Genomic DNA, 72,089 nt, shown 5'->3' with positions numbered 1-72,089 from the left:
GATGCCGTATCCCGTATTTAGTAGAGTAGGTAGGCGCTATCTTGAATTGAATTTATGTGTGCGTGCCAAGCACTTGGCGTTTTTTTCCCAGAACCAGCTTCTTGCTTTAGGGCTGAAAGAAAAATCTTCAATGCACCTACCCGACTTCTATGGCACTAAATGCGTGACAAAGTCGTTGTTCTGTTTATGAGGATGTGTTAAACTAAAGTATTTCGATTTTTGTTACGTTTATTCAGCACCTTGGCGTTTTTTTTTCAGCCAGGACACTTGACAACTAATTTTGAGGACACTTGGCATTATGCGTTCATAGTTTTTATAAGCTGAAAACGTATAAAAGAAACACGATTTTCATATTTTTCATGTTATTCATGGAAAGTAATTCAGCTTCATACGCTAGAAAATAGTGGTTTCTTCAAACACTCAGCTCACATTTTATTGAAGAGGCGGCGCAAGTATACATCATTAGAAGTGGCATTCAAATTTCTTGATAATTTATACTAGGCAAATATATATATATATATATATATATATATATATATATATATATATATATATATATATATATATATATATATATATATATATATATATATATATATATATATATATATATATATATATATATATTTCTATATATATATATATATATATATGAGATCTAACAGACAGTAATGCCAAGGAATGTACAGGGGAAGTTATTAGAACCAATGGAATGTAAATAAGAAGAAAGAAAAGTGCATGAAAAAATAACCAGCCGTGAGCAGCTCATGGCTGGTTATTTTTTCATCCACTTTTTCATTCACTTTATATATAAATATATATATTGACAATTTGATATTGACATATAGTGACATTTTCACCTTTACTATCATGAATTTCAATGCATCAGGAAAGGTGTAGCTCTTCCAGATCAGTTAGTTGTGATCTTGTAGGATCCGAGTAAATTGAGCTCACAATTCTTAATTCCGGGAAACCTATTTAGTGTGGAAGGCTCCATGCATCTCGAGCAAGACAATGCCGAAATTTTGCAAAAGGCTGCACCAATGTAAAAGCAAGATCAGAAATCGCCTCGTTAGCAAGCACTAGACGGATATCTTTCGCGGGTCACACACAGATGCCCGCGCTCAATTATAACTACCGCAAGCGCGCCACGCACGCGATTCTGGGGGAGTTCGCGAAAACTGTTTCCCCCGGGTGGCGCCGCAGTGGTCGTTCGGGAACTAGAGCTGTCACGCCGGTTTTGGAGAACACGGTGGGCCATACCCATGCGCTCTTTCATCCAGTGGCCGTGCTCTTTCATTGTATTCGCGAAGGGGGAGAATGCCGTAAGCAAAAAAGCACGCGCAGGTGCAGTCTAGCTACAGTGTACTAGAAGGGGAAGTGTACCGTGCGACGCTTGAAAGAGTGTCTTTCTAGCGATGACCGCTCCGCGCGCCACTAAAAGGCACTGCTGGATGAAGGAGCACCCTCTCAAATATTCAAGCCACGCGGAGTTCGTAGGAGAAGAAATCGACGTAAGCAAAACGGCCGAGCTAAGTGAGACGTAGGCTATATTGACATGCAGGGTGGCCAGAATAGGTTAAAGTGGGAAGAGATAGAGGAGTAGTTGAGGCTGGAGGAGCTCATGGTATGTGTGGGGTTATGGAGACACATCTTCGGGACATGGAGCAACCACCTTGCAATCCGGACTACATTTGGGAATATTGCAATAGAACAAAAGGCAGCAAAAGGGGGGTGGAATTGGTGCATTCATACATAAAAGTATGGGTTGGCAAAGAGTCAAGCAGGGACGCATGGGACACTATGGTTAAGAAGAAAAGTAGCTGGGCAGATGACACTCCTTGGTTTGGTGTACTGGTGGACGGGAGCAAAGGCCATAGAGAAAAACCAGGGAATGCTGGAGTGTATATCAAATGGCATTGAGGAATTCAGAGGGAAGTGCCAGATAATTATACTAGGAGATATGAATGCGCACTTAGAAGATATAGATGGGTATACTGACCCGACAGGCAGATTGATCATGGCTATGTGTGAAAGGAAGGATTTAATCATTCGCAAGAGTACTGAAAAGTGTGAAGGGCAAATAACATGGGAGGTAGGAAGGCTGAAGTCAACGATAGATTATGCACTGATGTCACATAGATATATGATAGGATCAGGAAAAGGCACATAGATGAATGTGGCTCCAGAAGTCTGGGTAGTGATCACAAACGTATCAAGCCATGTTTTGGAAGAGCAGTGAAAGTGGAAGGAGACAAGATGAGCATCTACAGGAAAAATTTTATTCAAAAAAGCAAATAGAAATTGCTACTAAACAAACTGAGAAAGTAGTTACTGAGGATAATAAAACAGTGTGGAATACCCGAATTTAATTAGACTATTTGAGGTAGAGCTTGCTAAGGCACGAGATAAGTCACCCCGGAAAAGATGACACAAACCCAATAGTCGGTAGGATGGGGAAGTTAAGAGAGCCATAGCAAAACGTCAGGAAGCCTTAAGGGAACATAGACATGCTAAGCAACGGGGTGAACTGAAAGGGGGTGTTGAAAGAAAATAGGACATTTTTCTGAGCTGTAGAAGGGAAGCATCTCTTCTAATCAATGTAAAGAATAGAAGAAATGGGGCTCAGTGGCGGGCAGAAGTACATAAAAAGGTTAAAAAGGCAGCTGCAAAACTTCGGAACCATCTAAACTCCCTAAGAAATGAGACAAGCCTATAACAGAGGTTTATAACTACAGCTCAATGTGCTAGGCAAGAAGGGGGTGAAGCTATTGAATATATAAGAACAAGGGTGACAGAAAAATTTCAACAAAGAAGTGCCCTATGCACCACAATAGATAAGGATCGATCAAGTGGCACATTGGCTCCATTTTCACATCTAGAGTGGGAAAGGGCTGAGAAGAGTGTTCCTATAGTAGTACACCAATAGGCCCAGATGACATTCCAATTAAGCTGATAAAAATATTGGGTCCGAAGTCTAAACAGACTTTGAGAGAGGCAGTGAGCAAAACAATAATCGATGGTGAGGTCCGCGATGGATGCAAACCTAGCAGGATGGGCATGATCTATAAAGGAAAGGGCGACAAAGCTGACATAAAGCACTACCATCCCATAACAGTGACATCAGTAATCTACAGGCTAGCAATGCTAATTATAAAGGATAGACTGCAGGCATGGATAGTGGAGGAGGTGGTGTTTGGGGAACTGCAGAATGGATTTCGAAAACAGAGGAGTTTGGAAGACAATCTGTTCTCACTGACGCAGTGCATTGAAATAGCAAAAAAGGAACACAGGCCCCTGTGGCCAGATTTTTGGATATCAAGGAAGCGTACGAGAACGTAGTTCAAGAGGACTTGTGGGGAATACTGGACACACTAGGTGTGGAAGATGGACTCACTAATCTGTTAAAGGATATTTATAAAAGTAACAAGGTAGTTATAAAGTGGAAAAAACAGGTATCCAAACCCACAGATGTAAAACAGGGCTTAGGCAGGGGTGTCCTTTGTCACCCTTGTTATCCATGATGTACCTACAAGGATTAGAGGCCAAATTAGAGGGAAGGGGACTAGGCTTCAACCTCTCTCTCATCAAACAAGGAAAGTTCAGTGAGCAGGCACTACCAGCAGTGATGTACGCACTTGATATTGTGCTAATGGCCAACAACAAACAAGATTTGCAAAGATTGATGGACATCTGCGGTAATTAAAGGACATCTACGGTAATTTCAGGTTCAGTAAGGAAAAATCCGCACTCATGATTTCTAAAGATAATGAAGGTAGTGAGCTTATGATACAGGAGGTCACGCTAGAGATAACAGATAAATACAAATATCTTGGCGTATGGATAAGCAATAAGACCGAGTACCTAAGAGAACACGAAATATACGTAATGACTAAAGGTAACAGGATTGCAGCAGTGATGAAGAATAGGGCACTGTGGAATTATAATAGGTATGATGTTGTGAGAGGAATATGAAAAGGGGTCATGGTTTTTGGTCTGACGTCAGGTAATGCGGTCTTCTCCATGAGATCAGAAGTTCAAGCAAGATTAGAAATTAAACAACGTGGAATAGGTAGGCTTGCTTTGGGAGCTCACGGGAATACACCAAGTCCGAGAGTACAAAATGATATGGGATGGACATCATTTGAGGGCAGGGAAGCTAGCAGCAAGATAAAATTTGAGAAGCCAATGAGAGAATTTGGGGAGGAGCGTTGGGCTAGGAAGGCTTTCAGCCACTTGTACATGAAGAATCTCGATACAAAATGGAGGCAGTGAACCAGAAAATTGACTAGTAAATACTTAGAAAACAGCAGAGGGCCAAACCAAAAAGAATAATTAGTCAAGAAGAAGGTGAAGGAAGCTGAGACCGATATATGGAGAATCGTCATGATTGGAAAGTTCGCACTAGAGATCTATCAAACTTTTAAGCAGGAAATTGCCAAGAAAAGGATCTATGATAATACTCGGGGTAGTTCTCTATTGTTCGAGGCGAGGACGGTAGTATTGCGAACCAAGACATCGGGCCCAATAATAAGGGGTAGACATGGTATGCAGTGCATGTGGAGAGGGAGAGGAAACTGCCGAACACTTGATAATGTTCTGTAAAGGGCTTCACCCTATAGTTCAGGATGATGACGCAGAGTTTTTCAAAGCACTGGGGTTTAGAGACAAGGAGGGCAAAATAGACTTCAAGCGGGTAGAATTAACTAGAAGGAGGTTATCTGATTGGAGGCTAAAGTCAAGGCACGAGTGAAAATTAAACAATTCACGGCAAAGTACCAGTCCTATACTTCACTATTCAAAGGGGAAAAAAGATAAATCTAGTTGGTGGTTCACTAAGTATTACGGCTAGGTGGCGTCAGCCGCCACCCGATCTAAAGGGTACAGGCACATCAATTCGTCCATCCATCCATCCAGCGCTACGCTTGCTGCCGTGATGGCTCTGTGAGCGGGCTGTGTGGCCGATTTGTGAATTGTTCTGAGTTGTCGTCGTGGCTTTTATTGCGATAAATGGCACCTAACGAGCGTACACAAAAACACCCGACTACAATTTGGTGAGGTCGTTTACACCAGCCAAAGCCTTTTCTTTTTGCAGTTACTAAATTTTATATAGTAGTGATGTACTTTTAAATAGTATTGAGTGGATTCCAACGTGTTAACCTATAGAGCCTAACTGTCTATTTTTTTGCATGCAAGGTTTTGAATTCCGTCCTATGTGTTTTATATCCTTTATATTGCTTCGCATACTAAATTTAACGGCCGGGAAGCGTCTATCGAAGGCCTCTAAATCTTTAAGCTACTGCTTCCTCAGATAACTGTTCATTTTCGCTTTCATTCGACTGAAGTTTGGCTTTCGTTCTCCGAGGGTAATTCATATATTGCGAGGACTTTGTTTCGTAAACATCTTGAGACATCGCCTTCTAGAAAGCTGAATGAGTATCAGCTTTCTCTAATATTTGCAGTGAACACAAGCACTGAAGTCTTTTGCTACAAGCGTGTAGTTCTTCGATGAGAACACCTCATTAAACAATGAGCATTTACCAGCTAAATGCTCCATTTTCACGCTGGGACTTAGAGTCAATTTGCTCACATTGATTATGAGCAACTCTGCCTGTTCTCGTGCTACGAGTTTCTCTTGGCGCCTCTTCTTTCCTCTTTTGAGAATATCGGCAGTTGCAGTGCTTTCAGCAGGTTGCTTTTTAATCCAAATGAGTTTTTTTCAATGCTACCTAGCTATGCTCTACAGCATCGGCTTTCAACTCGGCGTAAAAAATGAATCCCCAACACACGGCAGGAAAATTTCCGACCACTCATTTGGAATCGTGAGCTTTAAAAATCACAGCCCCTTGAAATTTTCTCTCACGAGCTTTATCAGCGGCACCGTCTCGGAAAACATCATTCGACATTCTTTGGCATTCCTTCCTATACAGGAACATCATCGACTGAACAGCCTTGATCAACGTCGTTCGACTCAATTCCTGACAACGTGTTGCTCTCCCGTCTTCGCATCGCTTTGAGGAGAATCTGATCGCTAAGGTTGCGATCCTTCTGTTTTTTTCGGCAGCATTTTAAAAGGTACTCGGGAGCATCAGAAAGATGTAGGAATGGCATTTTTTGATTAGGGTGGCAGGTGTCTCGGAATCTCAATAACCTTACCGTCGATAGTCGTCTTGAAAGTTCACTGTATGAACCTTGCTTTGAAGTGTCGCTCACAAACAGCGCTGCTGTTGTGAAGGACTCGATCACTTCTCTTGATGATCCGCGACCATTCCTCCCGCCGCTCAGCTTCAACAGCACCCGAATTAAGAAGTGCGCGTCTTTACACGAGCGGTAGCCGCTGTAATTTAGCACAAAACAGCTAAAAGCCATCTCCCAACTATTTCTTCTAATTGCAGCAGACAAGCACAAACACCACCGTAATCTCTTCACTCACGTACAGCATAATCTGGCGAGGTGCATAGTTATTCAATGCAAGAAATACCGAAAACGAGGAACTGGTCCCGCGTTAAAAGCCAAACTGACAGTGCAACAAGTGTTGACACACGCACTCCTCGCGCTCGGAGCGTCCCCTAGTGCCCCGAGGTTGTACTCAATTTGCTTCATCGCTGCGGGGGCCTCCTCATGGCGGTGACTGCTACGACCGGGTGAAAATAGCGCAAACACTTTTTTCACCCAACTTGCCTTGGATCCGTGCAATGCTAAGGCTTTTGAAGAACGGTAGGTAAACAACCTGAGGTTCTCTCCAGAGTTAAATCCGGTTCTCTGGGCATAGTTTTTTCGCGTGTGGCGTGCTGTGGATCTTGGTTAACAGTAAGTGAGGCGACCTCAGGTTCTCTTGGCGTGCGACACGTGTGCATGCGTGCGTGTGTGGGATGAGCTGTACGCGATCACGAGCTGTACACATTTGTGTTGTGCTGGACGTGCGCTGATTGCGGTGCCCTTGTAGTGGGCGTGGGCACTGCAATTCAGCTTATCGGTGAGATTGACGAATGCGGACAGTATTTGCAGGCTAGTACTTGCAGTAGGGTCTCTTGCACTAGAGACCTTATTTGTACTGCCACTACGTGCTTTAGCGTTATTTTTGTCATTGATAATATCTGATTTTTTTTGTGTGAGGTCGCAGCGTTCGTTGTACAAATTTTACTGAGCATGAAAGTATGTTTTTCACAGTGCTTGATCATATGCTTCGCCAACTTGCTTTTGAATCTTTTGCCGCGTGCTCATCGAATGTATCAATTAATCAATGAGTCGCATTGCAGCCATTTTATTGTTCAACGAGGCTGATTTTGTCTCGGTCAATCCATGCAAGTGTTACACGATGTAATTTCGATTGAGGTCCTGATCGTGATAGCAAAACGCAGAAGTGAGTCTTTCCTGCTTGAGAAACACGAATCAAATTGAAAGAGCCTGTATGGCACTACTCATTTCTCATACAGCTGCATACGATGATATGATCGATAGTTGTACATAAACAAGTGTTCGACGACAAGGTATGTAGTACGTGCGGTTTGCACCCCGCACCTTTTTCTGCCTACGCGTTCCTCATTTTCCGGCACGAAATGGCGCCCTTGTAAGCAATAAACAGACTAGTATCAATTGCTTTCAGAGATGAAAAAACAGATAGGCACCTGTTTTGTGTTTTCTTTAATTATAAAGAAGCTAGTTTTTAAGGGAAAAAACTTTGTCCTGTAGGATGACAGAAAATAAAGCACTGAAAAAATGGTGACTTCTTTTATTGTATAAAAACGTTATACAATGACATACTTTACTATTTAAGACTTACGTATATCATTCAAAGAATGTGACTGTGATGTATTTAGAAAAGCGTACTAAATGACATTAAACTTATGAACAAACGTTGTACACACAGATGTATGTTTAACAGTTGCGTGTGTTTTATATAACCAGCTGTTTACATGTGCACAATGATGCCAGAAGCAATACGAGTGTTATCAACATCAGTTGCGGTAAGCTGATATGTAGCGCTTGCGCTCTCATGGGTGATAGCCCCAAACAGTGCTACATAAATCTACCAAAGTGCATAGAACTTAACTACAATCGACGAGAACTGCTCAAGACGGCCACATTATAGGAGTGCATGTGTAATTTTTAGAAAATTCTATAGCTAGCATTGTAGCTGCAATTGACCTTTCAAGCAACTTTATGCCTGAGTAGTGTCTATTTGCACAGCAGTATCGAGACCTGGTGTGGCTATGTGGTAAAAAACTTGATTGCCACGCAGAATATCTGGTCATCTTTTCATCGGTGAATTAAACCTTTGTGAGTACACAATAACAGTATTTGTGCTATGAAGTGTCTTTTCTGCTAGTAAAAACAAAAAAGTCGTGACCACGCCCACCTCTACGGTGTTACTTTTGGTGGCCGCCCCCCTAAAATGAGGGGCTAGATCCGCCCCTGGCTTCACATACATGAAATTTGGTGTTACGTGACATTATTAGATGATGAAGGTATATGGCTGGTGCAAACATTATAATCATGACATGCGTGTCATGTGAGAATATGACATCATACCATGCTCATGATGCCATCGCAGCCGTTTCGCTAGCTTTACATATAAAGAACTTGGTAAGTATGTGACGTAAATGGCCGATGAAGGTAAATGACACGTCCAAACATAATAATCATGATATGCATTTCCTGTAAAACATCACTACATGCTACGCTCATAGCTGGCTCGCGGCCGTTTCGCTAGCTCCACATATACCAAATTTGGTATCACGTGGCGTGAATAGACGATGAAGGTGAATGACATGTCCAAAAATAATAATCATGACATGGAAGTCATGCTCAGTAAAATTTGCGTCTGTTTCGTAACATTCTCATTTTAAGCAACATATCAACCTTCCTCATTCGTGCTTCGCATATCATCGTTTCCCACTATATGTGGGTCTGCAATTTTTTAAATTAATAGACTCATTAGCCTATTTATCATTTTCTGCATTCACACTTTACCGCGATAGACCCTCGGTGCATTATCTGGAATTGCACACGTGTGCCAGGAAGTCACCTACAAAGTGGGTTCTAATAGATCTGGGCTACCTTCGATGTGTCCTAATTTACTATTTGTTTACTATGCTTCTAAATACAAGTGCCCCTTCACTCTTGCCTTTTTGCTTAATGAGCTTTATTTCATACCTGTCAGCTTCATAATAGGATGTGACAGTATTGTGTGCCAATAAATAAAGTTATATTCATACTTTGGTTTCCTCTTGGTTCTGTTGATGCCAGGGCTGCATGCATAGTCCTTGTGAAGCTCTAGCCATGTAGTACGAAACACACACACACAAAAACACTCTTCTTCGATGTAGAGGTATGTGTAGGAGGGAGTAGAGATTACGTGACAAATTGCTAAGGGATTTTTGAAGTGGGGCTACCTCACTGAGCAAATGGGGCCTCTGTTACCATTCAGCCTCTGCATCTTTTGAACTAAAATTAAGTTTTTCCTAACTCGAGAATGAGCTAAGTAATGCGATGGTGTTAACCTGGAAGCAATGAAAAGCAGCAGTGAACAAGGTGAGAAGCAATATTGCATCTTTACCATTCCCAAAATAATTATTTCTTTTTGTGACTGATTTCTCCAGTCACTCTTCAGCATGTGGCTATGCCAAGCAATCTTAAGATGCAAAATAGAGCCAAAATATTCTGTGTAAAGTTAGGGCTGTGTTTTTCGAGGCACAGCTTGTGTGTAGGCTGCATTAGCATTGGACTGAATTAGGTTCTGCATAAGTTTATGGGGAAGAAATTTAATAGCGCCATAAACGAAAGGTGGCTGAAAATGACAGACACAACATATGTGTCTTTTGCCTTCTATTTTATCTACTTTGCTGTTTGATAGCTTCCTAAAAATTCCATATTCAGTAGTGAACCTGCAGTGCGGGCTGCCATGCACAGGCTGGACAAGTGCTCAACATAATTTGGAAGAGCCATTCATTTCAGAGTACGAGAGTAGATTCATTGATAAGTGGTGTTTAACGTCCCAAAACCACCTTATGATAATGAGAGATGCCGTAGTGGAAGGCTCCGGAAATTTCGACCACCTGGGGTTCTTTAACGTGCACTCAATTCTGAGCACACGGGCCTACAACATTTCAGCCTCCATCGGAAATGCAGCAGCCGCCGCCGCCGGGATTCGACCCCACGACCTGTGGGTTCGCAGCCAAGTACCTAAGCCACGAGACCAACGCGGTGGGGAATTACGGGAGTTGAGGCACCACATCTGGCATGTATGGGTTACATTATTGAAAAAGAAAATGAGTATACCACACTTGCGAGAAAGTTAAAATAATGGCACCAATTCTAAAGTTGGAGAGAAAAGACAAAGGTTTCCAGTGCTATATATGTATTGTTGAGAAACATTAAACACACCTTTCTGAGAGAAACGGATTCTCAGGAACTGCAGGGTTATAGGCAATTTTTATTTTTACTGCGGATGATCTGAAAGTATGGTACGTCACATATATCTCGGCTGGTCTACATATTGCCATGCACATCTGCACTTCACAGCTAAAGTTATTGCAATAAATTGAGCCAATAAAGTTTTCTGTAAATATTTGCTGCAGCTGCAGAAACACGGCTGGCCATGCGTTTTCTCTTTCAGCCAGGTAATATGTTACGTAAGATGTAGATTTCTACTGCAAGTGCAACAAGTTGTGCGAAGTCATTAATAGCGTTTACGTGAACGCGTCAACGAAGTCTGCAGCAGCCATAGCTTCCAATGCATACAGACAATGATTCACTGCATAATATATCATGAATGCCAGGGCCGGCCCACGTGAGAGCCACAACTGTAGTTTATAACCACCAAGTTCATTGTATAATTTTTATTACTGCTTTTGCTGCAAGAGACCGGCACGCTCATTTTTAGGCCTTTAACCACCATGGCCGTGCCAGAATCTTTTTAAAATTTCTACTAAATTGTTTTAAACTACTTGCACCCACGGCACGAGTAGTCTAAATACGAGCCTCCGCGATAACGACGCATATTCCAAGGGGTCCCAATCAATCAACTTTGTGGACTAGGGATTGTACTAAACATCGTGCAGGGACTGGACATGTTAGCAGGCTAGTTTGTTTTTCATACTTATATGCGCAATAGCTCGAGTTAATCAGGTCACATCACCACAAATTTGGTTTGTAAAGATAACGCTGACTGTGAGCTAGGATCTGGAGTGGAAATTACACTGGTTTGACCCGAGGTTACAGCGGTAGAAACGAAAGTATGTGCGTTACTTAGCCCTAAATTGTCCTGTTTGAATCCGACGGAGGGCTGGCATATAGAACTATCTTTATGTGGATTCACACTTGAAAAAGCAGATGAAAATATCACTTTGATGCGCACGAGGTGTTAATTCTTATTCGCATGCTTTCAAGAGCCACATAACAGCGGTCCGACACCGATTTTGTCATACATATTTAACAATTGACAAGCACACCTTCGATCAATGCTCATGCATGCAATTTGTTTATAATTTCGCATCAGCCGCAGCCGTGATTATTTGGGTTCTCTTCCACGACACGCTTAATTTCCAACAACGAAATAAAAGATATGTGCCTTATAGTTGTTTTAAACTCATCGAGTGCTACCATGCACTCATTCATTTATTTGAATTCACTTTCCTCAGCTATAGGTAACCTGAAGCAACGCACAACTTGCAAGCAGCATTCACGCGAAAATCAATCTTTTTTCCTCAAATTTATTAAAATATTTACTTGTCGGAGTGCTTCACAATGAATTTTGTATGTACATGCGCTGGCACAGATGAATTATTCGTTATTGTGCATATACATACAATTTTTGTTCTCTATCATAGTGTTTTGCACCTAATATTTTAATTATTGGGTATTTATGATCTATATATCATGTTAATAATTATGTGTGTATCACTTTGATTTATCAGAATACTCTTTTTTTTCCACATAGAAATTATCAAGTTTTTTGCGTACATGCGCGCGCCTGTTTATCTTCCTGCACATGCTACCTAAGGCAAGAGAGGTAACCGCCGTAGACGTGGTCTCCGAGGGCGTGTTGTGCAAAGTGATTGCGGAAACGCTGAGGGGAGCCGCTGGTAGTGGGCAGCGAGAGAGAGCATCGGCGTCGCTATGCTTTCTGCCACACTTGTATACGATGTCAAAATCATACTCTTGTAGGCGTAGAATCCAGCGGCCGAGGCGTCCCGACAAGTTCTTGAGTGTCGAAAGCCAACATAAAGCATTGTGGTCGGTCACGATGGTGAAATGGCGGCTGTTATGTTTGGCCGCTCATGAGTTGATCGTGCGGATGGGACAGCACCAGAAGCTTCGTTATTCAAAGTTTCTTTCTCGGATCTCTCTCGGTAACTATACATCACTTATCCTCTGGAATGCAAACTACGTCCGTCTCCTCCGCTGCTGGGGACAAATACACAATGTGAAACGAACCCGCTCTGCTAACCGGCTTGGAATGTTTGTGGTTTAGAGACAAGTCGCCGCGGCCGGGGGCAAACGCACAATGGGATTAAGCGACCCCGTCCTGCCTCCCCTGTTGGGCGCGAGCTCAGTGGAAGTAGGCGACACGCTCTGCCCTGGCGATCGGCTCAAAGTCGCAGCGATGCACGACCCGAGCACAGGGAAAGTGGAGAAAGTCAAAGGCCGCTTGCTACCTGCGGGGGCAATTACGTTCCGCGCGCAATCATTCAATTTCCGGCTTTGGAGGTTCGTCTCGGCTCGCTGGGTGTGGGAAAGGGCATGAATGTACCGGGTCTACAATGCCGATATCTCGCGAGCGTCAGAATTCCTGAGCGCGTGGGAGGTGGAGAGAGAGAGACATGATGGGAAAGAGTACCAAAACGCCTGTTTAAACTGTAGAAGCGCTGCTGTCGAGAGTAAGGTCAGCCCAGTAGGGAGTGACTTAAGCTTAGTGAAAACAGATTGGATGAGAGAATGTTGAGGCGGACCAGCAGTGGCCCCCTCCCCTTTTTCTTTGTTACCGCAAGATGCTTAAGACTGGAGGGAATCCGTTTCTCTTCAGTCGAGGCTGCAATCACCTAACTGATAGATCAGTACGACTCCGTACGATGCAACTTTTGTCTGGGCCGTAACCACTTGGTGGTCGAACAGTGAGACTAAGTACGTTGTATGTAGTAACAGTGTTCTAGGCTCTAACTTAAGAAAAGTTAAGTAGAAGAGTAAGACGCTGTTGATGTCTGTGTTATCATGAGTGTGCTTCGGCAAGATGTACATATGACTGTAAATATTTCGCTGTAATATACCTTCAAGTTTTCATTACCTCCAACCTGCCTCCTGCTTCATCGACGCCGATCATCTCCTTGACGGGACTTCAATCCATATCAAGGAGATCAACGAACAAAAAGGAAAACTTAACTGGCGCAGTCGATAGGGATCGGCGAGCTCTGCAGCACCATACACTGGACCAGCGCTGAGAGGACCGAGGGCCAAGGCATCCAACAGCCACCAGCGGCAAAGTCGAGACGCTCCCACAGCAGCCAACTCCGGCACCGTGGAGGAGATCCGGGAACGACAGTGCATACAGCAAATGGTGAGCAGGATTTCTTGCGTTCTTCTCTAGTTGGCATGGCAGTTTATGTGTAGAGCACATGGTGAGAACACGCGGGGGTGCTAAAACAATGGAGTCTAATGAAGATGAGGGTACGAGTGCGGCAGATGTGAATCGGAGTCGAGAATCATCCATTGATGGTATTCAAAATTCTGATCAGTCAAATGGGGCGACAGTGCTTACTCAGAGGCAAGAATCGATGCAGCAGGCATCTCAGGTTTTGCCGGAATCGAGCGAGGCGAGAACGCTTGAGCTTGAAATTCAAAAGCTCAATCTTCAGATTCAGTACGAAAAGCTATTGCAGGCTAGAATGAACGCGGAACGTCTCAATGGCACGTTGTCCAACTCTGGGTCGGAGACGGGTGATCAGAGGCGCCGGGGTTTCGATTCTGTTCAGCAATGTGCAAAAGTGCTAAAAGGGTTCCGCCTGCCGAGTGACGCGGATGTCCCATTATGGTTTGAGGAAGTAGAAAAACTTTTTGCTACTTACCAGGTACCGCACGAGAGCCGCGTGCATTTGGTTATGCCAGCGCTAACTGAGCGAGTCCGTTACCTACTGCGTAACCTCAACCCTGAAGAGAGTGCAGATTATGAGTCAGTTAAAGCAGCAGTGCTGACGGAACTGAAGCTTTCTCCGGCAGAGTACCTGCAGAGGTTCGAAAGAGCAGTAAAGCGTAAGGAAGAGACGTGGGCACAGTTCGCGTCCCGCGTGAAAACCTATTTCTCATACTACCTCCAAGTGAGAGAAGCCGACACGGTAGAAGTGATGGCAGAACTCATGGTTGCTGACCGCATAAAATCGGGCCTTAGTACGGAGGGTCTTGAGTATGTGAGATTAAGGGAAGGCGAGGGATGGCTTAGGCCAACTGAGATCGCGAAAGTACTCCAAACTTTGGAGCAAGCGAAAGGGAAAGGGCGTGCTTCAAAGCAACCAACTGTAGAAATGGGGCAGAAGCCGGCGACACGAGTTGAGAAAGGGGCTCTGAAATGCCACTTATGTCACGGCTCAGGCCATTTCGCTAAAGAGTGCCCGAAGGCTAGTGATAAGGAGAACAACCTCAAGAAGGCTACCGAGCCAAAGCGGAAGGTTCAAAAGGTAACGTTATCCCACGAGACGGATACTAAAATACCTACTGGAGTACTTAGCGCAAAGGTGAAGTCTCTGAAACACGAGGGTGAAGGCACAGATAAACTGCAGTTAATTCCTGTATCATGTGCAGGCATATCCGCAAACGCGATTTTGGATACGGGGAGTGAGATAACCGTTATCCGGGAGAGTCTGCTTCCGCGAAGTGTGGTAGAGCCGTCTGGCACGGTAAGATTGGTGTCCGCTTTCGGTAAAACTATCGAGGCAAGGCTAGCTACGTTACCGGTCAAATTAAATAGCCCGCGAGAGGTTACGGAGCCTCAGAACGTCGACCTACTCTGCGCGTTAACTGATGAGCTCGTCGAGGGCACAGATTGTTTGTTGACCAAGGACGATTGGAAGCTTTTGTTGAAGGCCAGCAGCCCTCTGGCACCCTGTCGAGCGCCGGCCGAGCCTGCTCACGAGGCGGAACGAGCAGTAGAGAAACAAAAAGTAGTTGCCTGCAATCTTACTTTGGAGGAGAAAGATGATTCCGGGGAAGAGGCGCAAAGTGATGAAGAAAGGGAGGCGTCATTAGGCCAAAGAGTAGAGTTCCGCAATGTGCAGTTGGGCGACACTACGCTAAAGAAATGTTGGGAAGATGCGCGTAGTGGGAAATCCGGCATGTTCATTTCAGACGGACTACTATACCACTGCGACTCAATAGCAGGCACTCGAGTGAGTCAGCTAGTTGTCCCCAAAGATAAGCGCACTGAGGTGATGCACTTAGCACACGAGTCACTATGCGGGGGGCACCTAGGGTCAAAGAAAACAAGAGCTCGCATCAGGTATAATTTTTTTTGGCCGGGTATGGCGAAGGAGATATTAGAGCATTGTCGTTCGTGCCATGAATGTCAAATGCGTTCAGACAAGCGTCGCACGGATAAAGTGCCTATAACTCCGCTCACTAGACCCGAGCACCCTTTCCAAATTGTCAATGTAGATGTGATCGGACCCCTAGACACACCGTCAGCGAGAGGGCATAAGTACGCGCTGTGCTTAGTGGATCTTTGCACGAGGTGGCCAGAGCTGATCCCACTGCGCTCTTTATCAGCTAAGGCGACTTGTGATGCACTGATTGAGATATTCAGTCGCACAGGCGTTCCGGAGATGATCTGCTCCGATCAGGGAACTAATTTCAAATCGCAGCTCACACAAACGATGCTGGAGAAATTAGGTTGCATGCCAAGATTTTCAACCCCAGAACACCCAGAGAGTAATGGAGTTGTAGAAAGATGGAACCGAGTACTCAAAAACATGTTATATCATGTCATTCAAAGAGACTCCAAGAATTGGGACAAATTGATCCCAATGGTTTTATGGGCTTATCGGGAAGTCCCCCATGAGGTAACCGGAGTAGCTCCGTTTCGTCTATTGTATGGAAGGAATCCCACGGGACCGCTTTTAATACTGCAGAAGACTTGGACGGGAGAAATGCCGGTGCCCGCAACATTGAGAGAAAACCCCGCCAAGTATTTACAACAGCTTAAAGAGCAGCTCGAGACGGCCGCTAATATAGCTGAGCTAACTAGTGCAACTCATCAGGAGAGTTACGCCGGTGCTTATAATCGCAGCAGCAGGCTCAAAGCTTTTAATGTTGGCGACCAAGTTGTGGTTTTCGACAATGATCGGAGTGGTAAATTGTCACCTAAATGGCTAGGCCCATTCACAGTGGTTGGACGTGAGCGCGAACATTCTTACCACGTAGAAACATCTGAGGGAAAGGTGAAAACTGTCCACGCCAACAACATTCGACCTTACTATGCAAGAGTCAGTCATATTGGGGTCGTCTTCGATGAGGACCATGATTTTGGGGAGGTGGAATATGCCCCACAGCCAACCACTGTGAAGCGGGAAGAGCTAGTGGTAACGAGCGAGAAGGTTGCTCTCCTTGATGCTGACGCGCAGGAGGAAATACAGGCGGTGTTCCAAAAACATTGCACACTCTTTGACGGCACTCCGGGTATAGCAAAGGTAGATGAACATAAGATAGAAATAGAACCGGGTCACCAGCCAAAAAAGGCGTTTCCGTATCGGGTGCCGGAACTATTAAAGAAAGAAGTCAGCCGGCAAGTGGACGAACTTTTGACTTGGAAGTTGATCTACCCCACGGAGAGTGAGTTTGCACACCCGGTAGTATGCGTCGGAAAAAAAGATGGGACTATCCGCATGTGTGTGGACTACAGAGCGCTAAATGCCGTCACCAAATCGGATGCGTTCCCGATGATGAATCCTCAGGAATTAATTTTCCGAGTAGGCAGAGCGCAGTTCATTACGGTAGTGGACCTTAGGCGCGGGTACTGGCAGGTACCGATGGAAGAAAAGAGTCAGAAATTCACCGCATTTGTAACGCATGAAGGTCAGTACGCATGGAAAGTAATGCCTTTCGGGCTGAAAAATTCCGCGGCAACCTTTCAAAGAATGGTAAACAAACTCTTGTCGCAACATCAAATGTATGCTACGGCATACCTAGATGACATTGCTATTTTTTCTAGCACTTGGGAGGAGCACTTAAGGCATCTCGACATTATTCTTAAGGTCTTAGAGAAGGCGGGACTGAAAGCCAGCCCGGAGAAGTGTCAGATTGCGCAATCCCACATACATTACCTGGGGCATATTGTCGGTTCAGGGACACACGCACCAGACCCAGAAAAGATAGCAGCAGTTAAGAACTTGGTACCACCGCGCACCAAAAAGGAACTACGCAGCCTGTTAGGACTTCGCGGCTACTATCGAGAGTACGTCCGAGGATATGCAGAGGTGACGAGCCCACTCACGCTGTTAACAAAGAAAGCGGTACCTAATAAGATACCCTGGGCGGAGGAAGCTCAGGCGGCATTTGAGACTCTCAAACGATCTTTGTGCGAGGCTGTGGCGCTAAACACCCCTGAGCCATCTCAGCCCTACTGGCTTTTCACAGACGCATCAGCTACGGCGGCGGGAGCATGTTTGGCACAAATGTCAGCCGAGGGAGAAGAGAAGCCCGTTGCCTTTGCAAGCCACCGCTTCTCACCGACCCAGATGCGTTGGTCGACAATTGAGAGGGAAGCGTTCGCAATAATATGGGCCTTAAAGAAGTTCGACTACTGGCTTTTCGGTGCCATAATAAACGTCGTTTCCGACCACAATCCGCTGTCGTACCTTACAACTTCGACTCCGCACGGGGCGAAATTAACAAGATGGGCGCTGGCTTTACAGCGATATCATGTGTCGGTACAACATCGAAAGGGAGTATGTAACGGTAATGCGGATGCGTTATCTAGGCTTCAGAATAGTTCATGGAAGCCATCAGAATAACAGTGCCATGCCAACTGGGGGGGACGTGAATGTTCCTGCCCACGTGCTGCTGTATATTGTGGACTGTGTGATTGACAATTCAAGAAACAGACACTAGTGATCTCACTGCTTGAAGCAGCAATGCTGTACTTGATTGTTTAGCATGTATTTGTTTTCGTTTAGTGTATTCTTCTGTAGTGTTGACTTGCAATTGTGTTTAATGCTTGTGTACAACTGTGTGTGGTTAGAAAATCCAGTGACTTAATCGCGGCAGTGCTTTATCGTATCACTGAGCGTAAGACAGCCCAGTATACTCTTTAGGGGGGACGTGTTATGTTTGGCCGCTCATGAGTTGATCGTGCGGATGGGACAGCACCAGAAGCTTCGTTATTCAAAGTTTCTTTCTCGGATCTCTCTCGGTAACTATACATCACTTATCCTGTGGAATGCAAACTACGTCCGTCTCCTCCGCTGCTGGGGACAAATACACAATGTGAAACGAACCCGCTCTGCTAACCGGCTTGGAATGTTTGTGGTTTAGAGACAAGTCGCCGCGGCCGGGGCAAACGCACAATGGGATTAAGCGACCCCGTCCTGCCTCCCCTGTTGGGCGCGAGCTCAGTGGAAGTAGGCGACACGCTCTGCCCTGGCGATCGGCTCAAAGTCGCAGCGATGCACGACCCGAGCACAGGGAAAGCGGAGAAAGTCAAAGGCCGCTTGCTACCTGCGGGGGCAATTACGTTCCGCGCGCAATCATTCAATTTCCGGCTTTGGAGGTTCGTCTCGGCTCGCTGGGTGTGGGAAAGGGCATGAATGTACCGGGTCTACAATGCCGATATCTCGCGAGCGTCAGAATTCCTGAGCGCGTGGGAGGTGGAGAGAGAGAGACATGATGGGAAAGAGTACCAAAACGCCTGTTTAAACTGTAGAAGCGCTGCTGTCGAGAGTAAGGTCAGCCCAGTAGGGAGTGACTTAAGTTTAGTGAAAACAGATTGGATGAGAGAATGTTGAGGCGGACCAGCAGTGGCCCCCTCCCCTTTTTCTTTGTTACCGCAAGATGCTTAAGACTGGAGGGAATCCGTTTCTCTTCAGTCGAGGCTGCAATCACCTAACTGATAGATCAGTACGACTCCGTACGATGCAACTTTTGTCTGGGCCGTAACCACTTGGTGGTCGAACAGTGAGACTAAGTACGTTGTATGTAGTAACAGTGTTCTAGGCTCTAACTTAAGAAAAGTTAAGTAGAAGAGTAAGACGCTGTTGATGTCTGTGTTATCATGAGTGTGCTTCGGCAAGATGTACATATGACTGTAAATATTTCGCTGTAATATACCTTCAAGTTTTCATTACCTCCAACCTGCCTCCTGCTTCATCGACGCCGATCATCTCCTTGACGGGACTTCAATCCATATCAAGGAGATCAACGAACAAAAAGGAAAACTTAACTGCGGCCATGAAGATAGGGACGAAATTTCTGCACTGACCAAACGATGGCGAGGCACTCCTTCTCGGTGATCGTGTAGTTCCTCTCGGCTGCGGAGAGGACGCGGCTGGCGTACGCAACGACTCGCTCTCGCGAAGAGTTGTCGCGCTGGAGGAGCACGGCTCCTAAACCGTGGCCGCTAGCGTCTGTATGGAGGAAGGTCGGTGCACCATCTTGAAAGTGAGAAAGTACAGGATCGGTCGTAAGGGCACTCTTCAATTTGTCGAAAGTCGATTCACATTCCTGAGACCACTGAAAGGGCGTACCAGAAGCAAGCAGCTTATGTAGTGGTGCGGCTATGGAGGCAAAGTTTTGTATGAATCGCCGAAAGTAAGAGGCGAGACCAAGGAAACTTCGCAAATCTTTCGGCTTGTCAGGGCGAGGGAAGCGAAGCACCGCAGCAGTTTTCTCAGGGTCTGGACGAATTCCGTCCTTGCTCACAACATGACCGAGGACCTTGATAGATCTGCTAGCGAAATGGCACTTCTTGGTGTTAATTTGAAGACCAGCGCCCGCAAGGCAAGTCAGGGCCTCGTCCAAGGGTTGCAGATGTTGAGGAAACGTCGATAAAAATACAACAATGTCATCGAGGTAACATAGGCAAGTCTTCCATTTCAGGCCACGCAGTACGGTGTCAATCAAGCGCTCAAAAGTTGCGGGCGCATTGCATAGACCAAACGGCATAACATTGAATTCGTATAGGCCGTCCGGGGTTGCAAACGCAGTTTTTTCTTTGTCCTCTTCGTGCATGGGGATTTGCCAATAGCCGGAACGCAAGTCGAGGCTTGAAAAGAATTCAGCACCTTGTAAAGAATCGAGGGCGTCGTCGATACGTGGCATGGGGTATACGCCCTTCCTAGTGATCTTATTGAGTGCTCGGTAATCGACGCAAAATCGTAGGGAACCGTCTTTTTTACGCACCAGAACCACTGGAGACGACCAAGGACTGGTTGAGGGTCGGATTATCACCCATTGCAGCATATCGTCTACGTTTTCCTCAATGATTTTTCGTTCGGCTAGGGAGACGCGGTACGGACGACGATGCACAATGGATGTTCCGTCGGTCTGAATACGATGTGCTGTAGCAGTTGTCTGACCCAGGCTGGATGAATGAACGTCAAAAGAGTTTGCATGCTTTTGCAACAAATCAAGCAGCTGCTGCTTCTGCGAGTCTGTCAGGTCCTTGTTGATGGCTGCTGTAAAGGCCGAGGAAGCAGCATGATCTCCATTATGGCCTTTAGAGGAGGCAGGGGTAAGAAGCACGACGCACACAGGCTACAGATCGGCAACGCAGGCGACAGTAGTGCCCTGCGGCAGTAAAATTTTATTCGGTGTAGTATTCGTAGCAGCGAGGACCGCTGATCCATCGTTGCAGCGAGCCACACCTGATGCGAGAGCTATGCCTTTATTAAGGCAACGGGGCGATGGAGTGACCAAAATGTCACCAGAGTCGACGTCGTTGGACAAAACTGAGACTAATTGATGTTCGTTCGGGGGTAACTCGATGTCTACAGCAGCGATGAGTCGAAGTGGCCTGTAGGTTTTGTCACTAAGCAAGTGGTCTGTGTCAGTAAGATGGACGACACGTTGTGCACAACAAATAGCCGCGGAAGCAGACGAAAGAAAGTCCCAGCCTAAAATCAGTTCGTGGGAGCACGGGGATAGCACAGCGAATTGTATGTGATGAAGAATGTCGTCGATTATCACACGGGCAGTACAGAGAGCGGAAGGGCGAATCATCGTTCCCTGGGCTGTAACCAGCTTTGGTCCATCATAAGGCGTCGTGACTTTTCGAAGACGGGTACACAAATCAGCACGAATAATAGAAAACCCAGCCCCAGTGTCCACCAAAGCATCAACGTCCACTCCCTCAACTGAGACTGCAATCATATTGTAAGGGCGCGCTGGAGAAATTGGAGTACTGTGTAGAAATGCAGTTTGTCCACCAAAAACTGCATTGCTTAGTTTTCCGGACGCCGATCAGAAGCGAGGGAAGCAGGCTGAAGAGGAGAAGAGGAGCGACGGTAGGGCGATGGTGAACGGCGTCTGGTTGATCGAAGACTACTGCGCAGTTCACCGGATGCTGGCGGAGATGGAGACCGACGCGGCGGTGACGAATAACGACGGCCCTGGTACAAGGCTCCTGTGATATAGTCTCGTTCGCGTATGTCATACCCTCGGCGCTCATCTTGCTGGCGCTTGCGGCATAAGCGTGAAATGTGACCACGATAGCCGCAATAATAGCACGTAGGGCGAGTGGATCGATAAGGAGGGTGGTAGCTTGTTTAGATGCACCGGGAGAGAGAGCAGTGAGAGGGACAGATGAAGGCTCAGGCGGTGGTGATGCAAAGCTCGTGGGAAAGCTTCTGGGAGGTGCGGCAGCAACCGACGCGTACGTTCGTGGTGGCGACGTCGAGCTGACGGTGCCTGATGGTGCGGCGACGGCATGCGAGAACGATGGGAGAGTACGATCGACAGTGGGCTGCAGGTGGGCCATATGGGTCATGAACGTAAGCTCCTCCCTGATGACATCCCGCAATGACGTTGAAGTAGGCTGAATGGTACATACTGAAGGTAGTGTGAATCCCATTGATTTTAATTCTTCGCGTATTATCACCCTTATCGTTTCACGTAGGTTTGGATCAGTCGTAATACGGGCCGCGTCACTGTCCGGTTGTAGGCGCATCGACTTAAGTTCTTCGAGGCGCTGACAGGTTGTCGCAACGTCAACAACGGTAGCTGGATTCTGGATTGCAAGGGCATTGAATGCGACGGGTCCAATCCCCTTAAGAAGCTGGCGTACCTTGTCTGACTCTGTCATTGGGGTTTCAACCCGGCGGCAAAGTGAAAGGACATCCTCGATGTAGGATGTATACGACTCCCCGATGTGCTGTTTCCGAGTCGCAAGAGCTTTCTTTGCGAGAGCTGAACGAACAGCCGGTGTGCCAAAGACATGGCGAAGCTGATCTTTGAAGGCTGACCAGTCGGGGATGTCGATGAAGTGGTTGAGGAACCACGTCTTCGCGATACCCGTGAGGTAGAATGACACGTAAGCGAGTTTGTAGCTGTTATCCCAGTGGTTAGCAGCGCCGACACGTTCGAAATCGTCCAGCCATTCCTCCACATCTTCCCCGCGCATACCAGCGAAGAGATGGGGCTCACGCTGGGGGCTGTTAATGACGTGAAAAGGCGCGGCACGCGGTGGCGGAGTGGGAACGGCTGCAGCACCGACCTCTTCTTGGTGCGACATATTTCCGGACACCTGGCCCAAGCGGCGACCTGAACGTAGCTCCAGGGGGTAGAGTGGTCGAGAGGATGACGGGGGATCCAACAGCACGCTCCACCACGTATGAAGTCTTGGTTTGGAAGACCTTTATTAGGCCCGAAGAACCGGCAGCCGACAGCTGAGATGAACGGACCAAGATGATGATGCTACGTGACAACGATGAGGATGCATGAGCAACACATGATAATGATGATAATGTACAGATGAAGAGGATTGGTATACTAAATGCCCACAATACTGTTACGGTGAGATGCCTTTATTTACAGGAGATGATGAATGCGAAAGTCCAGGGATCTGGCCGATCACCGCTCGTGCCAACCTCGTTCTCCTCTTCTTCCACACGCTCCCTCAGTATCGTAGCAATGCCCCCTTTGCAGACGATGCCCACCGGACGAGTTAGGCTTCGTTGCGATGATGATAGCGTTTTAGACGGGCAACATGAACAACGTTGGTCCTGCTTGAGCGACAGCCAATTGACAACAGCTGAGATATCACGTATGTGACATCGCTGAGACGTTCCAGGACAACAAACAAACCGGTGTAGTTGGCCAAAAACTTTTGGCAGAGGCCGCGCTTGCGAAGTGGCGTCCAAAGCCACACTAAATCCCCTTTCTCAAACAATACGTGCCGGTGACTTCTGTCGTAACGGTTCTTGGAGCGTTTCTGTGAGACGAAAGTTCGAAGACAGGCAATGCGCCGGGCCTCTTCTGCACGGCAAATCGTTTCGGCGAGAGTAGGTTGATCAGTCTCGGAAAAAGGAAGGATAGTGTCAAGAGCTGTGTGGGGTGGGCGTGCGTAGAGCAGATAAAATGGACTGTATCTCGTTGTTTCATGCTGTACAGTGTTGTAGGCGAAAGTTACAAATGGTAAAATTGCGTCCCATGTTTTGTGTCCAGAATCAACATACATGGAAATCATGTTGACGAGAGTCCTATTAGTTCGTTCCGCCAAACCATTAGCCTGCGGGTGATACGGGGCAGTGTGACGAAAATGGCACGAAGCAAGACGAAGGAGGTCTTCAACTACATCGGCAACAAATTGCCGCCCGCGATCACTGATGATGACACTGGGGAATCCATGGCGTAATTAAAGGTGTGACAGCATGAACTGTGAAACTTGAGTGGCCGTTGCCGCAGGAATCGCCGCAGTTTCGGCGTAACGTGTGAGGTGGTCAACGCCCACAACAATTCATCGGTTGCCGTTTGTTGATCGCGGAAAAGGGCCAAGCAGGTCGACACCTACGACGTCCGATGGTGAATTCGGGGGTGCTATGGGATGAACTAGTCCAGCTGGCGGAGTTGTAGGACGCTTGTGGCGTTGACATTGCTCACAGCTCGCAACGTATGCAGTTACACTTTTACGCATCTTCGGCCAGAAGAAGAGTTCTTGCGTGCAATAAAATGTCCTAGAAAAACCCATATGGCCAGATGTTGGGTCGTCATGCATTGCTCGAAGTAAGTGTTGTCGTAGACTTGTAGGCACAACTAGAAGTAGACGAGGGCCTACGCCGGAATAATTCTTTTTGCAAAGAACGCCATCCTTTACGACGAAACCACGTTGACCGTTCGTTCTGGAAATAAACAAAGAAGCCAGACTGTTGTGATTGCGTTGCTCTGCTCGAAAAGTTGTTAGGTCAGGAAACGGAGTATCCACTACAGCCAAACATTCATCAAAGTTTTCAGCGTCACTCTCTGTGTTCGGAAGGGGAAGTCGTGAAAGGCAATCGGCGTCGGCATGACGACGACCGCTCTTGTAACAGACTTCAAAGTTGTGTTCTTGCGATCGTAACGCCCAACGAGCAAGACGACCAAATGGGTCCCGTAGTCCAGTGAGCTAACATAAAGAATGGTGGTCCGTGACAATCAAGAATCGGCGCCCATAGATATAAGGGCGAAATTTGTGCACAGCGAATATGACGACAAGACATTCCTGCTCATTGACAGTATAGTTTCGCTTCGGTTTACTTAAACAGCGACTGGCATAGGCAATGACGTCTTTAGCAGCTCCATGGCGTTGGACCAAAACGGCGCAAATACCTACACCACTGGCGTCGGTATGAACGTCTGTGACAGCAGATGGGTAATAGTGGCGAAGTACGGGCCCTGACGTAAGAACAAACTTGAGTTGCGAAAAAGACGACTCGCATTCCACTGACCACCGAAAAGGTGCGTTCTTGTTGAGTAGAAACGTCAAAGGGTAAGCGAGGTCGGTGAACTTGGGCACAAAGCGACGGAAGTACGAGCATAGGCCCAAAAAGCTTCGCAACTCTCGTACCGACTGAGCTTGTTTGAAGCTACTGACTGCAGCGACTTTCTGGGGGTCGGGTCGAACGCCATGCTTGTCCACCAGGTGACCGAGAACGAGAGTCTCACGGCTGCCAAAGAGACACTTCTTAGAGTTCAGGGTTAGCTTAGCTCTCTCAAGGCAGGTGAGAACAATGTCTAGACGGTGGTTGTGTTCATCGAATGTACGGCCAAAAATTATAATATCATCCAGGTAGCAAAGGCAAACTTCCCACTTTAGCCTACGTAACACAGAGTCCATGAAGTGCTCAAACGTGGCTGGAGCGTTGCATAGGCGAAACGGCATTACATTGAATTCAAATAGACCATCTGGGGTAATGAAGGCCGTTTTCTCTTTGTCATTAGGGTGCATGGGGATTAGCCAACAACCAGATCTCAAATCCACGGAGGAGAAGTACGATGCTGAATGTAAACAATCGATGACATCATCAATCCTGGGAAGCGAGTGGACATCCTTTTTAGTAACAGAGTTGAGCCGTCTGTAATCCACGCAGAATCGCCATGTACCATCCTTCTTTCGGACAAAAATCACAGGGGCAGCCCAAGGGCTACAAGATTCGTGGATGACCCTTTTCTTTAACATCTCTTCTACCTGTTGAGTAAGGTCCTTGTGCTCCGCAGATGAGAAACGGTATGGTTTCTGCCAGATAGGGTGAGCGGATCCTGTGTCAATCCCATGGCGAGTACGCGACTCGGGTACACTTATTTGCTCTGCTTTTTGCGCAAAGTAAAATATAGTAGCGTGCTTCGCAAGGACTTCGACCAAAGCTTGACGTTTTTCTGATGATAGCGACTTGTTTACCATACTCAGAAAGTTTGCTTCTGTATGGTACGTTGCACGAATAGGATCTACTCTCTCGTCGCTTAAAGATGCAATAAAAATGGTCGCATTTTGTTCGAAGAGGGCGAGTCGCATTCCGCAGGGTAGCATAACAGGCTCATTTGAATAGTTCGACACCCGTAAGGCCGATCGCCTATCATTGATCAATAGAACACAATGTGGAACGAGCACATGTTTCTTGGCGCAATTGAGAAAAATTGGCTCCATAAGAACATCAAACTTTGCGGCGTCCAAGGCAGAGGCGTCAACGCGTACGGTCTTTATCGAGTTGGGCGGCAAGACAACATCCTCAATGACGGTGATATATCCTTGACAGCACATAGGATTGTCAGTAAATGCCGATAGCATAATTTCGCCAGCACCGCAATCTACAGTAGCCCCGCACTCGCGTAGAAAATTGATCCCCAAGATGATGTCATGGGTGGAGCTGGTCAGGACAGCGAATTCAGCCTCGAAAACCTTGTCACCCAAAGTGACACTAACACCACACACACCGATCGGGCACAGTGTCTCCCCGCTCACTGCACGAAATGATGCACAACTGTCCCAGCGAAACATCACTTTATGTCCTAGCCGCAATTTGAAGTTAACACTCATCACTGAAACAGCTGCTCCAGTATCTATCAAAGCCATTATAGGAAGTCCATAAATAAGCACGGGGACCCTATTTTGCGTCATAAAAACGGGTAAAGGCATAGGCGGATGTAGTGACAAATGTTCGGCGACCTCACCTCCATTGGCCGCACCACCTAGTTTCCCGGAGGCGGAGAGGTGACGCGTCGACCAGGAGATGAGGAACGGAACCGGCGTGTTGTGGGGGGTGTCAAGCTTCGCACGGCGGAAGGCGAGTCGTTGCGTAAATTCCGGTGGAAATTGCGTCCTACATGTGTATTACTGTGGGTTGTTTGCTGGAAGCCGTCACCAACGTACGCGTCCCGCATTGAACGCATACCACCGCGCCAGCGGTTTTTTTTCGAGAAGAAGCTGATAATCCCTCGTAGTAGCGCTGCTTGGGGCGACGCCTTTGACCACTGAATCGAGCCACATGTCCACGGAAACCGCAGTTATAGCACACAGGGGCCTCACGCACGTCGCCAAACCTTCCACGAGGCGCCATGTGCCCATGATCGTCCCACGAAGACACCATTGTAGGTGGTTGGCGGGAGGTGTTCTGAAAACCACGGTGATGATGTAATTTGTCGGTTGGGGGCTCTGGTGCTCTTGATTGGGGCACATCATATAGCGTGGCATCAACGGCAGCACACATTGTGTCGTATGGCGGGGAGGTGTTGATAGCAATTGCTCTCGGCGGGTTTATAGCATCACGTCGTCCAAGTTCTTTGCCTACGATTTGCCTGATCATTGAGGTAAGATCACAGGAGAGTGTTGGAGGGACGTTGACACTTGCAACGGCGGTGACGTTGGCAAGTCTACGAAATTTGGGAGTGATGCGCCTAGCCTTCAGGGTCTCAAACGTGCGGCAGTGTTGTATTACGTCCGCTACAGACGCCAAGGTATCCTTGCCGATGAGGAAATTGTAGACATCTTCAGCAGCTCCTTTGAGGAGATGCCCTACCTTGTCATCTTCTTTTATGCGCGGTTCTACAGACTTGCACAATTTCAGAATCTCTTCAATGTACATTGTGCATGTTTCACCAGGGACGTGAGCACGCTGCATCAAAGTTTGCTGAGCGCGCTTCTTCTTCATCAATGGGTCCCCGAAGCAGCTCGCTATTTCTTTCTCAAACGCTTCCCAGGTCGTTATTGTTTCTTCGTGGTTTTCAAACTACACCAACGCCGTCCCTTGAAGAAACAATCCGACGTTGGACAACCGGGAGGCCGCATCCCAGCAATTGTATTTACTCACACGGTTGAAGTGTTTCAGCCATTCGTCGACGTCTTCTCCGACCCTCCCAGGGAAGCTTCGTGGTACTATGTGTCGGGGCGACGTAGCGCCAGACAAAGAGTGCGTGGTGTCGCCGTCAGCAATCGGATCCATAGAGAGTGGTGGTAGACCAGCCAGTCGGCGGCTTCGGCGTAGTTCTTGAGGTAGCGCTCCCGTGATCGTTCGCCTGGGATCGCTCCGCTGTACCGAGCACCTCCACCAATCTTGTTACGATGAGGTGCCTTTATTTACAGGAGATGATGAATTCGAGAGTCCAAGGATCTGGTCAATCACCGCTCGTGCCAACCTCGTTCTCCTCTTCTTCAACGCGCCCCCTCAGTATCGTAGCAATATAAATTAATAAAACGGCAGTCATTATTTAAACGCTGAAAGGTGCAAGCCGCGCAAAATATTTCTTAATTCAAATTCAAAATAAACTTCTGTTATCGAGATAGAAAACGGAGCTGAAGCTACAGATATTGTCACAATCATAGAATACTACCGTGGTCATTACACCCATACATATCCACACATTGGGAAGGGTCGATCGTATGGGTTTTCGAAGACAACGTAGCGTTTGTTTGGCTTCACTGCAGGACACAATTCTCACGCGGTGAAGCATACTGGCTTTGCGGTAAAGCATATTCGCGTAAAGCAAGAAATGCGGCGATGGCGTAGTGGTTGAAGCATCCGCCTCGCTTGCAAAAGGTCCGTGGCTCAAATCCTGGACCGCGCAGTTCCCAACCGGATAAAAAAAAATCCGCGTGGTGATAGAATTGCATTAGAAGGCCTGGGGTGGGGCCTCACCGGCAACCACCGCCGGCAACGCACTCCCTCATCAGAGAAGGATTGGCCACCCTGGTGCAGTATCTGCCCAATACCTTCCACATGCATACGTGTATCAACCCACGGCCCTCAGTCCCCAGCAGCTGCGAAGCAACTAACCACAGCGGCGATCAGATCTGCAACGCAGCAGAGAGAGCTAAGAATCTCTGGATCTGGACAGACCGCCATTGGAACCTGAACTTGTCAACGTTTAACGCTAGAACCTTATCTAGTGAGGGAAGTCTGGCTGTACTATTCTAGGAGCTAGAAGGGTTAAATGGGTAATAATAGGGCTCAGTTAGGTTAGGAGGACAGATGAGGCCTATACGGTGCGACAGAATGGGCACGTCCTTTGCTACCAGGGCTTGGCTGAAAGAAGAGTACTGGAAGTGGGGTTCTTAATTAACAGAAACATGGCTGGCAACATAGAGGAATACTATAGCAATAATGAAAGATTGGTAATTGTAATTAAGCTGAAGATGAGATACAAGATGAACGTGGTACAGGCTTACGCGCCTACATCCAGCCATGATGACGCTTCAGTTGAAAGCTTCTATGAAGACGTGGAATCGGCAATGAGTAAGGTAAAAACACAGTATACTATACTGATGGGAGACTTTGATGCAAAGGTAGGAAAGAATAAGGCTGGTGACCAGGCAGTAGATTATGACATCGGTAGTAGAAACGCCAGAGCAGAGCTACTAGTAGAATTCGCAGAACGCAACAACTTACGGGTTTTCAATACCTCCTACCGAAAACAAGGAAACCGCAAGTGGGCATGGAGAAGCCCTAATGGCGAAATCTAGAATAAGATAGACTTTATATTGCGTGCACACCCAGGCATTGTGCAGGATGTGGAAGGGGTTGGAAAGGTACGATGCAGTGACCATAGAATGGTATGGTCTCGAATTCGCTTAGATTTGAAGAAGGAAAGACAGAAACCTATACGCAAGAAGCCAATCAATGAGCTAGCACTGAGAGGGAATGCACAGAAATCCAGTTTCGCTTCAGAACAGGTACTCGGCTCTGAGTGAGGAAACCAACCTTAGCGTAGATACAATGAGTAATAATCTGATGAGTATCATTACGGAGTGTGCAGTGGAAGTTGGAGGCAGAGTAGTTAGACAGGACACTCGCAAGCTTTCCAAAGAAATCAAGAATCACATTATTAGGCGTCAAATCATGAAAGGCTTAAATAAAACAAACAACATCGAACTTCCAGAGCTTTCGAAGTTGATTAATAGGCGTAAGGTAGGCGATGTAAGAAGGTATAACATGGACAGAATTGAACAGGCTCTGAAAAACAGAGGAAGCGTCATAGCAGTGCAGAGGAAACTTGGGATAGGCGAAAATTGCACTAAGGCACAAAGAAGGCAAAATGACTACCAATATGAATAGGATAGTTAAAATAGCGGAGGAGTTTTATAGAGATCTGTACAGTAGCCGGGACAACCACGATCGTAATACTATAAGAACTAGCAGTAACCCAGAAGGCACCCCACCAGTAATGATGGAATAGTTCAGAAAACCTTTGGAGAGCATGCAAAGAGGCAAAGCTGCTGGTGAGGATCAGAGAACATCAGATCTTCTAAAACGTGGGGACAGATTGTGTTAGAAAGACTAGCGACCCTGTTTACGAGGTGTCTCTTGACGGGAAGAGTACCAGAGTCTTGGAAGAACGCTAACATCTTCCTAATACATAAGAAAGGAGATGACAAAGACTTGAAGAATTACAGGCTGATCAACTTCCTCTCTGTAGTATACAAGCTATTTACAAAGGTAAATGCTTACAGCGTAAAGAAGACATTAGAATTCAATCAACCAAAGGAACAAGCAGGATTTCGAACAGGCTGCTCAACAATCGACCATATTCATACTATCAATTCGGTTATAGAGAAATGCTCAGAATAAAAACAACCACTATACATAACCTTCATGAATTACGAGAAGGCGTTTGATTCAGTATAAATATCAGCCGTCAAGCAGACACTGCGGAATGAGGGCGTCGATGCAGTATATATAAACATCCTGGAAGAAATCTACAGGAGATCAACTGCTACCGTAGAGCTTCATAAAGAAAGAAACAGAATACCAATCAAGAAGGGTGTAAGGCTGGGGGACACAATCTCCCTAATGCTATTTACGGCGTGCCTAAAGGAGCTTTTCAGAGGTTTAGAATGGGATCAGTTAGGTATAAAAGCTAATGGAGAGTACCTTTCTAACCTGCGCTTCGCCGATGACATTGCATTGCTGAGTAATTCAGGAGACGTATTGCAACTCATGATTGCGGAGTTAGACAAGGAGACCAGAAAAGTGGGTCTTAAAATTAATTTGCAGAAAACGAAAGTAATGTACAACATCCTCAGAAGAGAGCAGCGCTTCGAGATCAGTAATAGTGCTGCACTTCAAGTTGTAAAAAACTAGGTCTTCTTAGGGCAGGTAAAAACGGCGGAGCCGAATCGCGAGATTGAAGTAACTAGAAGAATAAGAATGTGGTGGAGCACATTTTGCAAGCATTCTCAAATTAGGACAGGTAGATTGCCACTGTCCCTCAAGAGGAAGGTATATAACAGCGGTATCTTGCCGGCACTTAGCTATGGAGGAGAAACCTGGAGACTTACAAAGAGATTGATCGATTTGTGGGGTTTAACGTCCCAAAACCACCATATGATTATGAGAGACGCCGTAGGGGAGGGCTCCGGAAATTTTGACCACCTGGGGATCTTTGACGTGCACCGAAATCTGATCACACGGGTCTACGACATTTCCGCTTCCATCAGAAATGCAGCCGCCGCAGCCGGGATTAGAATCCGCGACCTGCGGGTCAGCAGCCGAGTACCTTAGCCACTAGACCACCGCGACGGGGCAGACTTACAAAGAGGGTTCAGCTTAATATGAGGACGACGCAGCGAGCAATGGAAAGAAAAGTGGTAGGTGTAACCTTAAGAGACAAGAAGAGGGCAGAGTGGATTAGGGAACAAACGGGGGTTAAGATTATCATAGTTGAAATCAAGAAGAGGAAAGGGACATGGGCCGGGCATGTAGCGCGTAGACAGGATAACCACTGGTCATTAAGGGTAACTAACATGTTCCCAGAGAAGGCAAGCGGGTTAGGGGTTGACAGAAGGTTAGGAGGGCAGATGATGTTAAGAAGTTTGCGGGTATAAATTGGCAGCAGCAAGCACAGGACCGGGTAAACTGGCGGAACAAGGGAGAGGCTTTTGTCCTGCAGTGAGTGTAGTCAGGCTGATGATAATGGTGGTGATGATGAAAGCATATTTGTTGTGAGAATACCGGAAGCGGTGCTCCCTGATGTATACAACTTGTAGGAGCTTCTCGCACAAGCTCCCACTGAGTTTGAACAGCGCGATTGAATGCGGACAGAAGAGCACAAGCGCATACCCCGACACAGAATAAACATCCTTGCTGCACGATTATTGATCGAAGGTGTGTCTGCCACAAATCTAGCTATATATGTTGTAAAAAGTATTCAACCTCTTGGGTTACTCATGGCAAGCAGACTAATAAGAGTTGACATCTCTTGCGCATCAAATTAATATGTCTATGTGCTTTTACAGGTGTGAATACACTTACAAATGCGCCGACTGTAACCTGACAATTCAGGGCTAAGTAACGCACATGTTTTTGTTTCCGCTGTTTTCAACTCTTATCACAACGGCGCAACTTTAACGAGCAGATCAGAGTCAACATTATCTCTAGAGACCAGATTCGTGATGACATGACGTGGTTATATCTCAAGCTATCGCGCATACAAGTATGGTAAACGAACTAGCCTGCCAACGCACTTCAGCTAGTTCACATACTTTCTATATAGTTCGATGTACATATACATCATTCGTCAGAACTTCAGAACCGCTTCTCATCTGACCATTTAATGCACTATCGACTGTCATAAGTGTTTATGACGGTATGCCGTTTTATGAGAAAGGCGGCCATATCAGCTGTTTAAAGAAGAAACAAGCGTTATCGCGGAGGCTCACTTTAGGAGCACAGTTACAAAAACTGTGTTGGAAACCTGACTTCTAGTACGTGTCATACACGCAAAAAGTCTGAATCAATTTAGAAGTTTCTCAAACAATCTGGCGCTGCCTGCACCAATCAATTTTTTTACATATATCGATCATATAAAGAAGAATTGAGCAAGAGTGGAATATCACCGCTGCTGTATACAACCAAATATCTTTCAACGACTCCCTCAAAATGTTTCTACACGTACCCACCGGGAAAATCAACCATAAAAATTAAGTCATACAGTAAACTCTGCTGCTATAGCTAATACAGTTGTGATTGTCACATTGGTTTTACATCATGCTTTTAATTTATCGCCTGCACGTATTGCTTGTGCAACTTGTTTCATTCCCAGTACAAGTTCGTTTTGCAACAATATGTCCGGGTGCAAAGTGCAACTTGAGTCTCTCGAGAGAACCCAATATGCACTAAGCATGCAGTTTATGTAGCTGTAATTATTACAAAAACTTGGTTCCCTAATTCATCAACTGAAATAACTTTTGTTGAGCAGTGACGATGTACACTTATGTGCACAGTACACGTTAAGAGATATGTGACCATACCTAAAGTCATCTGCAGTATCTGCGGTCATCTGCAATATTACTTATTACATACCAGATGTAATTGGTTTTGAAAGGAATGACTTCCAGAGTTTTCACGAAGCTTTTGTTCGGAATGATCTTGGTGGTACATACACAGTGCATGCAGGTGTAGTATTGAATACTACTTTTTTTAGGAGGGAATAACAGCGCTGTTGATGAAATAGAGACAAAGTAATGGGACACAACACAAATGCTGTGTCTGTAATTTTCACATCTTTTCTTTATATAGTGCTGATCATAAATTCATGGCTAAATTAGGTCTATGCAAATGCAGCCTGATAATTGAGACACTTGATTATTATGACCAAGGAAAGATTTATCTAACTTGGTGCAACATATTTTGCCTCTATTAAAAGTCATAATGATGCTTGGCGTAGACACACGCTAAAAAATGACTGGCATATAGATCATAAAAAAAGAATTAGCTACATTAAGGACAGCATAGGTGCAACATTGCTTGTAACCTTGGTCTCTGGCTTATATCTTCCCCTGTTGAAACAACGGCATATGTATACTATGTTCTTTGTCCAAATAACCCAATTTGCACTTAGTCAATAAATCCATACTGGTTCTTGGGACATACTTATACTGTAGAGAAGAAAGTATATCTTTGCTCTGCTTTATACAAGGCTACAGCAGTACAGGGGCAATGCATACACCCCTGGCATCAACAAAGCCATAGAGGAAACCGTGGTATGAATATTGCTTTATTTTAAATGCACAAGATTGCGATATCCTATTACATACGAGTGCTAGGTCTTCGGGATAACTTGTTCTTTCTTCTTCAGCTTTAAAATTTCTGTCATGTTTTTAACTTCCTGCAAGAGTGGTATACTCACTTTCAGTTTTTTTGTTATAGAACCTATGCATACCAAAGTGGAGCTCCTGCTCCTATGCTAGACTCTAAAATGAATAGCTTCCTCATTTATTGAATTGAGCACTTTTTCACAATGTGCTTAGTAGCACACACTGAGGGTGGACTACTGAATACATCTACTTTATGAGATAATTGTGCAGCACTGTGGATAAATTAGAGAGAAGGCAACAGACACAACATGAGTCTGCCATTTTCACCTTGTCTTTTAATTATGGTGCTGTTTGATTTCTTTCTCATAAAGAAATTGCCTAGAATAATTCAGTCTTGGCAGATGCAGCACAGTCCCTTCTTGATACAGGCCACTGTACATCATTTTTGTAGAGCAGGCAGTGCTGTAAAAAAAAGAGCTTGATTGAAGCTGAAGACGCAGGATGTTTTTGCCCCAGTGTGTATCAGAACATGCTCAGCGTAGACACATATTATAAATGACTGAAGAAATTATTATACCAAATAAAAATAATTATACTCAGCAGGGCATTAATTCAGTGTTTTGTGTGTTACCTTGGAACAGGTTTTTATCTGTTTCTTCGTTGATGCAACCACAGCAGAACTTTCTACGGCAGTCACCTCTCTTCAACTTGTTACAATGCAACAAGCGAGCACGATATCGAAGAGTTGTTATATTATTGACAAAGTGTTAGCCACAACGAGCTGGTTCCGGCAGAAACCCGTCAAGCATTGCTTGCTTGCTTGCTAGTTCCTTTCTTTTGTGGCTCTCACCCACCAAGGGGGATTAGCCAAGAAGCCGGTGGTTAATGCAAGTCAATACCTTTAGATTTTCTAGACTAGGGGAATATGATTACTGTGTTTTAAACGTTAAAATAATTTGGCGATATGTGAAGAAAAGGAAAAAAAGGGAGGAAGAGAAATAATAGAATTTGTTGAATATCTGAGGTAGAATCGTTGTATGAAATTCTCCTGAAAGTTGAATCATTTCAGTGTATCAGCTAAATAATAAGTGGTAGTTTGGCTAGTAAAATTTGAGAGCTGATCGCTGACTCAGCAAGGTAACCTTTTTGTGCTATATATGAATTCGCAGAGAGCTCCGCAGATGTTCCTGTCGCTGTGTCCCAATGAAGTGGCCCCAAAAGACAAAAGCTTGGGAGTATTAAGTGATATTCCTAGTTTTTTGAATAAAATTTCGAAGCAGTTTTTTCATTGATTTTTGAAACAGTGACATGTGATAAGAAAATGGTCGATATGTTCAGGTTCGTTACAGCTTGAGCACAGAAAGGATGGCACCAGACCAGACCTGTTAAAGTAGAAATTAAGACGTGGTACAAGGCAACGTAATTTTGTTATCAAGACTTCCAATTTACGCATGGGACACCATTTATTATTCCATGTGAAGTGCAGGTGCGAGAAATTTGGATTCAGTATCATGATTTTTTATGAGTCTTCAAAAAGGGAAAGTTTTTAAAGCTCGCTGCTGTTACATAAGCTGTAGGAGGCATGATTGGCACAATCGGAAGATCAAGAGATGTTCGCGCAAGTGTGTCAGCCATCTCGTTTATAAATATACTACGATGGCCTGGCACCCATATCATTTGCACTAGGCGAATGTTTGCTGGGATTAAGGATTTAAAACTTTCTAGTACTGCTGATGTCGACGACGATGATAAAATTGAACACATGGAATACGAGTCAGACACTATCACAGCTGTCGAACGAGTCGCAGGAAGTTTACGAATAGCTATTATAATGGCCATTAATTCCGCTTCAAATATTGTTGTATAATCTGGGAGGCGTAATGAAAATGACCAGAATAATGAGAGAGAAAAATAATCACACCTGCATTCTCGCCACTCATAGATGAATCCGTTGCAATTACTATATTAGTACCTAATTGAGACAGGTGTTGTTCTAATAAACCAATCAAATATTTATATGGCAAGTGTTTAGCGTTCCTGGGGAAGATATCGTCAAATTTTATTTTTACTTGGCCGATTGGTTTGACAGATGGTGTAATCTCGAATATATTAACATTATTTACACATTATTAACACATTATTATTACACATTATTATTATACTATATTAACATCTATTAGCACAAACCACACGAACAGCGTCTTCTTTCACGCTAGCACATAGCTGGTACCACTTTGCTCCGGTATAGAATATTCGCTTTGCAAAAGAATTATTAATATATGAAATCCGTGTCTTACAACGTCTCAATTCCGAAAGATCAATCACTATGTGTATTCAACTTTAAAGGAATGCTGTGCCTTATTTTTGTCGTGCTTCACATTGCTTCAGGGAGCAGGAGAAGCCGCATTGTCATTTATACTATGGTATACACTCTATTCTATTGCAGATAGATTTATTGTCCTCTTGTCTATGAAGTGGTCTCCAATGCACCCAATAAACACTCGTAAATTTAAAGCCTCACATGTCGGGTGACTTGTCTAGAACTGCATTCGTTCTATGTCAAAGGGGCTAAGAAAGCATGTGTTCCTAGAAAACAACCATGAAGATGCCTGTAACGAGCCTCTATTCAGTGTGTCTCATTTCATATGATTACCATGTTGCACAAATCCCAGGCTCTTGCATTCTAGCTGAACGAGTTTGCAGTAACGAAGAATTTAGTAATTTGTTCACAGTATATGTGAAAAAAGATGGATTCATAGATCTCTTACCTGTCAGTATCTAAGTAGAATGTGACATTTTTGTGTGTTTTAAAATAAACTGATGTTGTTAATTGTGTCTCATGTGTCTTTTTCAATGTCACACATGCATGCACAGTACATGTACAGTTCGAGCCATGTTTTATGCAATGCAGCAAATAAAAACAAAACTTCTGATTTAAGGTAAATGTTCGATGAAGCAATCTATGTGCGAATTACAATACAGGGGAAAATTCGCTAGCGGTGCTTTTTCTACGTTATACAGAATTATGTGGTTGCATAAACAAAGAAACATATTAACACCAGTTCCAAGGTAACAAACGATACTGTATTAATGCCCTACTGAGTATAATTATTTTCTATTGGTATAACTAGTTTCTCCATTCATTTTTCATTATGTGCTGAGCATCGTCTGATACTCACTAGGGCAAAAGCATCCTGCGTCTTCAGCTTCAAACAAGCTCTTTTTTTACAGCACTGCCTACTCTACGAAAATTATGTACAGTAGCCTGTATCAAGACGGGACTGTGCTGCATTTGCCAAGACTGATTTATGCCATGCAGTTTCTCTATGAGAAAGAAATCAAACAGTATCATAATTAAAAGATCAGTTGAAAATGGCAGATCCATGTTGTGTCTGTTGCTTTCTTTCTAATTTATCCACAGTGCTGCATGATTATCCCCTAAATTAGATGTATTCCGTAGTACACCTTCAATATGTGCTACTAAGCATATTGTGAAAAAGTGCTCCACACAATAAATGAGGAAGTCATTCATTTCAGAGTCTAGTATAGGAGCAGGAGCTCCACTTTGGTATGCATAGGTATTCCACCAAAAAACAGAAAATGAGTATACCACTCTTGCAGGAAGTTAAAAATATGCCAGAAACTCTAAAGATGAAGGAGAAAAGACAGATGATTCTGAAGACCTAGCACTCATATGTAATAGGACATCACAATCTTGTGCATTTAAAATGAAGCAATATTCATATCCTGGTTAGCTTTCTTGATACTAGGGATGTATGCATTGCCCTGTATTGCTGTAGCTATGTATAAAACACAGTAAAGAAATACTTTCTTCTGTACAGTATCACTACGTCCCAAGAACGAGTATGGATTTGGTGTCTAATTGCTAATTGTGTTATTTGGACAAAAAACACAGTATACATATGTCGTTGTTTCACCAAGGAAAGAGATGAAACCAGAGACAAAGGTTACAAGCAATGTAGCTATTTCCTTTTGTTATAATCTATATACCAGTCATTCTTGAGCATGTGTCTATGCCAAGCATTCCTATGACTCATAATAGAGCCAAAATATGCTGCATCAAGTTATGGCAATGTTGGCTGGGTCACATTATAAAATGTCTGAACTATTAGGCTGCATTAGCATAGACTTAATTTAGCCATACGTTTATGATCAGCACTGTATAAAAATTAATGTGGTGAACATTATAGACACACCATGTGTGTCCCATTGCCTTTTCTCTATTTCATCAACAGTGCTGTTATTCCCTCCTAAAAAAGTAGTATTCAATACTACACCTGCATGCACTGTGCATGTGCCACCAAATACATTCCAAACAAGTTCTTCACAAAAACTCTGGATGCCATTCTTTTCAAAAAATTACATCTGGAAAGTAATGCCAAATTTTTGATAAACTGTTATGAAAGCATATGCCAGCAATTCTATATATATATATATATATATATATATATATATATATATATATATATATATATATATATATATTCGCCATTACGAAACATCGCTCAAAGCCATTCGTAACCGAAAAAGCCAATTACTTTCCCATCATAAACTCGCCATCCATGAATGCGTGCTGCTGGCAGCATACCAGCGAAAAAAATCAGATGAAGTATAGGCAGCTAAAAGAAAGAAGCTTGTCAGGGACAAAGTTATTATGCCTCATACTCCCCCGATAAGGTATACCGCTGAACTTTCTTCGAAATCTATTAACTCCACACCTCTAGGTGACCCCCTATCATCACGTAACGTAGTCAACCTGTCTTCCTATGAACTTTCCGCTGATGAAATTTCACTATTGTCACAAGAACTTAATTTTTGCCCAGGGACAGGAGGTTTTAGTGAATTTAAGCTGATGAATGATTTGGACACTTTTGCCAGAAATTTAAGACTGAGAGAATACTTCCTTGACAAAAGCCCTGCTAATGCCCCTACCTCTATTCTGCCATCTTACAAAGATTCGACCCCACCTACCCAACGAGATAAGTGCCTAGACCTCTATATCTCTGCCTTTCAACGCGATGTGCTACATATTTACCGCAAACAGGTTCCGTTTAAGAGAAACCTTTCGATCAACGAAACCGCAGCAATGCAGCAACTGAAAGGTTTAGGTGATATCATAATTAAACGAGCTGATAAAGGGGGAGCTGTGGTACTACTAAACAAACACGAGTATGACAGCGAGGCTTCCAGACAGCTTTCCAACAGCACTTTTTACAAGCGGCTAGACGAAGACCCCACTGAGAAGCTCAAATCTATCCTTATACGCATGCTAACTAACCTCATTGAAAAGCGAAAAATTCCCGATTCGGCTCTGCATACCCTCGTTCCACTGAGTCCAGTCGCGGGTCGCTTTTACCTCCTGCCAAAAATACATAGGTCAGGAAACCCTGGTCGACCCATCGTTTCTGGCATTGGTACAGTTACGGAGCTGGTCTCCCAATTTGTAGATACAGTAATTAACCGGATTCCATCTTCTTTTCCATCATACATCAAAGACACAAACCACTTCTTGTCCGACATCGTTGACCTCTCTGTCCCCCTTGATTCACTCCTGGTTACCCTTGACGTAGCGTCCCTATATACAAAGATTCCTCACGCAGATGGAATAGGAGCAGTACTTCACTCATACGAGTCTGTCTGTGACAAAATAATTGACAGCTCGACTTATTGACCCTTTTGAAATTCGTCTTGGAATCTTACAACTTTGAATTTGACGGCACTCATTAACTTCAAGTTAATGGCACCTCGATGGGCACACCCATAGGCCCTAATTATGCCAATATTTTCACGGGCATACTCGAAAACGAATTTCTGACAAGCCGTTCACTTAAACCATTGTACTACAAAAGGTACATTGACGATATATTCATGATTTGGCCGCACGGTGAACCTCATCTCTTATCATTCATTCAAGATTTCAACAACGCTCATCCGTCCATTTCATTCCCTCATACCTACTCAGGACAAACTATCAACGTTCTTGACGTAACAGTGACAATGTGTGACGGCAAGCTTGCCACGAAAGTTTACAGAAAGCCAGCTGATACTCAACAGTACCTTCATTTTAATGGCAACCATGTCAAGCACTCTAAAACTAGCATACCCTATAGCCAGGCCCTTCGTTTTAAAAGAAGATGCTCTCAAGAAACTGATTTTAATTCCAATTGTGCGCAGCTTCGTAGTGCTTTATCAAAACAGAAATACCCTTCCAAGATTATAGATGACGCCATAAAAAGGGCAAGTAACCAGGACCGCAAAGCGCTTTTAAGCACCAAAAATAAACAGCCGGTCTTTTCCTGCACTAACCTTGTTCGAACATTTTCCGCGCCTGCGCAACGCGTAAATTGCATTTTAAGAAAGCACCATAACATATTTCTACAAAGCGAACGACTTAAATCAATTTTCCCAGAACCACCGCGTGTGACGTACAGAAGAGCGCAAAGTCTGCGTGACCTACTCATGTCGTCAAAAAGCGTACGCAGTATACCTACTGGCTGCCGTTCTTGCAACAAACCTCATTGCAAAGTCTGCCAGCATATGACCACTTCACTTATCGCAAACAGCACCGCATCTAACTTCAGCGTGAAAGTAAATGGGGACTATAACTGCGACACGCGTAATGTAGTTTACCTCGTGGAATACTTGATCTGTGGAATGCAGTGCTTAGGCGAAACCGAAACACCCTTGCGATATCGGTTTAACGATCACAAGGCTCATATCTCTTCTCTTCCTCACCTTCCAATATCAAAGCATGCTAACGCAATGGGCCACTCATTTGACAACATTAGAACCACGATTCTGGAGTCTAGCTTCCGAACGCATCATGGCAGGGAAGTGCGCGAATCATTTCCAATCTTTAAGTTCAATACAATCGCAGGCTGTTTAAATGAGAGTACTGGGAAGTTCAGCGCCTTGCATCAGTGACCACTGTAGATGTTATTGCTTGTACCAACTGTAATCCTTGTGCACATGTCGTGACTTGTTATTTGATTGCTTATAAGTAAAATGTGATACGGGGCCCCCCTATAGATTTCATGTCTGATTGTCGTACTTGTTTTTATGATGTTTCCACTCACGTGATTATTGCAAGCGAAACGTATGCGCTTATATGCTGTTGCACCACTGTTACCTGTGTTATTCTGACGAAGGCCGGTCCCACGGCTGAAACGTAAAAAAACCTTTCTGTTTTTCGACGTTTGTCTTCTTTTTATTCATCTATATATATATATATATAATATATATATATATATATATATATATATATATATATATATATATATATATATATATATATATATATATATATATATATATATATATATATATATTCGTTATTCGAAGGTCGTAGGTTCAATTCCTGCTCACAGCTGGTAATTTTTTCATTCACTTTTCTTTCTTCTTTCTTCTTAATTACATTCCATTTGGTTCTAATAAATTCCCCTGTACATTCTTTGGCATTACTGTCTGTTATATCTCATTAATATTGTGTTAAAACACGGAAATACGAGCCCTTAGGTATACACTTCTCTCCCTTATATATATATATATATATATATATATATATATATATATATATATATATATATATATATATATATATATATATATATATATATGGGATATGGCACAACGGGAGCGTTGTCAACAAGGATAAATATATTTATTTCCCAACAGTTTCGGGAGGGGACCTCCCTTCATCAGGGGATCCCCTGATGAAGGGAGGTCCCCTCCCGAAACTGTTGGGAAATAAATATATTTATCCTTGTTGACAACGCTCCCGTTGTGCCATATCCCATACCTTCACGAAGACTAACTGGCCCATAGAATTATTACTCCCAATATATATATATATATATATATATATATATATTTATGAATATATATATATATATATATATATATATATATATATATATATATATATATATATATATATATATATATATATATATATATATATATATATATATATATTCCTGCTCACAGTTTTGTTATTTTTTCATCCACTTTTCTTTCTTCTTTCTTCTTAATTACATTCCATTCGTTCTAATAACTTCCCCTGTACATTCCTTGGCATTACTCTCTGTTAGATCTCATTAATATTGTGTTAAAACACGGAAAAACGAGCCCTTAGGTATACACTTCTTTCCCTTATATATATATATATATATATATATATATATATATATATATATATATATATATATATATATATATATGTGTGTGTGTGTGTGTGTGTGTGTGTGTGTGTGTGTGTGTTAAAACACGGAAAAACGAGCCCTTAGATATGCCATTCCTGCTAACGGCTGGTTATTGTTTCATCCACTTTTCTTTCTTATTTACATTCTATTGGTTCTAATAACTTCCCCTGTACATTCCTTGGCATTACTGTCTGTCAGATCTCATTGATATTGTGTTAAAATACGGAAAAACGAGCCCTTAGGTATACACTTCTTTCCCTTATTTCAATCAACGAGGGTCTCGTACTGGCAAACTTGGTGCCATTAGGTTGTATACGAGGGACTATAATCAGCTGCCCGCTCATAATAAGTTCACGTGCTACGTGACGCCAAACATGCGCATAAAAGAGTGTTTTCACACTCGTCGCTTGGCTTATAGATGGCACTGACTGTCACTCCTACTTCTAAATTCACATATAAACCCAAAAAGTGGATGGAGGGAAGGCCGCTGTGGTAGCTCAGTGGTTAGAGCATCGAACGCGTTATTCGAAGGTCGTAGGTTCGTTTCCTGCTCACGGCTGGTTATTTTTTCATCGAATTTTCTTTCTTCTTATTTACATTCCATTGGTTCTATTAACTTCCCTTGTACATTCCTTGGCATTACTGTCTGTTAGATCTCATTAATATTGTGTTAAAACACGGGAAAACGAGCCCTTAGGTATACACTTCTTTCCCATATATATATATATATATATATATATATATATATATATATATATATATATATATATATATGATATCTAACTGACAATATTACCAAGGAAAGTATAGGGGAAGATATTAGACCAAGTTGTAATGTAAATATGAAGAAAAAAAGTGGGTGAAAAGATAACTTGCCTTGGGCATGATCCCAACCTGCGACCTTCGAATGACGCGTTCGATGCTCTACCACTGAGCTACCAGAACAGCTATCCCGCCAGCCACTTTATTGGGTTTATATGTGAATTCAACGTGCGAGTGTCAGTCAGTGCTACCAGTAGCCATGGCGGCGAGTGTGGCACACTCTTTTGAGCCCATTTGGCGCACGTAGCACGTGAACTAATTACGAGTGGGCAGCTGACCAATTGTCCCTCGTATACAACCTGAAGGCACTAAGTCTGCCAGTACGAGAGCTTCGTTAATGAATTAAGGAAAGAAGTGTTTACATAAGGGCTCGTTTTTCTGTGTTCTACATAATAATATTAATATCTAACAGACAATGATGCCAAGGAAAGTATAAGGAAAGAATTAAACCAAATTGTAATGTACATATGAAGATAAAAAAGTGGGTAAAAACATAACTTGCCGTGGGCAGGATCCGAACCAGCGACCTTCGAATGACGCGTTCGATGCTCTACCACTGAGCTACCACGACAGCTATCCCCCCAGCCACTTTATTGGGTTTATATGTGAATTCAACGTGGGAGTGTCAGTCAGTGCCACCAGTAGCCATGGCGCGGAGAGTGGCACACTCTTTTGAGCCTGTTTGGCGTCACGTAGCACGTGGACTAATTACGAGTGCGCAGCTGACCAATAGTCCCTCGTATACAACCTGAAGGCACTAAGCCAGCCAGATGCGTTTATGTGCCACTGTTGATTGACAGTTCGTCTACCCAAGATTGGCAAGAAATAATATTGGTAATTTTAACATGACAACATCGAGGCAAATGTCAGTGTTGATCCTTAGCAAATCATTTAGAACATCAAAGGTAAAATGTGCAGGAGGATAAGGCGCACGCATATACGCAAAAAAACTTGACCATCTTTATGCGGAAATAAACGAGTACTTTGAATAATTGAACTGCGACACACATATATGTTAACATATTATACAGATCATATATACCCAATATTTAAAAGAATAAGTGCACAACACCACTGTGCTAGTGAACACAAATTATATATATATATATATATATATATATATATATATATATATATATATATATATATATATATATATATATATATATTGCCACGTTCCATTTCCCAAGTTTTTGTTATCATCCCAAAACACCACACGATTCTCAGCGCAAACCGCGCCTGCAGTTTTCGAGAGGGTTCCGGACTGTAGTAGATCATTTCGATAAGATCACGCCCACTGTGCGAATGGTACAGATTGTTCTGGAACGTACGCCGCCGCCAGCGGTAGCGCTAGAACATTCGACGGTGGGAGTATAAATGCCGACGCGCTTCGCCGCTTGTCAGTTGTTGATCGAAGGCCGACGCTCCGTTCGCCGCTATCAGTCCGAGACTGCTATCTGTGCGAGACTGCTGCTGTAATTGGACTTTCTGTTTACCGGGCACAGGTTCGCCCAAATAAACAGTTAAATCCCAACACGAAGTCTCCTGTCTTCGGCCACGTCACGACCCCGTGACATCTGGTGGAGGTGCTGCTTCGTTCATGTACCGCACGCCCCCGTCAAGCCGTGCGCCGATTTCTGGGCCTGTGCGCCTATTATAGGCGGTTCGTGAAAAACTTCGCCCGCATCGCCGATCCTCTCACTAACCTTACCAAGGCCGACGTGGAGTTCAAGTGGGAAACGCCACAGGAACACGCTTTCCAGGAGCTTAAACATCGCCTCCAGACGCCTCCGTTACTTGCCCATTTCGACAAATTCGCCGAGACAGAAATACACACTGACGCAAGCAGCGTAGGTCTTGACGCCGTTCTTGTGCAGAGGGCTGACGAACTTGAAAGGGTTATTAGTTACGCCAGCCGATCGCTATCCAAAGCAGAAGCAAATTATTCCACAACAGAAAAGGAGTGCCTCGCCATCATCTGGGCTACGTCGAAATTTCGCCCATACCTCTACGGCAGGCCCTTCAAAGTTGTGAGCGACCACCACGCCTTGTGTTGGCTAGCCACTTTGAAGGACCCTTCAGGTCGCCTCGCACGATGGAGCCTGAGACTTCAAGAATATGACATTACTGTCATTTAGAAGTCCGGCAAAAAACACTCCGACGCCGACTGTCTCTCTCGTGCGCCTGTCGACCAACCGCTACCCGACGACCCGGATGACGACTACTTCTTGGGAACGATAACTACCGACGACTTCGCTGAACGACAGCGGGCCGACCCGGAACTTAAGGCCCTAATAGAATACCTCGAAAGCAGGACCGCCGAAGTCCCGAAGGTATTCAAGCGCGCACTTGCGTCGTTTTTTCTACGAAACGGTCTTCTACAAAAGAAAAACTTTTCACCGCTTCGGGCTAAGTATCTCCTTGTGGTGCGTTCAGCTCTGCGACCAGAACTCCTGCAGGCCCAGCACGACGATCCGACGGCAGGGCACCTCGGTGTTTCTCGCACGCTCGCGAAGATACAAGAAAGGTACTACTGGCCGCGTCTTACCACCGACGTCACTCGTTATGTGAGGACATGCCGGGACTGTCAGCGACGCAAGACACCGCCGACAAGGCCAGCGGGACTTCTGCAGCCAATTGATCCACCTTGCCGACCTTTCCAGCAGATCGGTATGGACCTACTGGGGCCGTTCCCGACGTCGGCTTCCGGAAACAAGTGGATCGTGGTAGCTACCGACTACCTCACCCGCTACGCCGAGACAAAAGCCCTGCCAAAAGGCAGTGCATCCGAGGTAGCTAAGTTCTTCGTCGAAAATATCGTCCTACGTCACGGCGCCCCGGAGGTCCTTATCACCGACAGAGGAACGGCATTCACTGCCGACTTAACTCAAGCGATCTTGGCATACAGTCACACAAAACACCGCCGGACGACAGCGTACCACCCTCAGACCAACGGCCTCACCGAGTGGCTTAACAAGACGATCGCCGACATGCTGTCAATGTACGTCGATGTCGAACACAAGACGTGGGATGGCATTCTTCCGTATGTGACCTTCGCATACAACACGGCGGTGCAGGAGACGACGCAGATATCTCCATACAAATTGGTCTACGGAAGGAGCCCGGCAACGACCCTCGATGCCATGTTACCCAACGTCACCGACGAAGAAAACCTCGATGTGAGCGAGTACCTTCATCGCGCCGAAGAAGCCCGACAACTTGCGCGGCTCCGTATCAAGAATCAACAGACGACCGACAGCCACCGTTACAACCTTCGACGACGCTTCGTGGAATACCAGCCCGGTGAACGTGTTTGGGTGTGGACGCCGATACGCCGACGTGGACTAAGTGAAAAGCTTCTGCGACGGTACTTCGGACCGTACAGGGTGGTTCGACGTCTCGGCCGACTTGATTACGAGGTTGTCCCCGACGGCATCACGAACTCTCAACGACGCCGATCGCGACCTGAAGTCGTCCATGTCGCACGACTCAAGCCGTTTCATGCGCGTTAAGAAACTGAAACAGTGTTTTTTGTATTATTGTTGTATCGTAATTTATTCATTGTGCTTTCTTGCATTATTATTGTACCTTCATCTTTAAAGCATCGAGACGATGCCTTTTTCAGAGGGGGGCAATGCCACGTTCCATTTCCCAAGTTTTTGTTATCATCCCAAAACACCACACGATTCTCAGCGCAAACCGCGCCTGCAGTTTTCGAGAGGGTTCCGGACTGTAGTAGATCATTTCGATAAGATCACGCCCACTGTGCGAATGGTACAGATTGTTCTGGAACGTACGCCGCCGCCAGCGGTAGCGCTAGAACATTCGACGGTGGGAGTATAAATGCCGACGCGCTTCGCCGCTTGTCAGTTGTTGATCGAAGGCCGACGCTCCGTTCGCCGCTATCAGTCCGAGACTGCTATCTGTGCGAGACTGCTGCTGTAATTGGACGTTCTGTTTACCGGGCCCAGGTTCGCCCAAATAAACAGTTAAATCCCAACACGAAGTCTCCTGTCTTCGGCCACGTCACGACCCCGTGACAATATACACTTCTTTCCCTTATATATATATATATATATATATATATATATATATATATATATATATATATATATATAAGGGAAAGAAGTGTATACCTAAGGGCTCGTTTTCCGTGTTTTTAACACAATAATAATGAGATATAACAGACAGTAATGCCAAGGAATGTACAGGGGAAGTTATTACATTAATGGAATGTAAATAAGAAGAAAGAAAAGTGGACGAAAAAATTACCAACTGTAAGCAGGAATCGAACCTACGACCTTCGAATTACGCGTTCGATGCTCTAACCACTGAGCTATTACAGCGGCACTCCCTCCATCCACTTTTTTGGGTTTATCTGTGAATTTAGAAGTAGGAGCGACAGTCAGCGCCATCTATAAGCCAGACAACGAGTGTGAAAACACTCTTATGCGCATGTTTGGCGTCACGTAGCACGTGAACTTATTATGAGCGGGCAGCTGATTAATTGTCCCTCTTATACAACCTAAACACACCAAGTCTGCCAGTACGAGACCCTCGTTCAATGAAATAAGGGAAAGAAGTGTATACCTAAGGGCTCGTTTTCCGTGTTTTTAACACAATAATAATGAGATATAACAGACAGTAATGCCAAGGAATGTACAGGGGAAGTTATTAACATTAATGGAATGTAAATAAGAAGAAAGAAAAGTGGATGAAAAAATTACCAACTGTAAGCAGGAATCGAACCTACGACCTTCGAATTACGCGTTCGATGCTCTAACCACTGAGCTATTACAGCGGCACTCCCTCCATCCACTTTTTTGGGTTTATCTGTGAATTTAGAAGTAGGAGCGACAGTCAGCGCCATCTATAAGCCAAACAACGAGTGTGAAAACACTCTTATGCGCATGTTTGGCGTCACGTAGCACGTGAACTTATTATGAGCGGGCAGCTGATTAATTGTCCCTCTTATACAACCTAAACACACCAAGTCTGCCAGTACGAGACCCTCGTTCAATGAAATAAGGGAAAGAAGTGTATACCTAAGGGCTCGTTTTCCGTGTTTTTAACACAATAATAATGAGATATAACAGACAGTAATGCCAAGGAATGTACAGGGGAAGTTATTAACATTAATGGAATGTAAATAAGAAGAAAGAAAAGTGGATGAAAAAATTACCAACTGTAAGCAGGAATCGAACCTACGACCTTCGAATTACGCGTTCGATGCTCTAACCACTGAGCTATTACAGCGGCACTCCCTCCATCCACTTTTTTGGGTTTATCTGTGAATTTAGAAGTAGGAGCGACAGTCAGCGCCAACTATAAGCCAAACAACGAGTGTGAAAACACTCTTATGCGCATGTTTGGCGTCACGTAGCACGTGAACTTATTATGAGCGGGCAGCTGATAATTATATATATATATATATATATATATATATATATATATATATATATATATATATATATATATATATATATAGATGAACAATAACGAATAATGTATCTGTGCCAGCACATGTACATGCAAAATTCATTGTGAAGCGCTCTGACAAGTGAATATTTTAATAAACTCGAAGAAAAATGATTGATTTTCGCGTGAATGCTGCGTGCAAATGACACGTTGCTTCAAGTTACCTATAGCTGAGGAAAGTGAATTCAAATAAATGAATGAGTGCATGGTAGCACTCGATCAGTTTAAAACAATAAAGGCAAATATCTTTATTTTGATCTTGGAAATTAAGCATGTTGTGAAAGAGAACCAAAAGAATCGCCGCTGTGGCTGATGTGAAATTCTAAACAAACTGCATGCATGAGCAATGATCGAAGTTGTGCCGATCAAAAGTTATTTATATATGACAAAATCGGTGTCGAACCTCTTAGATGTGACTCTTGACAAGCATGCCAATAAGAATTAACACCTCGTGCACATCAAAGTGATATTTTATGTGCTTTTTCAAGTGTGAATCCACATAAAATAGTTGCATGTACAGCACTCTGTCGGATTGAAACAGGACAATTTAAGGCTAAGTATTGCACATACTTTTGTTTGCAACGCTTTTACCTCAGGTAAAATCAGTGTAGTTTCGACTTCAGCCTCTAGATCAGAGTCAGCGTTATTTTTAAAGACCAAATTTAAGGAGATGTGAGCTGGTTACTAGGAAATATTGCGCATATAAGTATGAAAAACAAATTAGCCCGCCAACGCGTCCAGTTACTGTACTATGTTTAATACAGTCCCTAGTCCACAAAGTCGACTGATTGGGACCCCATAGAATACGCTTCGTTATCGCGCAGGTTTGCGTTCAGACTACTACTGCCGTGGGCGCAAATCGTCTAAAAGAATTTATTAGTTTTTTATAGATTCTGGTACAGCCATGGCGGTCGAAGGCCTAAAAATGAGCGTGCCTGGCTCTTGCAGCAAAAGCAATAATTAAAATTATACAATGAACTTGGTTGTTATAAACTACAGTTATGGCTCTCACGTAGGCCGGCTCTGGCATTAATAATATATTATGCAGTGAATTATTGCTTGTATACCAGGGAAGCTGTGGTTGTTCAGACTTCGTTGTCGCATGCACGTAAACGCTTTGCACAACTTTTTTCACTTGTAGTTGTAATGCACATCTTACGTAACACATTTCTTGGCTCAAAGTGAAAACCTACGGCAAGCCGTGTTTCTGTAGCTGCAGCAAGTAATTAAAGAAAACGGTATCCCGAATTCTTCGCAATAAACTTTGCTGTGAAGTTAGAACGGCCGAGATATATGTGACGTACCACACTTTCAGGTCATCCGCGGTAAAAATTGAAAAATGCGTTATCCTGCAGCTCCCGAGAATCCGATTCTCTCAGAAAGGTGTGTTTAATGTTTCTTACCAATACATATATATCACTGGAAACCTTCGTCCTTTCTCTCCAACTTTAGAATTGCTGACATTCTTTTAACGTTCTCGCAAGTGTAGTATACTCATTTTCTTTTCCAATGATGTAACCCATAGATGCCAGATGTGGTGCCTCAACTCCCGTAATTCCCCACCACGGTGCTATAGTGGCTAAGGAACTCGGCTGCTGACCCGCAGGCCGCAGGATTGAATCCAGGCTGCGACGCCTGCATTTCTGATGGAGGCGGAAGTATTGTAGTCCCGTGTGCTCAGATTTGAGTGCACGTTAAAGAACCGCAGGTGGCCGAAATTGCCGGAGCCCTCCACTACGGCGTCTCTCATTATTATATGGTGGTTTAGGGACGCTAAACCCCACATATCAATCAATCTACTCTCGTACTCTGAAATGAATAACTCTCCCAAATTTTGTTAGGCACTTGTTCAGACTGTGCATGGCAGCTCACACTGCAAGTTTACTACTGAATATAGATTTTTTAGAAAGGTAACAAACAGCATAGTAGATGAAATAGAAGACAAAAACACATATGTTGTGTCTGACATTTTCACCCACCTTTCTATTATGGCGCTAAAAAATTTCTTCTCCATCGAGTAATGCACAAGTTAAACCAGTCCAATGCTAATGCAGCCTACACAATAGCTAAAGGTGCCCGGAAAACACAACCATAACTTTACACAGAACATTCTGGCACTAATTTGCATCATAAGATTGCCTGGCATAGCCACATGCTAAAGAGTGAATGGAGAAATCAGTCACAAAAAGAAATAATTATTGTGAGAATGGTAAAGATGCAACATAGCTTCTCACCTTGGTCACTGCTGCTTTTATATGCTTCCAGGCTAACACAAACGTATAACTCTGCTCATTCCCGAGTTACTAAAAACCTAATTGCAGTTCAAAAGTAGCAGAGGCTGGATGGGAATGGAGGCCCCGCTAGCTCAGCGAGATAGCCCCAACCTAAAAACCTCTAAGCAATTTGTCACTTAATCTTTACTCCCTCCTACATATACCTCTATCTTAAAGAAAAGAGTCTCTCTCTGTCTCTCCCTCTCTCTGTGTGTGTGTGCGTGTGTGTGTGTTACGTACTATATGGCTAGAGATGCACAAAAATTTTATTTTAGGGAGCACAATATTGTCACATCCTATTATGAAGCTGGCAGGTATAAAATAGAGCTCATTCAGCAAGAAGGCAAGAGTGAAGGTGCACTTTTATTTTGGAAGCGTAGTAAACAAATAGTGGATTAAGACACATCGAAGGTAGGCCAGGCCTATTAGAACCCACTTTGTAGGCGACTTCCAGGCACACACGCGTGATTACAGATGATTCACCCAGGTTCTAAGTCATGCAGGAAATGAGAAATAGGCTAATGAGTCCAACAATTTAAAAAAATGGCAGATCCCACGTATTGTGGGAATCGATATGTGAAGCACGAATGCGGAAGGTTGATATGTTGCCTAAAATCAGAATGCTACGAAACGAACGTAAATATACCGAGCATGACCTGCATGTCACAATTATAATGTTTCGACATGTCACTTACCTTCATCGTCTATTCATGCCACGTGATACCAAATTTGGTATATGTGAAGCGAGCAAAACGGCCACGAGCCAGCTATGAGCGTAGCATGTAGTAATGTTTTACATGACATGCATACCATGATTATCGTGTTTAGACGTGTCATTTACCTTCATCATTCATTTACGTCACATAATTACCAAGTTCACTATATGTAAAGCTAGCGACACGGCTGCGATTGCATCATGAGCCTGGTATGATGTCATGTGACAACACCAAATTTGGTGTATGTGAAGCCAGAGGCCGATCCAGCCGCTCTTTTAGGGTGGGGGATCACCTAACTAACACCATGCAAGAGAGCTTGGTCTTGAATTCTTTGTTTTTACTAGCAGAAACCCCACTTCATAGCACAAATACTGTTAATATGTGCTCACAATGCTTTAATTCGCGCATGAAATGGCATAATGTTGCTTGAATGGTCTATTGCAGTTGCAATGCTAACTATCAAATTTTCTAAAAATTACACTTGCACTACTATGATGCAGCCGTCAGGACCAGTTCACGTCGAATGTAGTTAAGTGCCATACACTTTGGTGGAATTATGTAGCAGTGTTCAGGGCTATCACTCTTGAGTACTTAAGCGCAACGCATCGGTTTACCGCAACTGTTGATAACACTCGTGTTGCTTCTGGCATCATTATGCAAGTGTAAACAACTGGTTATATAAAACATGTGCTACTGTTGAAGATACATCTGTGTGTACAACCGTGTGCTCAGATTTGGGTGCACGGTAAAGAACCCCAGGTGGTCGAAATTTCCGGAGCCCTCCACTACGGCGTCTCTCATGATCAAATGGTGGTTTTGGGACGTCATACCCCACAAATCAATCATTCAATCAAAATATGTATGTACATTTGTTCATATGTTTTATGTCAATTAGTACGTTTCGCTAAATACACCAGTCAACTTCCTTTAATGAAATACATAAGTCTCAAATTGTCAATTATGTCATTGTGCAAAACTTTTATACAATAAAAGAAGTCACCAATTTTTCAGTGCTTTTTTTGCTGTCATCCTTCATGGACGAAGTTTTTTCCCTTTATAAGTTCGCTTATTTTCCAAGTACAGAAAAAACGAAACAGGTGCCTATCTGTTTTTTGTTTATCTCTGAATGGAATCGATACTAGTTTGTTTATTGCTTACAAGGGTGCCATTTCGCACTGGAAAATGAGGCACGCAGAGGCAGGAAAACCTGCGGAGTGCAAACTACACGTACTACATACCTAGGCGTCGAACGCTTGTATATGTAGAATTATCGACCGGGCAGCTGTATGAGGATTGAGTAGTGTCATACAGGCTCTTTCACTTTGAGTCGTGTTTCTCAAGCAAGAACGACTAACTTCTGCATTTTGCAATCATGATCACAATCTCAATCAAAATTACATCGAGAAACACTTGCATGGCTTAACCTACAGAAAAAATCGGCCACGTTGAACAATGAAATTGCTGCAATGCCACTCATTGATGAATTGGTACATTCGATGAGCACGCCGGAAAACAGTCGAAAGCGAATTGCCGAAGCAATATGATCAAGCACAGTGAAAAATATACTTTAATGCTCAGTAAACTTTGTACAATGAACGCTTCCACTTCACACAAAAAAATCTAATATTAGCAATCACAAAAATAACGCTGAAGCACGTAGTGACAGTGCAAATATGGTATCTAGTACAAGGGACCCTACTGCACGTTCTAGCTCTGCAAATACTGTGCGCGTTCGTCAATCCCATGGGCAACAGTAAGCTAAATCGCAGTGCCCACGCCCACTACAAGGACACCGCAATCAGCGCACGTCCACCACAACACAAATGTATAGAGCTTGTGATCGCGTACAGCTCATTTCACACACGCACGCATGCACACACGCCACACGCCGAGAGAACCTGAGGTTCCCTGACCCACAGTATCCAATGGAGACAGCACACCACACACGAAAAAAATATGGCCAGAGTACCAGATTTAACTCTGCAGAGAATCTCAGGTCGCCTGACCCACCATTCTCCAAAAGGCATAGCTTTGTGCGGATGCAAGCCAAGTAGGATGAAAATAGCGTTTGCGCTATTTTCACCGGGTCGTAGCAGTCACTGACATCGTTCCCATGGTCGCTGAACAATCGCAGCGCCAGAGTTGCCTGTAGTTAATTTTAGGAAACTATATGGCTCGAAAGGTATTCTAGCCGCTATAGTCTAGTCCAATGAGGTTAAATTATTATTTGCTGGAGTGTAGGAGGCAGCCCTCAAGTGAAGCCGCGTGCCACCATCCTGGCATAGGCAGAAAGCGCGCCTTCTGCAAGTCAAGCGGCTTCGGGAGTACGTAAGTTCCTCATGTTCCCTGGTGTTGTAGCGTCCGGACGTTGTAATTATTACAGCGTGCCTTTTCTTAAGGCTACATAGGTCAAGCGAAAAGGTGTTCTGCGATAGTGTTTCAGTTGTGAGTATCATAGTTCGAGCTTGATGAAAACTGTGAGCCGTTACACATGTTCATAGCTCTCAATCTGTCTTCACATATCTCACAACCTTTTTATTTTTTCTAAAGTGTTTCTTACGGACCAAAACGTTCGAAGCACTTCGGGGCATGCTGCTGAACAATTGTGTCCCTAAATCACGGGATGACCGGTAGCGAAAATGAAGTGATCACATACACTCGTCAAATTGTTACAACCAGACTAGACTGTGACGAGCAGATTATTCAGCTGGGGTAGACACGTTTCTAAAACACCTGCAATGTCCACGGATACACATATTTGCGCTTGGTGATACCTTTACAGTGGTAATCGAGTTGAGAATAATGCACAGTAAACTATTCATTGAAGTTAAATAGACGTCTCCAACATATCGTATTTGATTACTGTCAGGGGCATAGCCAGAATTGCTCAGAGTGCATGACACGGATGAAGTGAGTGCGCTGTGCTATTATGAATCTTTCCCAACTAGCCTGGTGCTCATAAACCTTGCATAGCAGCCATGTTTTTCGGGTGAGGGGGGGGGCATTTCGTTGTTTTCGGGAGGGGCAACTCCTTGAATGACCATCATTTGCTCTCTATGCCATGGCGAAAAAAAATTTCTGGGCATGGGCCCGGTGTGCAAATCCCTGGATATGCCCCTGCTTCTTAGTTGTGTTATTTAGAAGCTTAACTCCCTACCTCGAGGGTAGTTAACATTGTTTGGGCAACACACAGAAACCTGCCTTTTTTTACATTCGTGCTTTTAATTTTGTTATTTGAAGTGCAGCTAGCAAAAACAAGTGTCTTAACTGTGCAATGTTTGAGGTGCAACTGACTGCAAAAGCGACCCCAACCGAGCGATACTTGTGTAGTTATATGTACCCAATTTGCTACTCTAAGATGTCAGAGTTCTACCAGCTACATGGCAGCTCTTACAAAAAAATGGTTTGTGTTCCCTATGAGGAGCTAAAACAAACAGCTCCGGAAGAAAATTCTACCGCAGAGAAATTGTAGTGAAGCAAAAAAACGAGCCTTTATTTTCAAGCTAAAATGAAAGGGATCCAAAATGAAAAGCCTATTTTTGAGAGTAGTGGTGAGGGGCTCATTGCAGCTTTCCCTCATCAAAACACCTTTTTTTCGATGAGCATATGGGTTTGTACATGTGAAGCTTGGTGCACCCACTTTTATATTCCAGGCAAAGGAATTGGTCGAAATCTACTTATGCATAACATTCCGTCACATGAAGGATATAGGAATAAAATGAACAAGAAAATGAATGCCGAGAAAGTGAGCTCAAGAAACAGAATAAAGTCCACTGTATTCTTGTTTACCATTTCGCTTCTTATTCTTGGCAATTCAGCACTTAATGCCCTCAAAATTGTTAAAAACCACGGCGGAAGGCAGTGGCGGGTGCGCTTTGGCTACCGTATCTTGCCTGTGGCAAGACTGCCGCCACGGCTTCATGCACTCCATTGGTATGGATAGGCGGCCCCCATTCCAGCAAGATTTATTTAAACCTCGTTGGTCTAGCCCGGCCGCGGTTCGGGTACAGTGTACTAGAAGAAGGCAGTGGGCTTACCCCGTCGCTCCTCTAACGCATTTGGCGTCACATAGGAGAGGTGGCGTCACAGGTGTATTCAATGGAAGCTTAGCCTGCAGAAGCTGCTCGGCGACGGCCGCTCGTAAAAGTTGCGACGTGCATTTCTTCAATATTTGTAATAAACTTGCATGTTTCGACTGCCCTCAGACTCTATTGAGAGCATATATTGCTCTCGGTTCACAGTGTTTTCCTTTTTTTTGTGATATAGCTTCCAGAAAATCAGTCCGATGGCAGCCGGTGCAGTCTGTACTTTCTCCCTTTTAGTGCGACGCAGTTAACGCTTTTGTGTGTGTGTGTGTGCTTGAGTTCTTTGAATATTTCTGACAACCACTATGTTTGTTTCAGCCACACCGTGTTTTCTCGACTATAACACCTCGTCGTGATGTATCCCTAAAACATAGGGTTTGACACAGTGACCAAATGTACAGTTCATGTTGTGCAGACTGAACCTAAAATGATTTCGTAAGAAGATCATACCCGCCTTTCCACGACATAATTATAAAACAGTGCACGTTGACTTCCAAGAAAAGCTTTGCCATGCAGGCGCGCTGGCTGGGTTTGCGCCTTTGTTATAAAGCGAAAGGATTTTTTCTTCTGCTTCGGTTGTAAAACGTGGCACAGCAGTTTTCTGGAGGATATTATTATTCATATATATACAGATACACGTATTTTAGGCATAAGTAGTGTGACTATATGAAAAACTGAATAAATATACACACGAACTTCCTGTTTCTGACACGAAGCTCTTATTTGCAAGAACTGAAGTACACCATCTAGCCACCGATTTATACACTTTACTCACTTCATGTGCAACGGCTCGGCTCCAGCTGCTTGGCTCTCTGCCGTTTCCATGCCTTGTCAGTGTTTAGTCTTTTCAGATAAAATTAAGACGTGTGACAACGCAAAAAGTAATTACTTTCGCTTTGATGGTAGCTGCGTGCACCTTGCAACCAACTTCAATCGAATGTCTGCGCTGAACGATTCCCACTATGTCCTTAATGCTGTCAGAGTGAAGCTCACTTTGGCAGAAACATTCTGTGAATATATACTCGAGCTTTTTCATGAAGCTGTACAGCTGACTGGAGGAATAGAAGAAGCCTCCTTGGTCACAAAATTAGGTTAGCCGAGCAAGTTGAAAACAGCATCAGCGTGTTTTATGGCTCTTCCACGAGGTATCTGCACTTCTTTTCCAACTATAATATGCACATGATCCCTGATCACATAACGTGGTTGCAAGTGGAGTTCGCAAACTGCGCTGGTGTGTTCCCAGAGCTTGTACACCCTGTGCAGATTCTTCTCGCATTATTTCCGCCTGTTTTCACCCTTCGGAACGTCAAAGAGCGACAGCTTCGGCTCACCCTTTATGGACACGTAGCCTGTCAGGCACCCAGGCACGTAACAGTGGTTTTGCCAATTTTGCGGCACGACTCAGGCTCTGAAAAGCATACCGACGTCTTGCGTGGTGCGTAAGGCTTAAAACAGACAGCAAAAACTCGGCGCAACAACAACAACGTCTACAGCAGCACATCATGGTTTGAGCTCTGTTGTTCTTTACGACTTGACTACTGAACACTTGACTCCACCGGCTCAGCTAAAACGTCACTGCCAAACTTGTTCCATTGATGTCCAAGCAGACGGCTCTCAAGCCTATCTTTTTCGATGAAAATTGTGGCCACCACCATCGTGGTTCGATTCCGCAGTCAAGGGTTACATTAAGTGTACTGCTTGTTGTGAGCTGTACTGTTGCTTACAATAATAGACGCTAAGTACTGCCATTTGGTGCCAACCAGGTATTTCTGCTAGTGCACTGTTGGCGCTTGTCACAACCATAACTTACTACAATATCACACTCCTACTTTATAGCAACATTTAGTAATTGCCACGTGAGTAGGTTCTGACGTTATGACTGTTTCGTCTTTTATACTCGGTAAGGCTGCATACATTTGGTATTAGCCGATAAAGCGCAACAAGTCACTGCGATATTCTTTACGTAATATACAATAGATGGCTAGTTTGGGTGTGCAAAGCTTATCTAAGTATACTCTCCATAGTGTTTTGAATCCCTTGAAAAGAGCCTTCTGGTCAGAAGTTACTGTGTGATGAGTTTCTTATGTAAAACATTTGTTTTTGTGTTTTTGAGAAATGAGTGTACTAGAAAATTGTTGAAAAAGTAAAAACTTTTACACTGATAATGATATGTCCAACCTTTATTCGGCTAAGGCTGATCTGTTACTCCTATTTGTCTTCAACCACCAGCTGATGTAGAATACCTGTTCAAATATTGTATGTAAAATACTCTAAACCGTACAGTGTAAATGAAAATAACTAAATAGTTTTGCAGATTCACATGCTTGTTATACACATTCCACTTATACCAGCCTTCATTATGTAGCACCAAACAGGCTATCAACTGGCCTAGTTTCTGGTCTGCATAAAGGTACGCTACTTATAGGACACACAATACACACACTTGAGTACACATAAACATGGTGGCAAAATTATGACAGTTGGAAGACATACCGGACGTTTACATATCAATTACATACAGGACGGTCACAGATGGGACACGAACATGACGGACGCTATGAGGAGACAGAAAGTCGGCGGCCAAATCGTTAAATCTTGGAGACATACTGTTTGCGTCCTCATGCTGTCATGGGGAACCATACAATACACTAGCAAGACATTACCGCTTTCGTAAGAATGGCGGACTTCTGGTTTTCAGTTTTTATGAATGAAGCATGTGTTGGAGGACTATCATGCGTACACGCAAAGGTCGACTTCTAAACAAATAAGAAAATGTGATGGCTTAAGTCATAACGCTTTTCAATTAATGACAGATGCAATATAGCAGTTTTCAATGCATAGAAACATGTTCTTTTATATGAATAAATACACGTGAAAAAGTGCGGAACGATGCAAGTCTTACTATAGTTGGTAACTTCTCACGAGGAGGGTGTGCAAACTCCACCAGATATTCAATGGGTTAATCAACGACCATTATTGGACACGTAGTTGGACGTTCTGTTTTATATACAATGCTTCATTGGTGTAACTGGTCATGTAGTTAGAAGAGGTGTAGGGCAAACACAAATACGTGAACAAAGAAAACACAAACGATGTTTGTCATGTCTCGTTGCTGCATGGAAGTGAAAGATTGATTGATTGATATGTGGGGTTTAACGTCCCAAAACCACTATATGATTATGAGAGATGCCGTAGTGGAGGGCTCCAGAAATTTAGACCACCTGGGGTTCTTTAACGTGCACCCAAATCTGAGCACACGGGCCTACAACATTTCCGCCTCCATCGGAAATGCAGCCGCCGCAGCCGGGATTCGAACCCGCGCCCTGCGGGTCAGCAGCCGAGTACCTTAGCCACTAGACCACCGCGGAGTTAACGAGAAAAGACAAACATCGTTTGTGTTTTGTTTGTTCTTGTATTTTGTGGAAATTGAGGCTAGCCCGCTGCCTTTACACGGGCTTTGGCGCCTTTTGTGCCGTTCTCATTTCCCGACATGACTCCCCTCTTCCGCTGTCTGCCGCGCTGAGAAAGCGAGTAGAGATGCTTAACTCTTCTCACCCCGTAGCGGATGTCGACTGTGGCGCCACGCGCGGGGTCTCTCGGGGCGATTCGCGCGCACGCGTCGGAAAGAGAGATTCTACGGGACAGCTTACGGTGAGCAGCGCATTCTCTTTTCCGTCCGTCGACTACCGTTGCTCGTGGCTCGTTGGACTTCGCTGACGGCGCCTCGCGCCCGATGCGAACACTCACCTTTTGTTGCCCCTTTGCGTACGCTCGGCCGAAGGCCGGTATGGTGTCCTAGTGCGTGGCCAAGCTACGCCGACCCGTCTTCCTCCGAGGCCAACGCGAGCACCTTTGCCCTCGCTTGAGCAGCCGGGCCTTGGTCCCGGTGTCTCCGTGAATCACCTTTACTACGAAGACGTGCTCGTGGCACCCTGTGTAGTACCGTTTCGCCCGTGGCGTCGATAAGCCCATTTGCTTTCCCTGCGCCTTTGCAATGGGCTGTACTGCGTTTTGGTGTTGCCAAAAGTGTTGCGACCTTGAGCAGTATCGTGTTCTCGCCACGGCAACGGTTAACGCGTGCCCTGCGGCTCGCTAAGACCGGACACGCGCTAGTGGCCGTACTCCTTCGGGATATGTATCACTACACTGGCACCCAACGCGGTATCAAAAGCTCGAAGCTTTTGACTGCGCTTAGCGGGTCAATTCAACTGCGTGATTCTGGCTCATCGCATCATGTCTGCTTCGCGGGATGTTTGTCCACTGTCCTTGTTAGCGGATGACGCGTTGCACAAGGAGGTCATTGCCTGTATTGACGGGAACCCTTCGGCATGCCCTATTGCGGTGACGACGCGAGGCGCCTAGCCGCTTCCTTTGGAGATGGCGGATGGCGCGTCATTTTGGAATGGGCTTCTTGCCTAACCCAAACGGTATGCAAAAGCGCCTCTGACTGCTAATGCGCCCTTCGGCATGCATGGCAGTTCGTTGGCACAGCGCTCGCAGTCCGTTCCCTGCGGAATTGACGGGTCGCAAGCTTTGGCCCTCGCTGACTTTTGCCCGCCATCACGTGTGCAAATGACACTTTGAACGCACGGTGAGCTGGCGCCTAGTGAGCATTTTGTCCGACAACAGGCCAATCCCACAAGGAGCATCTTTTGCTCTAGGAGTGGCGCGCAGGGCGGTGGTCCGTTTGAAACCACCCCACCGATCGAGCTGGGTGACTGCTCACCTTCGCTCGACCGCGCCGTTAACGCACCAACGGCTTCCTACGAAGCCGGTGCGATGACGCAGACGTTGCTGAAAAACGCCGTGCAGATGCTTCAAGCACTCTGGAAAGCTGTGCAAGCGCTTTCGGCTGGTCCGAAAAGCGGTCACCCCGCCGGTATGTTGCCTGTGCCAACCTACAGCGGATACGGTGATCTTCTCACCGCCCTAGATTACCTCGACTCTCTGTCATGTCACCAGAAAGCAATGGGTTTGGATGATCAGGTGGTGCTCGAACGTACTGTTCCAGCTGCACCGACTGACACGCCGGAGAGATGATATCGGCTTACTGGTTACCGTGCAGCAACCCTCGATGAGTTTCGCGCGGGCTTTTTGCGTGAATTCCTACCCGCTGACTACGAAAGCAGGATGTGGCGAGAGCACGAGCTCAGTACACAAGCTCCTGACGAGTCTTTATAGGAGTATGTACATGCGATGGATGAACTTATTTCTATCGCTGAGCCCCAAGCCTCGAACAAAGATTGCGTCGAACAGTTGAAATTGCAGGCACCATCAACTTTTTTGGCATACCTTTTTCGCGGCTGCTTCCGTGACTTGGAGGAGTTGGCCTCCGAGGTGAGGCGCATTCAAGGCTACCTTCTCGCCGCGCGTGCCTATTGCCTGCCGCCGCCACCCAGCGATGTCCTTGAGCCACACTGCACTTGGAGAGGGCCATGACCTTTCCACAACGGCAGCAACCTTTCGGCGACGCCTTTGCTGCAGCAACCGGCACTGCGTGGGAGTTGAGTGATCGCGCTTTTGATCAGTTTACGCATGAGAGGCGGGCAGCCTGCGCTGCTCCACCTGAAACTTCTCCACAGGGACGCTTTCTGACCCAACGTAATGTGGGAGGTGAGGCTCGCAGAAAAGTAACCTGCGACAACGTAGCGAGCCGATCACGACAGCTAGAGGCTGCTCCGTCTGGAAAAACAGACATTGATGGAGTGCGCTGTTACCGCTGCCGTGAACGAGGGCACATATCAAGGGAATGCGCCGGATCCAGGCCTCCTGCGAGGCAGGAATACGGGTTTCCGGGTCGTTCGTGAATGCACGAGGGACCCAACCTTTGCTTCTTCCCTCTGTGTGCAGGACAAGCACTTTTCTTGCTGATACGCACGCGCCATTCATTCCGGTCACTATTGCGGGCCGTGAACTTTGGGCATTGCTTGACATGGGCGCTAGCGCCTCGTTGTTCGGTGAACAGGTGTTGTCCCACTTGCAGAAGCACTCAGTGCGCCTGTGGTACAGCCAAACGACTTTCACCCTTGCGAAAGGCGTGGCCCATTCGGCAGGCGCTGCTAGGTTGACTGTCACATGGGGAGGTCAAATGAGACGCTGGCGTCTTGTCCATCTTCCAGGGCTCATCGTTCCAGTGATTCTCGGTCGGGGCTTTCTCCTTAAAATTTGTATCGTTGTGGACATTGCAAATAATGGTTATCGTGATGGCTCATTTTGCAAACTCAAGCCGTTCATCAGCCCGCTGGCGCTTAGCGGTGCGTTTGCCGCTAAAGCGTCGGAAATGTGCCTCCACATAGTCCGGGACCACGCGCCTGCTCAACGCATTTGCCCTCTCACAGTCCCCTTCGGGAACGAGAGGCGCGGCACAGACCACGTCGTGTGCCAACTTCGGGGTCGGCTCTGGCCTTCTGCGCTCGTCGGCTTGAAACCCCTGTGTGGATCGACCGACACGACACGAAGAGGCAGTACATCTTTTGGTCGCCTGCGTGACTCAGTTGGATGATGCACAGAAGGCTCGTCTGTCGACACTGTTACGTCCGTACGACGAGCTCTTCACCGATCAACCTGGCTGCACCGATTTAGTGAGCCATGGGAGTGAAAGTGGTGACGCGCTTCTTTGAAGTGTAACTCCTGGCCCGTCAGTCTAGCCAAAAGACAGATTATCGATGGGTTGTTAGACGACATGCTTGCAGCTGGCATTATTCGCCGCTCGTCTAGCTCCTGGGCATCTCCAATAGTGTTGGTGCGTAAGAAAAATGGCAGTCATCGCCTTTGCGTAGACTATTGCTGTCGTAACCGTGTGACTAGTAAGGATGCCTATCCGCTCCCCACGATAAACTCCATCGTAGGAAACCTGGGTACTTTACCGGTACTTTACCACGCTTGACGCTTCTAAAGGTTAACTACAGGTCCGGATGGGTAACCGTGACCAGTCTAAAACTGCGTTCACGTCCCACAGAGGGTTGTTCGAGTTTACTTGTATGCCCTTTCGTCTTTGCAATGCTCCTGCAAAGTTTCAAAGACTCATGCACCGAGTCCTCGAAGAATCACAGTGGTCATACTGTCACAAAGACACAGGGATGCAGGCACAAAAGCAGGGCGTTTACTTTCGTGACCAAAGGCAAAACGCACGAACACCAGAGCACGTGCGCACAGAACTACTTCGTTATCCTCCTCAGATGTTGGCCACTATAGTTCCAGCCTACCTTGCGTCAATTCCCCCATTTCAAGAGCGACCATCCTGGTCGATCGACTAAGATGCTAGAGATAATCATAAAAAAGATGGCCACGTCAACGCTGTTGTGGACAATAAAAAAAGTTCGAACAGTTCATAACTCGCGGGCGTGGTACGGTTTTATCTACACTACATGGACTACTTCTGGACGTGGACGTCTTCGGTTTGAACTGGTATCCAAAGTTTGAGGAATTACCTCGTAATTCACGTCACTGAGGCAGCGCACAACTTCGTAAGGGCCTAAGTAGCGTCGCAATAGCTTCTCCGAAAGACCACGATGTCAAACTGGTCTCCACACCCATACATAGTGACCTGGTTGATAATGGACGTTCCTTCAGCCTTGGTTGTAACGGCGAGCGTCGCTATCTTGCTGCGTGCGAATGGTGTTCCGTACAAGCTGGCGGGCTTCCTCGGCTTTCTCAACGAAGTCGTCAACGCTGACATTTCCGCTGGTGTCCTGTTCTACGGGGAGCATAGCGTCTAACGGTGTTGTGACGCGACGGCCATTAACAAGCTCGAATGGTGTTAGGTCTGTGGTCTCTTGCACAGCGGTGTTATAAGCAAACGTGACGCGCGGAAAATTTTGTCCCACGTTTTGTGGTCTACATCAAGATACATAGATAGCATGTCGGTAATTGTTTTGTTATAACCGCTCTGTCAAGCCGTTCGTTTGGGGATGATAAGCTGTTGTTTTCCGGTGGTTAGTGTGCGTCAGCTTGGTGACTTGTCACAATAACTCTGCCGTAAATGCTGTTGCGCGATCGGTTATGAGAACGGCAGGTGCACCATGACGCAAAACAATGTCGTGGACGAAGAATCTGGCGACTTCAACTGCAGTTCCACAAGGCACAGCTTTGGTTTCTGCATAGCGAGTCAGATACTCGGTTGCGTTGATTATCCACTTATTTTCTGAGGATGACGTAGAGAATGGACCAAGAAGATCCATTCCCACTTGCTGAAACGGTGCTCGAGGTGGATCTAAAGGTTTGAGGAAGCCGGCGGGCTTTGCGGGTGGAACTTTACTCCTCTGACAGTCACGGGAGGTGCGGACATAGCGCTGAACGTACGAATACAGCGGTGGCCAGTAGTACCTTTGTTAGATGCGTACTAATGTCCTAGCAAAGCCTATGTGACCGGCAGAAGGATCGTCGTGGCACGCCTGCAAAACTTCCTCACGCAGTGCGTTGGAATGGCGAGGAGAAAAGTTTCCTGGCTGCTCTCAAGATTTCCAAGATTTCTCTTGTAGAGAACATTGTTCCACAGGCAATACAATATTAATCCACGTGAGAGCTGGCGTGGGGCGACTACGTCTTCTCCTTAAAGATGCTGGATGACAGGTAGTAGCTCAGTGTCCTCACGTTAAAGCTCAGCCATCTGTACCACATCGACGATGCCAAGAAACGGTAAATTGTGTTCAGTGTCAGATGATGTCGGGGAAATGGGAGCACGAGACAGGCAGTCAGCATCTGTGTGCTTATGTCCTGATCGGTAGACCACCGTTATGTCGTACTCTTGAAGGCGGAAGCTCCAGCGGACGAGTCGGCCTGATGGATACCATAGATTGGCAAGCCAGCAGAGCGAATGGTGGTCACTGACAGCTTGAAATGGCGGGCCATATAGGTAAGGTCGAAATTTGCTGATGGCCCAAACGACTGCTAGGCACTCGTTTTCGGTGGTAGAGTAGTTTGCCTCTGCTTTTGTGAGACTACGGCTCGCGTAAGCGATCACACGCTCTGCGCCGTCCTGCCATTGAACAAAAGTGGCTCTAATTCCTACGTTGCTGGCGTCCGTGTGAATCTCAGTGTCGGCAGTATCGTCAAATTGTGCCAGCACTGGAGTTGTCTGCAGTCGATTGCGTAGCTCTACGAAGGCTTGTTGTTGCTCTTCCGTCCATACGAAGGGTACATCTGGCTGTGTCAGTATTGTAAGAGGTTCCCGAATTTTTGAAAATCTTCGTCAAAACGGCGGTAGTAGGCACAGAGTCCGAGAAATCGCTGAAGAGCCTTCTTTTCTCCAGGACGAGGGAAATTGGTCACGGCAGCCAACTTCTCCGGATCTGGTCGAACACTTCCGGGCTCACCACGTGGCTGAGAAACTTGAGTTCCTGATAGCCAAAGTAGCACTTTTTAGACTTCATAGTAAGGTTTGCTCTCCTTATCGCAGTGAGGACGCTTTTTTGCCTTAAAAGATGTTTGTCAAACGTGGTTGAAAACACAACGACATCATCCAAGTATACAAGACACGTCTGCCACTTTAGTGCAGCAAGGACAGTGTCCATCATGCGTTTAAATTTGGCGGGAGCGGAACAGAGACCGAAAGGCAGCACTTTGAAATTGTAGAGCCCGTCGGGAGTCACGAATGCGGTTTTTTCACGGTCGCCCTCGTAGACTTCAATTTGTCACTACCCTGACTTGAGATCTGATGATGTAAAGAACTGTGCATGGCGTAGACGGCCTAGGGCGTCATCAATTCGTGGCAGGGGAAAACGTCGCGTTTTGTGACTTTGTTAAGCCGTCGGTAGTCGACGCAAAAGCGTAGTGTGTTGTCTTTTTTCTTTACTAGGATACAGGTGACGCCCACGGACTGGTGGAGGGTTGAATGACGTCATCATTCAGCATTTCTTGTACTTGACGCTTAATCACTTCTCTTTCCTTCGGGGACACACGGTATGGATGTTGGCGAAGAGGCCGCGCCGACTCTTTGGTAACAACGAGGTGTTTCGTAACGGTAGTACGTTGAACTTTAGATGCTGTGGAGAAGCAGTCTGAAAATTCCGTCGCGAGGTTCAACAGCCGCTCTTTTCGTGAATTTGGCAAGTCTGGATTAACGTGAATGCGGCTTCTTAGGTCAGCACAAGATTTTGAATGCGGTGAAGGCGTATCCAATGCGCTGACATCAGAAAAGTCGGCGATTTCACTGAGTTAAGCGACAGTGGTGCCTCTAGGGACGTGCTGAAACTAATTGATAAAGTTGGTCAGCAGAACTCGAGAGCGTCTATTCTCTAACCGAACAAGGCATCCGGCTACGCAGATGTTTCGTTTGAGCAGCAGCAGGATATTTGCCTCTGCAATACCTCCATAGTCGCTGAATTCATCGAAAACATTGCAGGTCACCAAGGTCAACACGCTACTCTTCGGCGGTAACGTGAGGTCATCGTCGACAATTCTCAAAGCATTGACGTAACTGTCGTGAGGGTTGCGCGCTAAAGCTTGTGCCGTAGAAAACGTCATCTACGACTCTTGCAAGTCAATCACGGCTACGTTACCGTGCAGAAAGTCCAGTCCGAGAATCAGGTCCCTCGAGCAACTGGGCAGTATTACAAATTCTCCGAGATACGTAAATCCGTGAATACTGACTCGCGCTGTGCACCGTCTCACCAGAGTGAGAAGATTGCCTCCTGCTGTACGTATCTGCGACCCAGCTCACTGAGAAACCTTCTTCAGCCTGCAGGCAAGACCCATGCTCATAACGGACGTGTCTGCTCCAGTGTCGACTAGTGCCATTACTTCGTCGTCCAGGGTTACCACAATGTTTGATGTCACTACTCTTCGTACCACGTGTGACTGCGTTTGTACATCTTTTTGCTGCCGTCGCTGTCATCGTTGTGGAGGATCTTCCATAGAGTCAGCGTCAACGGCCTCACCTCTAGAGGTCGCTTAACTCAGTTTTTCAGACTTGCAGGAGTAGGTGAACGGCGTCTCGGAGCGCCGCGTGAGTATGCTGGGCTCGGTGACCTGTAGCGAGCAGGCGACGACAAGCGGGGCTCGTGGAACCGATGTTCGATACTGCGTCGATTCGAGATGAAGCTCTCTATTTCCAGTGGTCGCTCGCCAGGTCGTGGACGAGGGGCATTAGGCGAAAATCCACGGAGACCCACACGGCGGTATGGACATGTTCGGTTGACGTGTCCGGCTTCCCCGCAGTGGAAACAGCGGGGCCTGTGGTCGGGTGTACGCCAGATGTCACTCTTCCTCGGTCGTGCTTCGGTGATCAACGGCGGGCTGCGAGAACGGAAGCCTACCTCCATTTGCTGAGCGCGTCGCTCATTGGGGTAAAACACGCTGAGTGAACTGCGCGACGGAGGACGTCGCACTGCTTCCGCGTAGCTCATTTCGACGCATTGCCTCTGTTGTGGCACCTAAGACTGTGGGGGAGTGTGAACGGCTTGCCATAGCTCGGCGCGTACCATCTCCGCAACGGAGAGCTGCTCTACAGGTGAAGCAGTCACCTGCCTCTTTTGTAGCTCCTCCTTAATGAGAGCTCTGATGAGCTCTCGCAACGCGCTGATGTCATTGCCGAGAGTGACAGAAGTGACCTCACTTGGATGTACACCGCGGTTATACTGCCTGGCACGCTGTTGAAGGGCCCTCTCCATGGCAGTGGCTTCCTCATGGAACTCCGCAAGTGTCGTTGGTGGGTTTCGAATCAGGCCCGCCCAAATCTCTTCTTTAACACCACGCTTAAGTCATGAACTTTCTTGGATTCGGTCATAGAGGGCTCCGCACACCTGGAAAGCCGATTCATGTCCTCTATGTAAGTCGTCACCCTTTCGTTAGGGCCTTGAACCCTTGCCTCTATAGCACGCTCCGCTGTTTCTTTCCTATCCTCTCGGGCAAAGGCCTTGAGAAACTGCCGGTGAAACTCATCCCTTGACGTGAGCTTTGCTTCATTGTTCTCAAACCGCGTTTTTGCGGCGTCTTCGAGAAAGCAGTACACATAGCATAGCTTATGCTCTGGGGTCCAATCGTTGATAATGGCGACCCGGTCGAAATGCTCGAGCCAGTCGTCAGCATCTTCAAAAGCAGCTCCATGGAATATCTTCGGCGTCTTGGGCTGGTTGACAACCAGGTGCGCTGGTGCTGGCGCGGTGACGTTAGGTGGTGCTTGGTTCATAGTCCTCTGACGTTCAGCCAGCAAACCGTGCTGTGGTTCGAGTCCCTGGAGACGACGGCTGGTATGTACCTGCACAGGGGTAAGCTCGGCTGAGCTACTTGATGGGCTTGCGTCAGGAGTGCTCTCTGGGGACCGTATCATCTAACGTACCCCACACCTCCATCAGAAAATGTCACAAAGACACAGGAATGCAGGCACAAAAGCAGGGCATTTACTTTTGTGACTAAAGGCCGAAAGCACGAGCACCAGAGCACGCGCCCACAGAACTACTTCGTTATCCTCCTCAGATGTTGGCGACTATAGCTGCCAGCATACCTTGCGTCAATACTGCATGTGCTACCTCGACGACATTGTGACTTATTCACGCACCTTCAAAGAGCACTTGGCCTATGTCGCCGATGTACTCTAGAGAGTGAGGACCGCCGGGATGACATTAAATCTCGCTAAGGTCCAATTAGCGCAGATCCGTGTTCAGTTACTCGGGTTTACGCTGGGCGAAGGCTTCATAGAGCCGGATCAAAAGAAACTTCGAGCTATCCTTGATTTTACCGTGCCCAAGGACGTACGTGGCCATCACCGCTTTTTGGGAATGGTCAACTTTTACAGTTCGTTTATTCCGTCCTGTGCTTGACAGCAGACGCCCTTTAGGAAGCTCTTGGGTAAGTCTTCTGAGTGACAATAGGGACTTGGGCAGCAGAAGGCGTTTTGCCTACTGTCTAATGCTATAGCGGAGACTGCGAAGCTCAACCTCCCCGACCTGACCAGACCGTTCATTGTACAAACTGATGCGAGCGATCTGGGTTTAGGAGCTGTTCTCCTACAGGAAGACGATGGCGCGTTGCAGCCGTTGGCCTTTGCCAGCCCCTCCTTGGTCTCTGCGGAGAAAAATTCCGTGACCAAAAAGGAGTGCCTCACCATCGTGTTTGCACTGCGGAAGTTTGACGTCTATCTTAGTGGGCCGAAATTTGTGGTGCAAACGGATCACAGTATGCTCAGCTGACTGATGCGGCTGCGTGAGCCTGCCGCCAGGCTGGCGTGCTGGGCTCTCCTGATACAGCACTATGACTTTGCTGTGCAGTATCGAAAGGGGGGAACCAACGTGGTAGCTGACGCGCTATCTCGTGCCCCGTTGTCTGCCGAGGACCTTGATCCCGGTGCGACAGCCGCTAGCGGTGCCTTAGCACGTGCAAGCATCGGGAGCGAAACAGCACCTTCGCCGCAATTAAGTGAAAAGGGTGAGTCCCCATGCGGACAAACCTTGGCTGCTAACCAGGTAAGCGGCGCACCACAAGGCTGCCGAGCGGGGGAGCTTTCCGAAGACCACGAGACCGAGAGGGAACCCGTGACGCCGACTCAAGCGGTAGTTGCTGCGGTCCTGAGTGGGTGTGATACAAGACTCCCCCATTGTGGGAGAATGGGAATCGCTTTAAGCAGAGAAGAGCTTCTGAAGGCTCAGCAAAGTGATCTGTTTTGTCAAAAAATGTGCGAGGATCTCAGAGAGGTGGAGCACCGTGACACTGCTTGTCCTGCAGCGGGCGCCGATAGTGACTGTCTCGGCGAGACGGAGCACTGTGATGCTGCTTGCCCTGCAGTAGGCGCAAATAGGGGTTTTGAACCAGCGTGTGCCGCTGAGTCCCTGACATATTTATATATCATGGACCATGAAGGGTTCCTGCAGAAGTATATAGGCACTGACGACGAGTCCATCAAACCATTTAAGGTGGTTATGCCCAAAAGTCTGAGAACCGCACTGTTGCGATCCTCTCACGACGAACCCGTGGCCGGTAACCTGAGTGGCTTGAAAGTTATTGCAAAACTGAGCCGCGTTGTGACCTGGCCCGACATGAAGTGAGACATTTTTCGCTATTCCCGTTGTTGCCACGTCTGTGAAACGGTGAAATCAAGGGGTGGCCAACCGCCTGGTCTGATGAAACCGATTGTCAATGAGTGTCCGTGGCAAGTGGCCACCTGCGATCTCATGGAATCATTTCCCAGAAGTAAGCAGGGGTTCATTCACCTGATGGTAGTCGTTGGTCACTTTTCGAAATGGGTGGAATTGTCCCCTCTTCGGAAGGTGACAGCGCGAGCGGTGCTTGAGATGCTGCAGGAAGTGTTTAGCTGGTTCGGCTTCCCGGAAAGGCTCATCACAGACAATGCTTTGTATTTCACCATTCGAGTGTTGGGTGTCACGTGCCGTTCCCTCAGAATTGATCACTGCACGACTTAACCCTACCATCCCCAGTCCAATTTGATGGAGCGCGCCAATCGTACACTCAAACCGATGTTGGCGGCCTTTGCCGAAAGTCAAAGGGACGAGGCACACCATTTGAGTGAGCTCGCGTTCGCTATTGGAACATCCTAAATCGCTCAACTGGTTTCTCACTCGCCTTCCTAAATTTTGGAAGGGAGTTGGCAAATCCGGTGACCAGCGTCACTCAATGCCAGCTCGAGAGCGAGGAGACGCCGGCAGTCTGCTGTACTTACGCGTCGACACCTCGGGACAGGCTCTGTCCAGCTTTCTGCAAAGCAAGGCAAAGTTTGGCGTCGACCAGGGCTCAGCAGAAGGCACAATAAGACCGCAAGCATCGCGACCTAGTTTTTGAGGTGGGCGATCTTGTCCTAAAGCGTAACCACGCTTTTAGCGATGCCAGTACGGGATTCTCAAACCTACACTCTTGAAAATTTTACACCCTAAAAGGTGTAAAACGGTTGTACACATAAAAGTACTCTTGAGAACACCCTTTTACGCCCCATATTTAAAATTTGAGGTGTTCGTTAATAAAACACTCTCAAAACACCCCATTTACACCCTTATATTTGGCGTGTAAGGAACAAAGATACAAATGGATGATTGATATGTGGGGTTTAACGTCCCAAAACCACCAAACGATTATGAGAGACGCTGTAGTGGAGGGCGCCAGAAATGTCGACCACCTGGGGTACTTTAACGTGCACCCAAATCTGAGCACACATGCCTATACAAGGGTATACAAATGCACGATATTTTTAGGCCGTTTTGCTTATACTCTTAGTATACATTAACCATCTTGATTCCAGCAAGGCTCCTACTACTAGCTGCTGGCAAGTCTAGTAATGAATCGAAGCAGGAAGTAATGTGACCGAAACGCAGTTTTTATCGATAAAGCATGCTAACTACTATAAAATGGGAGATACAATAGGAGCGCCAGTTGTTCAATAGAGTAAGGGCCAAATCTCCTGTACCTGTTTCATTCATATGTGTCATTTGCGGGATAAGTCAATACTACCAAATGCACTGATTTGCCTGAACAAGGTAATGTTGCCCACATTGGTGTAGCCATGCATAGAACACTCCCCCCTCCCCCCGTCCCCTATAAGGTCAAAGCTCTTAATTCTGGAGACAAAGCGTCCGCCACCTGCAAAAAAACAAAAACAAACAACAACAACAGCACAGTTGTTTAGCCATAACCACCACGTCAGCAGGCCATCAGGTCCCTTAAAAACGAACATTGACGTCATGTATTTTATGCAGGCACGTTTTAGGTAATTACTGTAGCAAATGTTTCTCTTCATGTGTCCTTAAAACTGCGTCAAGGAAATTAGGAAGAGGACACTGAACAGAAAGAAAAATGCAGTATAAGGATATTTCGGTGACCTTGACGCAGCCTTGCTCACAATGACGGGAGCCTTGTTGGCTGAATTGCGAACAAAGCTCTCCTCAGGGGAGCCGAAACGCATTCTCTAGTTCTCTCTCTCTCCAGGATTTTTTCAGTGAATCCCCTTCTTTTAATTTATGTTACTTCCCCAGCAGACGTGCTTCTGTCAAAGCCTTGCCTTTGTAGGTAGTGAGGAAACAACATTGATGAAATCAATTTCAGCCGCGGTCTTGTTCCAAGAACTGCAACCTAAATTCAAATGTATTGTCGCAACGTGAAGACAGAAGTAGTAATTAACATGGTGAGAAAGTAGCAGCAGGTCAGTATTTTTATTACTGCGCGCCAGAGCCTTCCTCTTCCTTTTTGTTATTGCTTGCTGCATGAAAGCGTGCAGACCCGCGTATGCGCTGTCATCTTCGTCTTCCTACCAGTACGCACGTGGCAATATGTTCTCATCGAATAGTGTGACGGCCGATGCATGCAGTTTGCAATGTCTTTCCCGAAATGAAAGTGCTGATAAAATATCGCCTGCGTGACCCTGAATGTGCAGTTCCTAAAGACCCATAGAGCTAGGCAAAAAGCATGAGCTTAGCGTTTTAACCAAAATTCGCTACATTAGGTCGGTGAAGGTGCGCAAAATATTGCTGCTGAATATTACAAATGCGCGTTCTGACTAGTAGCTTGTGCTGGAAGCACTGCACCGTCGCATTGTCACTGTGATTCAGATGCACTGTTGAAAAACAAGTATAGCGCAA

The 72,089-nt window shown here is 45.6% G+C and overlaps 1 protein-coding gene and 3 non-coding genes across 4 annotated transcripts; 1 reads left to right on the top strand and 3 right to left on the bottom strand.

The window, feature by feature from the left end:
* The first annotated feature begins 12,965 nt into the window (after window positions 1–12,965).
* On the top strand, window positions 12,966–60,612 carry LOC142775541 (uncharacterized). The gene is made up of 2 exons (XM_075876999.1): window positions 12,966–15,685; window positions 60,234–60,612. Exons 1-2 carry the CDS (start codon window positions 13,614–13,616, stop codon window positions 60,610–60,612), a joined length of 2,451 nt encoding a protein of 816 aa, XP_075733114.1. The 5' UTR covers window positions 12,966–13,613.
* On the bottom strand, window positions 47,294–47,366 carry TRNAT-CGU (transfer RNA threonine (anticodon CGU)). Its single transcript has one exon. It is a non-coding gene; the product is annotated as a tRNA-Thr (tRNA).
* Window positions 47,749–47,821, bottom strand: TRNAT-CGU (transfer RNA threonine (anticodon CGU)). Its single transcript has one exon. It is a non-coding gene; the product is annotated as a tRNA-Thr (tRNA).
* On the bottom strand, window positions 48,204–48,276 carry TRNAT-CGU (transfer RNA threonine (anticodon CGU)). The gene has a single exon. It is a non-coding gene; the product is annotated as a tRNA-Thr (tRNA).
* Window positions 60,613–72,089: the final 11,477 nt, after the last annotated feature.

Source organism: Rhipicephalus microplus, chromosome X (genome assembly GCF_043290135.1).
Source record: "Rhipicephalus microplus isolate Deutch F79 chromosome X, USDA_Rmic, whole genome shotgun sequence".
Taxonomy (NCBI): Eukaryota; Metazoa; Arthropoda; class Arachnida; order Ixodida; family Ixodidae; genus Rhipicephalus; species Rhipicephalus microplus.
Note: the sequence above shows the minus strand (reverse complement) of the source record. Positions and strands in the feature narration are given on the sequence as shown.

Bases quoted from the DNA above. Each gene is read 5' to 3' on its own strand.
- LOC142775541 (XM_075876999.1), top strand. From the start codon at position 13,614: ATGGTGAGAACACGCGGGGGTGCTAAAACAATGGAGTCTAATGAAGAT. The intron at 15,686-60,233 runs GTACGCGCTGTG...CTTTTGCTCTAG, and splicing joins CCGTCAGCGAGAGGGCATAA to GAGTGGCGCGCAGGGCGGTG.